General features: G+C 52.6%; 1 protein-coding gene across 2 annotated transcripts; it reads right to left on the bottom strand.

Annotated features, from left to right (window-relative positions):
• Window positions 1-969: 969 nt before the first annotated feature.
• On the bottom strand, window positions 970-54083 carry SEMA4D (semaphorin 4D). 2 transcript variants are annotated; one of them, XM_027550364.1, is made up of 19 exons: window positions 53982-54083; window positions 47337-47396; window positions 38951-39281; window positions 37430-37575; window positions 34558-34620; window positions 32612-32710; window positions 29501-29594; window positions 28767-28880; window positions 27606-27757; window positions 26184-26359; window positions 25918-26074; window positions 24725-24947; window positions 23565-23680; window positions 17828-18000; window positions 17699-17742; window positions 14025-14234; window positions 6934-7143; window positions 2724-2821; window positions 970-2349 (listed from the first exon to the last, which is right to left on the bottom strand). In XM_027550364.1, the coding sequence occupies exons 3-19, from the start codon at window positions 39054-39056 to the stop codon at window positions 2323-2325; spliced, it is 2208 nt and encodes a 735-aa protein (XP_027406165.1). In that variant the 5' UTR covers window positions 39057-39281; window positions 47337-47396; window positions 53982-54083; the 3' UTR covers window positions 970-2322. The 2 variants fall into 2 exon arrangements, with proteins under 2 accessions (XP_027406165.1, XP_027406164.1); XM_027550363.1 differs by lacking the exons at window positions 970-2349; window positions 2724-2821; window positions 6934-7143; window positions 14025-14234 and adding an exon at window positions 14390-16707 and having other exon boundaries at window positions 53982-54081.
• Window positions 54084-57957: the final 3874 nt, after the last annotated feature.

Raw genomic sequence — 57957 nt, 5'->3', positions numbered from 1 at the left:
GGCAGATGTACTGTTGTGAGTGAGTGGCCTGTGGGAAGCAAATAGTGTGAAGTAATGAGTTGGAAGGGCGTCCCGCATTCTTTACCGTAGTGGTAAAGAATGTACTTGTAATGCAAGAGATGGAGGAGACACGGACTCAATCCCTGGGTTGGTAAGTTCTCCAAGAGGAGGAAATGGCACCCTACTCTACTAATCTTGTGTGAAAAATCCCATGGACAGAGGAGCCTGGTGGCCCACAGGCCATGGGGTCAAAAAGAGTTGGACATGACCGAGTGATTGGAGCACAGCACAGTGAGTTGGAAAGAGCCTGCTGTGGCCAGGGCTGGCGGCGAGGTGGAGGTTGTCTGTGTAAAGTACCAGTCTGTCTTTTCATCTGTTGTTCCCAGTGAGTACCTAGCTCCCATACACTTTCTGAGCTGTTTCAATGAGGAACATGTGATCTGCTCCAGCAAGCCCTCCATCCGGTCACAGGTTTCTCCCTCAGGGCCACCAGAAGGAACAGCAGCAGGGAGGGTCCCCGCCCCACTGTCTCCGTCATCTGTGGTAGGTTTGAAAATAGATTATTTGAGAGTAAAGGTTCCATAATGAACTTACAGGCAGAAAGTTAACTTGTCAGCTGTATTCAGCAGTCTAGAACTATAAAACTGATACATTAAAAAAAAAAAAAAAAACCCACATTAAAAAGTCTCTGCTAGAGATGCAGGTTGTCTGTCTAGATCCCTGAGGCCTTTGGGTCTGTGGTGGTCAGATTAGCTGAACAAAGTAGGTGGTTTTTAACATCACATTAAGCTGCTGAGAGGGTTTGCTTCTCGTGTGACTTAACGCTGGGTTCCCCTGGCAGCCAGGGCATGGTGTCACTTTCTTGGCAGAGGCCACTGCTGCAGGTGACACAGTGACCTACTCTATGCTGATGGCACCACGGGAAACAGGCAGGCTTCCCGAGTACAGACACTCTTCATGGAGCAAACATTTCAGTGGAACTCTTTTATTTTTTTCCCCACGGTTCAGAGAATCAGAACTCATAACTACCTTTCCCACCAGAACCCTGCATGCTGATACTACAATAACTGCAAGCGTCTGTTCTGATCCTAGCACCAAGGAGAAGGCCCTGCCCATAGAGCAGAGCAACCACCCCACGTGAGACCCACAGCGAGAGCGGATGGATGTTGTGCCAAAAGTCTTGTCACAGTGCATCGTGGGTGGTCTGTGATCCAGCTCAGCCTCTGCTGACAAGGCGGACTGGCAGCTCGGTGGCAACTAGGATGACTCTGACCCCCAAACCAGCCGTCCTCAGAAGCCTTGTTCACGACGGATCCTGGAGGTGACTGGCTGGAAACATGTGCTGCTCTTGAACAAAGGCACCCAGCTTCAGAACAAGGGGTCTGGAAACAGGCTGTGGTCATGAGGCTGAGGAGATGTCCATTTGCTAGGGTCATGAGAAGTACCACTTAATTTAACAGAGATTTTAGTTTTGTGATAGGTGAGCATTCCACTAAAAGCAGTCATTCTGCAAACAGTGCCTATAAGGTTCCAGACTGAGCAGCCTCGGCCGCCACATTTACACACGGCAGTCTCCAGGTGCAGTGTGAGTAACTTGGGGACCCCATACCACGTGGACAGAGTAGCCTAATTAGACCCGTACTGCTGTGAGCAGGGTGACCGGGACCCAGGAGACGCAGACCTGCTGGCTTTTCCATCAGACAGGCTCAACACCTGGGCCGTGGCTGCGAGTGGACGGGTGCCCACTTGGAGCTTTAGGAAGCAGGCTCTGACATTAGTGAGTAATAACACAAAGTCTCCCATCCAAGTTAGCGCCTGAGTGTGGACCTCAGCACTCAAGGTTTAAGGCAAATTCTGGTCATCTGGAGCCTTGTCCTTCCTGCCTTGTCTCCTAGAGATGAGCAGCTGAGTGTGAAGGGGGCTCCAGAGCAGTAAAACCAGCAGTCACGAGAGCTGAGCTAACACTCGGCTGTGTGAAGGACAACCCATTGCATGACATGAAAGTAACTCAGACCTGTGGAGTGTAACAACAGTGCTTCTGGAAAAGGACCCGTCACGCACACTGCTGTCTTAACCAGAGTTCCTGTCTGTAGCCTGTTAACCCCGGTTTCCTGCTCCTGCCAGACAGGCCATTCTGTCCCATCTAAGTACCTAATTAAAACACGTTCTGGCTACTGCCGCAGGCCCCCTCAGGGCTCCGTGTTCTCGGCTGTGCAACCCGAAGAGCTGTGTCCCGCAGACAGGGAGCTCACTGCCCTGAGGCCTCCGGGGCTGTGTGTCGGGTGGCAGCACGGTCAGCCTGGTCAGCACGGCTTCCTGTGGCTAGAATGCGTCTTGGTTACAGCTTTCCTGAAAGAACACCATGGACTTCAGTTCTTGGTATAACAGAAAAGCCTGGAACCTGCTTCCCATGTGCTTCCTGGGGGGTCCAGGGTCCTGCAGGAGGGAAGCCTGGGCCTACTAAGCTCTGGGCTAGGGGTCAGGGTGACCGTGGGAGGCTTCTTGCTGGAAGCAGCTGGCCCCACCTAACTTTGGTTTCCTGTAAGAGCCGCCTCTCCCTACCCCCAGGCTGGAAGGGGACAGGTAGAAGGGGTGTGGGTTTCAGAAAGCACAACTGCTTTGTGGGCCAGGAGGAAGCACATGGGGCCCTCTGGCAGGATAGGCCCCCAAGAGGGACAGCTGTCATCCCAGACCCCTGCCCTGCCTCATGCCCAGCCACGTACCCACGCCTTCCTCCAGCTCTGCATCATGCGGTCGTGCTCCCCAACCACGGCCCTCCAGCTGGCGAGCTCTCTGGTCCACCTCTCCTGCTGGGTCGCCTCTGCAAGATAGAGGGGGTGCTCCAGATCTCAGCTTCCAGGGCTTCATGGCCCCCGGGGTGGGGGCCCCCCTCCAGCCACAGAGGCCGTGCTGCTAGCTGAGTGACACCTCTCTGCTGGGCTGAGCCGAGTGGGCTTGTGAAAGTGAAGCTGCTCAGTCATGTCCGACTCTGCGACCCCATGGACTGCAGCCTACCAGGTTCCACCGTCTATGGGGTTTTCCAGGCAAGAACACTGGAGTGGGTTGCCATTTTCTTCTCCAGGAGATCTTCCTGACCCAGGGATTGAACCCGGGTCTCCCACATTGTAGGCAGACGCTTTACTATCTAAGCCACCAGGGAAGTCTTGTTTACTCCTTGGGCTTTCCTTCACTTCCTGGCTGTGGGGGCTTCCCCAGTCATGTTCCCTGCCTGCTGTTCCCAGGCCCACCAGCTCTCATGGCAGCTGCTCCCCAAGGCCACACTGGCCTTGTCCCCCACCTCACTGGCACCTTTGGTGCCGCCAGGAGAGGGCCTAACTCCCCACACCTCATAGGGCACTGCACTCATCCTGGCAGGCTGGGGCTGCTGCCCCCTCCCTCGAGGGGGATTGGTTGCCAACATTCGGAAACCAGCTTGGTCACTAGGGCTGGCATCCTGTTACATTACCTGGCACTCAGTCCACACCTCCTTGCGTGTGTGTGATCACTGGACTTATGGATACAAGGTCACAATTGGTAAGGCGCTTGTTCTCAGTTGCTAAGTCATGGCCGACGTCACAACTTCATGACTTTCACGCCAGGCTTCTTGGTCCTCCACTATCTCCCAGAGTTTTCTCAAATTCATGTCCATTGAGCCAGTGATGCTGTGTAACCGTCTCAACCCCTCACAAGATTATTCATTTTATCTTGACAGCAACAGCCAAGGGCATTTTACAGAAATTAAAGGAATGGAAGTTCTAGGTGGGAGAGAGTACCTGTCATTTCCTTTTCCCTGGTAATTCCCACTCAAAGGACAAAGGACCTTTTAAAATACGCACATTTACATATAAACTCCATCTTGAAAATGGATGAAGAACAGGAGAGGAAGCTGAAAAGCTGGGAGTTGAGAAACAGAGGGGCCAGTGGAAACAGCCTTGGTAGAACGCTGACAAGCGTGCAGGGTCCAAGGCCAGCGGCAGTGGGGAGGCGGTCGGGACCTTGGGGGCTGAGAGAGGGCAGGCTTGCAGGCTGCTTACAGGCTGTGCACTCCTGCACAGCCCCCAGGCCCTAACCACTTTGCACAGCCAGGATGCTGCCCTCCGTCTGCTCCTGAAGACTGGTGGTCTTGGAGAACTCGGGCCTGGGGGCCTGGGCAGTACCTGCACTGAAGGCAAATCAGATGCTGGGCTTATGGACTAAATGATGAGGCCCCAGCCTCTTGCCAACCAGTGTCCTCACTGATAACCCAACCTGAGCCATGTGGGCTTAGCTGGAGCCCCTCCATGTGACAGTGGAGGGGTGCAAGGCAGACCGACTCCCTAGGGCACGTAGGAACTGCCTGGAGAACTTGAGATGCCCCTGGGACTTGGGAGGGGCTCTGCATTTCTAAGGAGGTCCCAGGTAGACAGATGCTGCCCATCCAAAGGCCACATCTTGGGTAGATGATTATCAAGGGTCCCAAGACTTCAGAGGGAAACAGAACCATCAAAAAAGGGACAGCTGAGAGGGAAAAGAACTGGAAAATCCTCGCAATAACCTTAGAAAGGGGAGAAGATACTACATCCATGAGACAAGAAGAGAATGCAGTCATGACAACAGAATGAAAACCTCTGAGTGGTGTTAAGTGTGACAGTGGGACAAAAATTCAGCAGGTGAGAAAGAGAAAGTTGAGGAAAGCTAACAAGTAGAGGTGACAGGATAGAGAAGATGGACAGAGGCCAGGCCAAGTAGCCCAGGATGTAGGAGAGCAGTTTCATGGAGACAGGAAATGAGGAAGCTAAGTGCTGAATACTTAAGACAGTTGAAGGGCAGAGGCTACCATGTGTAAGGGGTCTAGCCAGGCACTGATTGAGACAGTGCTCAGCAAGATGATGGACACATGGGGTCACAGGGAGACCCTCAGGAGCAGAAGACAGAGCCAGCATCACACACTAGGGAATGATTTTCACATCAGAATTGTCCACCCCGCTGGACTCTAGTGTGAAGATGGAGAAAAGACATAGGCTCTCAAAATGCTGTCTTCCCCCAGACACTCTGGGTGTGCCAGAAGAAACACTTAAGAGAAAAACGGAGAAAGTCAAAGGAACACCAGAAACAAGTCATGAGACCCAATACCAGGGGAAGGGACTCTCCAGCCTCAGCAGGAAGGGCTAAAGGCACATGGCTCCTGGTGCAGAGGGTCTGGGGAGCTGACAGCAGGGGGACCCAGTGTGTCTGTGCTAATCAGGGATTTCACTGCAGAGTCTGGGTGGCAGTAATGACAAGTATGAACCAAGCAAAACAACAACCAAGAAAAATGGACTGGTTCAAAACCAGGAAAGGAGTATGTCAAGGCTGTATTGTCACCTTGCTTATTTAACTTCTTTGCAGAATACCCTGATAGCTCAGTTGGTAAATAATCTGCCTGCAATGCAGGAGACCCCGGTTTGATTCCTAAGTTGGGAAGATCTGCTGGAGAAGGGGAAAAGCTACCCATTCCCCTATTCTGGCCTGAAGAACTCCATGGACTATAGTCCATGGGGTCGCAGAGTTGGACAGGATTGAGCGACTTTCACTTTCATTTGGGATTCCCTGGTGGCTCAGACAGTAAAACAGTCTGCCTGCAATGCAGGAGACCCGAGTTTGATCCCTGGGTCAGGAAATTCTTGCCTGGAAAATCCCATGAACAGAGGAGCCTGGGGGGCTACAGTCCATGGGGTCACAAAGAGTCGGGCACAGCTGAGCAACTTCACATTGCAGAGTTCATCACACGAAATGCTGGGCTGCCTGAATCACAAGCTGGAATCAAGATTGCCAGGAGAAATATCAATTACCTCAGATATGCAGATGATACCATCCTAAGGGCAGAAAGAAGAGGAACTAAAGAGCTTCTTGAAGGTGAAAGAGGAGAGTGAAAAAGCTGGCTTAAAACTCAATATTTAAAAAACTTAAGATCATGGCATCTGGTCCCATCATTTCTGGCAAACAGATGGGGAAAAAGCAGAAGCAGCGACAGGTTTTATTTTCTTGGGGCTCCAAAACCAATGGATGATGACTGCAGCCATGAAATTAAAAGACGCTCCTTGGAAGAAAAGTTATGACAAATCTAGATGGCATATTATAAAGCAGAACCATCCCTTGCTGACAAAGGTCTGTATAGTTAAAGCTATGGTTTTTCCAGTAGTCATATATGGATGTGAGAGTTGGACCATAAAACTGAGCAAAGAATTGATGCTTTTGAACTGTGGTGCTGGAGAAGACTCGTGAGAGTCTTTGGACAGCAAGGAGATGAAACCAGTCAATCCTAAAGGAAATCAGTCCTGAATACTCATTGGAAGGACTGATGCTGAGGTTAAAGCTCCAATACTTTGGCCACCTGATGAGAGGAGCTGAATCATTGGAAAAGACCCTGATGCTGGAAAAGATTGAAGGCAAAAGGAGAAAGGGGCAGCAGAGGGTGAGATGTTTTAGATCACTGACTCACTGGACATGAATCTGAGCAAACTTCAGAAATACTGAAGGAGCAGGGAGCCTAGCATGCTGCAGTCCATGGGGTCATAAAGAGTCAGATCCAACTTAGCAACTGAACAAGATAAACAACAATAAACCAAGCAAACAGGGATCAGCACAGTGGTTGGTTATGTGGGAAACAGAAGTACAGAAGGGGAAGTCATAACAGTTGTTATCTGGCCATACAGAGTTGGCCATCCTTATAATGTAACAGAGTCTAATATTGGGAGGACGAGATTGGCAGCCAGCATGCGTGCATGTCTGCTCATGGGCACAGGTGTGATTGCATGCAGGTAGGCACACACAGGCATGCCGTTGGGAGATAAGACAGTGAAAAAGTAACTTTCTGTCTTCGTGAAAGCCGATAGGTAATCCCCAGACTGAAGTGTCCTCATGCAAGCTTGCTTGCTGCTAAAGGGACAAGGGCAAACGGCGAAGCCCACTCACCGAGCCTGGTCACGGTGACGCGCGCCTTGGAGGTCTTGTTCCCGGCCCGGGAGAGCGCAGAGCAGCGGTACTCGGCGCTCTCCCGGAGCGCATCTCGCAGCCAGCTGAGCACAAGGGCCCGGCCATCGGGCAGTGCGTGGGTCTGCGTGGGCACACACACCTCCAGCTCGCGCCCATTCTTCTCCCAGAGGAAGTGAACATCCGCAGGACCTGGGGATACACAGACCATCTTCACCCCTGGGACCCCCACCAGGGGTCATGGGAACTACTCTTGATATGGGAGGCAGGGGGTGGGGGCTTCCCAGATTAGGGGCCTTGTCCCAGCTGGTCCCAAAGTGACAGGACAGCTTTCTCCTAAGTCTCTGTCCTTTCCCTGGAGGTGGTTCCCCACTGTGGTCCCCAGGGAGCAAAGGGGTACAAACACTTCACCACCTCGTGCCCTGTAGCTCCCTGCTCCTTGATCTTGCTCGGGCGCCCTTGCATGGCGGTGTCCCCAGGACACGCACACAGGGCCATCGGAGTGGACCTCTTTTTCCTTTCTTGCTGGGCTGTGCACCCCTGTGACATGCCTGGCGGCTGTGCTCTGGAGAGGGTGTCTGTTCTGCACAGATGGTCTGGGCCTGGGAAACTCATGTGCCCACCTGGCCCTGCTGCCCCCACCTTTGGCTTAAAGCTCTGCCCCTGCAAGCCTGCTCCCTCTCCCTGGGGCATCGGGAGGTCAGAGCTGCCTGCCCCTTGGGGCCTGGCTGGGCCTACGACCAGGGGTGGGACTGTCACCAGGAGCTCCTAGGAGCACCAGGGTGCTGAGAAGGGCTGACAGCCTGTCTTACAGAATAAGGACTTGGAGGAAAACGGACTGGAGGTGGAGAAGGGCCCAGGCCGAAGCCCCCTTCCTGAAGCATGCTAGGGTTCCATGCACCACCACCCCCAGATCCCATGCTCATTACAGAGAGGCCGAGGGGTGTGGGCCTTGGAGACCACTGTGTGGAGGGCCTGGGGCAAAACTGGGCTCTGGCCCCAAGGCTGGAATCAGCCTTACTCAGCACGGCGCCTCCTGGATGGGGCCCCCCGTTCTCCTGTATAACGTGCGGCTGGGTGAGCCCAGGCTTTCAAGCTTCACCCTGGGCCCCAAGGGCTGTGCTGAGTCAGGTCCACCTCCCATTCCTACTAAAGAACAAGCCAGGGCATCTCCCCAGCATCTGATAAGACACCGGCTTCCACTCTAATGTAGGCCAAAGGCAGGACAAGTTCCGACTGAAACACCCAGTCAGCACCCAGGCTCCTTCCTGGGGTGTGTGCAGACCCTGTGGTTAGCTGAGTTGCGACAGAGCACAGGACAGGCCAGGTGTTAGACAGCAGCAGCTGCTGCCTACCCCAGGCACCTGAGAGGCTCAGAGCCGGGTAGGAGAGGGAGGCAGGCCCTGCTCCCTGAGGGCTCTGGGGGAAACCCATGGCCTCTGTTCCTGCTACTCCCAGTAACGGAGCAGGGGGCTGTGCTGAGGCCATTCCCCCCCACTGCCTGTGCCAGCCGAGCACCCCAACCATGTGGACCAGGGGGCCTTTCTGGCCTCCTTGCCCAGGGACCTAGCTACCTGACAAATGCCTGCTATTCCATGTCGACTGTACCACCCTGGGCAGGCAGGTCAGAGTCTGGCCTAGACCAGAGCAGCCCTGCCTGATCACAGTCCTGCCTGAGAATCAGCTTTCAAGAGCTCAATTCCATCTGAGGTGCCCACCAACCTGGGAAGGACATAATAAAACATTTCACACAGGATGGTCAGGAGTACCAGGACTACATCTATCTGTGGCTGGAGTTCACAGAGCAGGAAAACCCAACGACAGAGCTGAAGGATTAAAAAACCTGCCCGAAAACAACAGGCATCTGGGTGTGCGTGTGAGTGGGGGCGTGTGTGCATGCTGGCGGTGTATGTGCATGCTGGCGGCTGGTGCATGTGGCTGGCTGAGACGTTTCTCTGTCACATGCTGGGCTTTTTACAAGGGGAGAGAGAAAATGAGACCTTTGATGGACTCCTAGTGAGTCAGGTCCCCGTGTGACCCTCCCAGGGCCTATTCACCTTTGACCCACCACGTTCAGGATCCTCAAAGATGTGATTTGATTCTGCTGTTTATACTTCCCTGAAGTTTCAAGTTCACTACAACAAGCTAATATTGCTTCTACAATAAAACAGAGTGCTATGTGGAAGAAAGACACGAGCCACAGGCTCTGGAGGGAGTTCTGAAAGGTGTTCAGCAGCGATTCACACGGCAGCTCCCTGCGGTACTGGTCCCATGGGGACCGTGGGGTCTGTTCACTTGTTTTCTGTGTGGGATTGTTGGTGTTTTGTTCTGTCACCATTGTATGTGTGCTCAGTCGTGTCTGACACTTTGCGACCCCATGGACTGTAGCCCGCCAGGCTATTCTGTCCATGGGATTCTCCAGGCCAAGAATACTGGAGCGGGTTGCCATGTCCTTCTCCAGGAGATCTTCCTGACCCAGGGATCAAGCCTGCGTCTCTTGTATCTCCTGCATTGGCAGGCGGCTTCTTAACCACTGAGCCAGCCGGGAAACCATAATTTGGTACAATATACGTTTTTGTATACAGAACATTTTGTACCCTACCCACAGATAACTCTATACTTTTATTTTCACATATGCATACTTATACATATATGCAGATCCACACGTACAGGTACACACACCCGTGTCTGCGACATCTGCTGGGTGCCTGCCTCCCTTTAACTGAAGGCACTTGGTGAGACCATGCTTCATTTAGTCATTCCCCTGCTGGTGGGCAACTTCGTGCAGTCTAACTCTTAAGGTGATACTCATGAGCCATGACTGATCAAAATGCAAAGATTTCTCAGAACACACAGTGAGGTCGGTTCTCATCTCCTTGCCCTGCCCAGTGGTGACACGCACTGAGTCCCCAGGACAGGGGCCCCAAACGTGGGTCACAGGAACCTCGGATAGGTTCTCCTGACTGATGCTGAGACAAAGACCCCAGGTGGCCTGAGCTGGGGACAATTCGTCCCCCTGAACCATACAGGCCAGGACCTCTCAGGAGCCAAATTCTCCTTAGACCCACAGTCGTTGGGACACAAACAACATGAAAATCACTCCCACATGCACCTTTACAGTGAGTATAGCATGAAGCACCATTAAATGTTCTCTAAATGGGGATGTAACCGTGTCAAGTATTAAAAATGTTAAAATACTTACGTTCCATTTATTCTTTTTAAAAAAACTATCCAACTCATTCTGAATGCAGAAGAGATTAAAGAGAGAGGGAAAGGAACAGTTAAAACTGGTCAGCAGGGCCAACACATGATGTCAGTGGCCACCTGGGGCAGCAAGCCAAACCCACCTGCCCTGTCTCCCAAGGGCCTGCTACCCAGAAATTTGGGGTGCTGGGCCCATCCCTCATAGCCACGGTGGGCTGGGGCCACCGGCAGTCTTGGGTCCCAGCCCCCACTTCAGGTTTGTGGGACTGTTGGCTCCACCCTGACCCCACCCTGTCCAAAGAAACCGCTAGGCATGGTTGACTGTGGGTATGTTTTAGTTGCTCAGTCGTGTCCAACTCTTTGCAACCCCATGGACTGTAACCCGCCAAGCTTCTCTGTCCATGGGGTTTTCCCAGCAAGAATACTGGAGTGGGTTGCCATTTGTTCTCCAGTATACTCCACTGTGGGACAAAACCAGAACTCCTCTGAGCAATGGCCCCTTCTTGAGGGAAGCCGACCCATCCTAGAGGTGAAGGGCCTGAGAGCCCCCAGCTGGAGAAGGGTATAAGATCACCCCAAGTCAACAGGCCATGTCCTGTGCAGCTCCAGGCATCCCCCTCCCTGTGCTCAACTCTGACTCTGGGGCCAGCTCACCTCCCATACTCACGCCGAGTCCTGCAAGCTACTGGACGGCCAGGTGCCCTCATAGTGGTGCTGTTCTGGTCTCTGAGCACCCAGAAGCTCTGAGTACACACCAAGGACGCTCACTCCGGATTCCCCTGCGTGGCTCAGAGTCCGCATATGTGTGTGTGCTCAGTCACTCAGTCATGTCTTTGGGACTCTTTGGGACCCTATGGGCTGTAACCTGCCAGTCTCCTCTGTCTATGGGGATTCTCCAGGCAAGAATACTAGAGTGGGTTGCCATGCCCTCCTCCAGAGGATCTTCCTGACCCAGGGATCAAACCCATTGTCTCCTTCATTGGCAGGCGGATTCTTTACTGCTGATTCACCTGGGAAGCTCTCCAGAGTCCACGAGAATCCCATGGACAGAGAAGCCTGGTGGGCTACAGTCCACGGGGAGGCAGAGTTGGACACAACTGAGTGACTAAACGTCAGCAAAACTTTCTGTGTGTATATATGTGCATGTGCAAGCACATGATTTGCACAGACATGCATACAGACACATCACCAATCACTGTGATCTGCACAAGCTTGCCTCGTTTGACTGTGCTTTGCTATATCGCACTTTGCAGAGACTGTTTTTTACAAATCAAAGGTGTGTGGCAACCCTGCATTGAGCAAGTTGATTGGTGCCATTTTTTCCAACAGCATTTGCTCACTTCCTGTCTGTGTATCACACTTTGGTAATTCTCACTTCACTTTATAAACTTTTTCATTATCATTAATATAATAATTGTATGGTGACTACGACTGATGATCTTTGATGTAAGTGCCTCAGCTTGCTGAAGGCTCAGATGACCATTAGCATTTTTAAATTAAGGTACATAATGCTTACTCCATTCTTAATAGACTATAGTATAGTGTAAATGTAACTTTTAAATGTACTGGAAAAGGAAAAAAGTCATGCAACTCACTTTATTACAATAGTTGCTGTATTGCAATGGGTCTGAATCTGAACTTGCCACACCTCTGAGATGTCCCGTATCTTAATCTGTATTTACAGGCAAAATGAAATGAAATGTGCTCACATGCACACAGTGGAAGATCTCTTTGCTTATCTGTTCTAATTTTGCCACAAGAGCATGGATTTTTTTCAGAGAAGCAGAACATGACTACACGCCTTCGGGATTTCTCCAGCTCAGAACCTCTTTTCTCCATTTATCGGTATTTTCCTAACTCCCAACTTTCAAACAGAAGACAGCCAGCAGGTAGGAGAACCACCCCCAAACCCAGAATTCATCTTCCCCACACTCAAACCTCAAGGCCTTTGAATAGAAGCACGGCCACAAGGCACAGTTGTGCAGAGTGCTCTGCACCAAACAGAAACACATACGCATCCACAGGTGTCTGCATACATGTTCATGCAAGAACACACAGACATACAGGCACACGTGTGCACACAGAGATATGTCAGTACAGAAAGCACACACATGGACCTATGTACACATACACATATCGACATACAGATGCCCAAGCACACACACATTCCACCAGCATAATCTGGAGATGCAGAGAAGATAGTGAGCCGAGAAGCCCCTCACAGTCACTCAGCTGTAAGGCTGTGCCCACTGTGAGAAGCTGACCTGGCCTTAGCTGGGCCAGCACTCCAGCCACCGTGGGATGGTTTGGAAAGCCCAGCTCCGCAGTGACACCCAGGCCAAGGCCAGGTGGGAGCAGCCTGGACAGGGAGGTGCCCGCAGGTGGAGGCAGGAGCTGACACCTGTGCAGAGCCACAGCCTGCACTGGCTGCTTGAGTTCCTGTGCCTGCCACCACTTGGGGCAGGAGCTGTCCAGGGCTGCTGCCTTTTTAAACACCGTGCACTTGAACACCTGCACTGTACCGGGAACCAGCGTGGGCTTGTGGGCTAGATTTAGGAGAAAAGGGCAACACCTGCCTAGATCTGGATGTATCATGGGAGGTACCCAACCCAGCCACCTGCAGCAGGAAAAGCCTGGGGACAGGGCCCAAGCACAGCCTCAGACAGAGGAGAGGCGCTCTCGTCCACTCCACCCCTCACCAGCAGGTCGCCCTCAGGAAGGAGAGGTCCCTGAGCGGAGACTGAGCGTAACTGCTCCATTGAGGGGTGGGGCCTCACAGGCCATCTGTGGGGATCCTGAGGCCTGCGTCTGTCAGCACGGAGCCTGGAGACACCAGCACCCACCGCCAAGGAGGTTCCCCAGCGTGGCTGTGGAGGATGCTGCCACTGCGGCCCGGGCCAGGGAGGGCTGAAGCAGTTCCCCAGCGCCTGCCTGAGGAGTCAGGGCTGAGAGCAGCACTCAGGTGACCTGGGGGCCATACGGACCCATCCCTCTCAGGTCTGTTTGCAAGCATCTCCTTCGTGGACAGCATCCCTGTCCACTGCCTAGGGCCTGCGCGGAGCCCCCAGCGGCTACAAGTGCAGGGTCACAGTGGACACAGTCACTTGAAGGCTCGTAAGCCAACCCACAGGGAAGTGGGCAGCAGCTTAACACTTCCCACAGCTTGCTTAAATTCTCCAAACAGTGAAAAAAAAAATGAGGTTTGCTTTTCCTCCTGAGTTTATTCTTGAGCAGGCCTGGAGTATGCTGTGTGTTTTCTCTGTAGCTACTAATGAGTCAGAAGATGGCAGCGGGGAGACCTGACCACCAAGCACTGCCCAGAGCCCCCAGGGGACACACTCGGCCCGGAGGCGTGGCTGACACCCCATCTCGGTGTTGTCCAGCACCGAGCCAACACCGCCTGTAGCTCAGAGCACACTAGACTTGACACCTGTTCTGCGTTTAAACATCTCGAAGCAAATTGTTCAAACAGTTCCCAATCTGGAGGCTCTAAAGTTCAGTTTTTAAATCTCCAGATGCCACATCTATGAAACCCAAATTGTTAGCCAACACAGAAGTAACCTTATACACCAGTAACTGGCAAGCTTCAGCTCGAGTTTGTAAATAAATTTGGGTGTGTGGCCATGCCCACCCATCGGCAGCTTTCAGGTTACAAAAGAAGAGCTGAGTAGTTGTGACAGAAACCATGGCTTGTGAAGCCCTAGAGTTTGGCCGTTCATGGAAAACACTGGTTGAACCCTACGGTCCACAGGAACAGCTCCAGGGTCACGGTTAAGTGTCGCTGGAGATTACCGGAGGGGTGCAGTAAGGAAGGCAGTGCTCCTGGAGGAAGTCCCCCCCATCCCCACCTGGACAGGTGCCCTGCTCACCTGTGGCCTGGCAGAAGAGATGGAAGGTCCCCAGGGCATGCACGTGCTGGGCCTGGTCGCTGAGGAAGGGCGGCAGCAAGGTGACCTGCAGGCGGCGGTCAGGCCCTGGGCCCGAGGCCGGCCAGGGGCTTCGGGGAGAGGAAGATGAGTCGGGGCCCAGACAGGACAGGGAAGAGGACCCCGGAGGAGGGAAGGGCAGAGGAGATGAGGCTGCGAGACAGAGGACAGAAAAGAGAGAGGGCTCTGAGGAGAAGTCATCAGGAGTGCACCGCATGCCAGGGAAGGAGAATGAAGCACAGGAGAGAAAAGGGGCCCAGGCCACGTGGGGAGGCAGCGGAGGAGCCGCAGAGAACCACGTCCCCACATCAAGGATATAAGCTTCTGTTTATTCGGTTACTTTCCAAATGTATACAATTCAAAGTAGAAAAATAAAAACAAAGTAAATCTTATAAAACACAAATGTTTACACCAGAACGGTCAAATGCTATCATGCTGGAAGATGACATCGGCCACACAGGCACACACGCTCAGAGTTTATTGCTCTTTGCCACGGAAAGAAAGCCTCCTCTTGTGGGCGTCTGGAAAGCAGGAGGTGGAGTGTGACGTCGGTGATGATAGGACCGTGCGGCCCACTTGCACCTTGACAGATGGCGCCAGGCTTGGCAGGTCTGCGGCAGCAGCATGTGGGGGCTGGGGGGCTGTGGTCACTGGCCTGGCTGCCCCCTGGCCACCCAGCTCTTTTCCAGTTGTAGACAGCTCAGTTAGGCCAGAGAGTCTGGGCAGGCAGAGAGCATGAGATGGAAGCAAAATGGAAAAGGAGATGTTCAGATGACCAAGACATCCTGGAGAACATTCTGCCTGAACAAGAGGTTTTCACCAGTGGCCATGGGCATTAGATTGTAACACGCTTGTCCTCTCAGCTCTGGGCTAGCCCAGCTCCATCCATAGCAGTCTGGGGCCCGTCCCTCCCTCCAAACTCTACCCAGTGTCGTGGAATGGTCCTCCATAGCCTTCTCCTCGAAAGAGTTAAGACAAGAGTAAAAAGGTACAGAAAGAAAAATCTCTGAAAATGATGCTTCCCTCAAGGAACAAAATTTTAAGAATAATTAAAAAAAGAAGTGTGATCAAGAGATGATTTTTGTCTACATTTCTAAAAGCGGAAAAGAATGCATTTAGCAAAAGTAAGTTTATCCCTGAGAATCTTAAGCAACGTAAGCCATACCTTTATCCTAATATACAACAAAATTCAGAAGATGTACATCTTCCAAATATTAAAACATCTGCTTTAGTAATTAAAAAAATAAAATGACCCAACACGCCAACATAATTAAAGCAAAATCCTAAAAAGTAATGACGTGGAAGGAAAGGTCCGTGCCAACCTGGACAACAGGTGATAAGTTACCAATCTGATAAACTAAAACGTCATTTCCAATCTGGAATTAAATTATCTTTCAGTGGCTGCTACGAGGAGGGGACGTTCATGGCCCTTCTTCTCAGACCAGTGGCAGTCTGGCCATCTTTCCGCCGCAGAGCGGCCGTGGGTGAGCCTGCGGGCGCGACTCCAAACGCGCCACCGACCAGGGAGGCCAGACTCGATGCTTGCTGTTTTCCAAAAGGACAAAGAGAAACCAAGTCACAAGTGCGACCCAAGAAAAAAGACACAGAAGGCTGAGGTTTGCTGACGACGGCTACCTACGCAGCACTGGATGGAGCACTGAACTGGCAACACAGAGACCCTGCGGGCGGCCGGAGCCTCAGTCCCCGTCCGCATCCGAGTCGGCGAACTTCAGCTCGCACTTGACGTCGAACGGCCGGTCCCTGACCGGGAGCTCGTCGATCTTCTGCGAGTCCTCCCGGTCAGTGGGCAGCCGGCTGGCCATCGTGTCCTGCTCTGTCTCGTAGCCGGTGTCCAGGGCTGGCTTGGGCTGTCCCCCATTCTGCTGGGAGAAGCTGCCCTGCTCCACCAGCGTCTCCTTCACACTCTGCTCAAAGTCTGAGAAGTCCGACGTGGGCTTCTTCTTCCCGAGGAGCATGGCCGAGCGGAATTTCAAGCACTGTCCGGGCAGGTAGCCCTTATAGCAGTTGTAGGAGACGAGGCAGAGGAAGAGGGCGAAGAAGAAGAGGAAGAGAAACATGAGGAGGCGGTTGTCACTGGACTTTAGATACAATGTCTTCTCCGAGTGGACTTGCGGGACCGTGTTGATGACAATCTTTGGTTCGCAGGACGTACTAGTGGGTGCCACGGGGCTGGACGGTGGGGGAACAGCACCCAGCGTGGTGACCTGCACGGCTGGGGTCTGAGGAAAGGAGACTGGGGTGGGCCCCACTGACACTCTGGGGGTGATCCGACTGCCTTCTGTCCGTGTGGCTGGAGAGGTAGAGGCCACTGTGGTTCGCTGGACCGTCTTGACCTCCAGAACATGCTTGGCCACCACCTGCAAGATCGTCTTGTTCTTGACCTTCTCCTCCGACAGGCACTGATACACCCCACTGTCTCCTTCCGACAGGTTGAAGATGAGCAGGTTCTTTCTGCCTACCAAGCTGTACTTGGGGCTTTCGGCCTTGAGCACGCCGTTCTGGAACTTCCATACCACCCGGGCCAGGTTGGACTTTTGGGAACATTTGAGTTCTGCTGTGCCGCCATGCTTGAAAAAATGCTGCAGGTAACTTTCTTTAATTTTATCTGGAACATTAAAATAAATGTGCACAGCATCAACAACCCTGCTCAATACTTCTCTCAAAAATAGGTCAACACGTACAAGAGGACACAAGAATTTCACCCAGTGGAGCAACATGGAATCTTCCAGAACAGCTAAGGAGATAAAGACATGCGTGACCAAAAAGCAAAGATGAGCTCCCAGTGGCAGCCCTGGGGGACGGGGAGAACTCCCAGGCCAGGCAGGCTGCACAGCAGCCAGCTGTGCCTTCTGGTGGCGGCGCCAAGTCAAAGGTATCAAACTTCTGCTAGCAGCTCGGTGGGCCTTGCCCCCTCCTCCTAAACCTGTCTTAACTGATGACATCTGTCAGGTTAGGGATGGGAGCCCAGGGCACACCTGCCTTCAGCTGGAACATGCCTGACCTCCTGGCAGGGGTGGGATGACCTAAGGGGAACGGGAACTAATCTCTCCTGAGCACCTCCCTCCGGCTCACAAGAAGTGTGTATGCATGTATGCTCAGTTGCTCAGTTGCACCCGACTCTTTGTGACCCCCAGGCTCCTCTGCCAGGCTCCTCTGTCCATGGGATTCCCCAGGCAAGAATACTGGAGTAGGTTGCCATGCCCTCCTCCAGGGGATCTTCCCGACTCGGGGATCAAACCCATGTCTCCTGCATCTCCTGCATTGCAGGTGGATTCTTTATCCACTGAGCCACCTAGGAAGCCCCACAAGAGGTGTGGCCCCAAGCTAAGCAGAAGAAAGAGGCATATCAAGAGTGGACGTCACGGTTTGGGATGAGAGTGCCTTCCAGTAAACACACTCTGCATGGCTTCGGCATCCTGTTTTGCAATACAAGGGACAAAGAAACATCACAGGGGTCTGCCACGAGATACTCGACCTCTGTTCCGAGTAAAGAAAGAAAAACAAAACGTGCGAAATGCTACATCAGCAAAGCGTCATGAAATGGTTAGGAGACCCGGCTGCCCCTAAAGGGGAGGTGGCGGGGACGGGCAACTTACCAGGGCAAGTGGATGCGTCCCCATTCATTTCCTGAATCAGTCCCCTGAAAGACAACGGGGCACAGTTACAGGGTGCACACGCGTCAGGCCGTGGGGCTGGGCTGGGCACCAGCTTGCCACACACGGTACCTGCTGGGGCTGTCAGTCTGGTGCAGGGCGACACAGGCGGCCACGGCCGGGCTCCAGGCGCAGTAGGGGTCCCGGGCCAGCACGCAGTCCTCGCAGGTGCCATGCTTCCCGCAGAAGGCCACAGGGGCCTGCACCACGCCCGAGTTGGAACCGGCATAGACAAACTTCCTGCCCTGTGGGTGTGAAGCAGACAAGCGCAGGGGGCATGGGGTGGGGGCAGCCTTCAAGGGCCGGGTGCTTCTCTAGCTCACAGGGAATGGTGACAAGGCATCTCCCCGAGCTTCTCGAAGAGGCAGTGTACGAGGCCAGGTTAGGTCCTGGACAGATCTGCATAGCAGCATTGTGACATCATGGGCTGTGTGTGGTTTTGTGGGCTGGGGGGAGTCCACAGACTAACTCAGAGTACACTGGGCCTTGGTCCAAACTCCTCCTCCTCCTTCCGAGCACCCACCCTCACCCTACTTGCCAGAAGTGCTTCTCTGCACCTCCTCTGCCAGCTCCATGCGCAGGAAGATGCACTAGCCTGACACTTCCGGTCGCCCTCCCAGCCTCACTAGGCAAGAGGCCACAGCCTCCAAAACTCAGCTCGTGTTCCCAACACGTGAACCCCAGCACAGAGACGACACATGTCAGTGTGTGAATACAGCGAGGCCGCAGTGAACGTCAGAGGAAAGCAGAGTTTTAATAAACAGAGTAAGACAAGTGAGGAGGCAGTCACTGCTCTCGCGTCGACATTTACGAGAAATGAATACAGCTAGGGAAATGGAGAGCCACGCTCAGAGTGGCCGTGAGTGTCAGTCGCTCTGTCGTGTCTGACTTTTTTGTGACCCGTGAACTGTAGCCCTCCAGGCTTCTCTGTCAATGGGATTCTCCAGGCAAGAATACTGGAGTGGGTAGCCATTCCCTTCTCCAGGAGGTCTTCCCGACCCAGGGATTGAACCTGGGTCTCCTGCACTGCAGGCAGATTCTTTACCATCTGAGCCACCAGGGAGAGGAGCAGAGAGCAGGGCAGGATCCTCTGTGCTCCGCAGCACTGGGCCTGGGACCCATCCCTCTCAGGCTGATGGCCCCAGAGCCCACAACACAGAAGGAAAACTGGGTGCCATTGGGCAGGCTGATTTTTCTCATTGAGCTCAACTACAACAAAGGCTGCCCTTTGGCGTCCACCTGAAGCCCACCAGGAGACTCAGGGCTGGCGATTCAGAAGCTCAGCATTTTCTCTCTCCTTCCTGGTGAGTCACTCTCACCTTGACATTCTAGAAAGGCCTTTGTTTAATGTCAAAAGATTGCCAAGTTTACATGACGCTTCGTATTTGAAACTCAGATGAGACACAGCCTCTGTCCTCGGAAACGCGTTTTCAAGTAACCTGTCTGGCTGGAGTGCAAAGTCCCTGGGTGACCCCAGATCCCCTGGCCTGTGATGTCTCGAAGGCCCAGGGGTCACAGACCCACCGTGTGTGAGCACAGTTGAGAGAGAGGGCAGTGCCCCTGTGATGGCGTCACACTGTGAAGACAAGTGACAGAGAGCCAGGCCCAGTGCTGGCCTGTCCACGTAGGCAGAGACCTGGGCACTGAGGCCAGGAGCACCCTGTATTCGTAAGAAGGAATCAGGACGACATCTCAGATCACAGTTGGGATCTGTGACTCGGAGGAGAGGAAAAGTTTGCTGGGATGACTGGCCCAGCGGGCAACTTCAGCAGGATCCTATAGAAGGGCCCTGGCGAGGGTGTGGACACTCCTGCAAAGTGGGGCAGGTGGTCTGGGTTGGGGAGGGGGCAGCCTGTCCCAGGCTGGCTCCATCCCCCCGCCCTACAGTCCACTCAGCCTCCAGCCCTTGCTCCCCAACAGGGCAGGGCTGAGCCCCCATGACTGCACCTGACCCATCCCAATGAATGTGGAACAGTAAAGTGGCCTGAGACCTCATAGCAGGGACCGCAGCAGGCAAGGCCCATGGGTGGACACCAAAGTCAGTGGGCAAGAGGGAACTGGGTGTCTATTTAGCCTCAGAGCATTACTTGCTCAGTCATGTCTGATTCTTTGTGACCCCATGGACTGTAGCCCACCAGGCTCCTCTGTTCATGGAATCCTCCAGGCAAGGATACTGCCATTCCCTTCTCCAGGGGATCTTCCCAACCTAGGGATCAAACCCAGGCCTCCTGCATTGAGAGTGGATTCTTTACCATCTGAGCCACCAGGGAAGCCCACAGTTGCCCACAGCTAAGCGTCAGCCACTGCGGGGGCTGAATGTGGCCCCCAAACTCTTCAACCCCTCCCTCCAGGAGCTGGGGCTTGGCTCCTGGCCCCCTGGGGTGGGCTGCTCCCACTGACCACAGAGTGTGGGGATAACACAGTGGTCCAGTGGCTAAGACTACATACTCCCAATGCTCCTGGGTTTGGGCCTTGGTCAGGGAACTGTATCCTGCATGCTGCAATGAAGATCCCACATGCTAAAAGTAAAACTGGACGCAGCCAAAAAACAAAACACAAAAATCAAGAGGTCACACTGACTGCACCTTCCTGAGACAAAGGTCATCTCCCCAAAATGCTCAACATCAATCTAAACACAAGAAACACCAGGTATGCCCAAAATGGAGGGGCATTCCACAAAATGCTGACCAGTGCTCTCCAAAAGTGTCAAGGTCACCAAGATGAGGGCAGATGGGGAGCCATCCAGACCGGGGGTACTGAGGAAAGGTACCAAGGCCACGTGTGGCCCTAGAGTCAGAAAGCAGGTCATGGGAACGTGAGGATCGGGAGTGTGGAGGTGAGTTAGGGTGCTGCTGCCAGCAGACCTGCTCAGGTTCGATAGGAGCGCTGGGGAAGGGCTGCAGGACTACTCCACCTCAACTCTTGCGTGAGAGAAAACAAGCCGGCCGGGGACCACCTGGCTCCTGTGAGATGTGCTGAGTATGCACATGCTCAGGCCCCCACCCTCTGGGGGACTGTGCCCTCAGCTGCAGCACTGGGCTCTCATCTCTGGGTCCACGCGTGGGTAGTTGTGGGTGGATGTGGCCAGAGCTGGAGGGACTCCCGCCTTTGCTGCACAGGTGGTATCTCACCATTACAGAATGTTCCCAGAAAAACCACACTTAGCCTGGCCCCTGGACGCAGGGCACGCCTGCCATGTACACACCAGAGACGAGAGCAGGCCTGTTCATGCAGCAGGGGAGAGACAACCCCAGTGTCTACCAGGGGGTGAATAAAGCAGATGGGTATGCACAGGATGGAATGCTACTCAGCCCCAAACAGGAAGGAGATCCTGTCAGCTGCTACAACATGGATGAACCTTTAGGACCTGATGCTCAGGGAAACAGGCCCACCTCAAAAGGACGAATGTTGTCGGATTCCACTGACACGAGGTGGTTCTTAGAGCAGTCAAAGACACAGAGGTGGAATGCAGAGGGGTGGGTGCTAGGGGCTGGGGAATGGGAGGAAGGAGACTTCGTGGTTAACGGTATGGGGTTTTAGTGTTGTAAGATATGAAGTTCTGGGGATAGATGGGGAGGAGGGTTTCACAATGTGAATGTATTTAATGCTTCTAAGGTGTACACGCAAAAATAATTAAAATGGTACAATTTATGAAGTGCATTTACCACAATGCACTTGTTGTGAGAGGACAGGAGGTAGAGACAAGGGACTCCCCGACCTGGTGGAGGCTGTGTGCCGGGCCATCCTGTGCTCCCCCAGCCCTGTGGTGCCTGCTCATTAGCTTTCTGCAATGAGGACCAGGCATGAGTGACCCAGGAGAGCCTGCTGGTGGGGAGTGGGGAGGGAGGAACTGGTGTCTTTTCACCCCAAACAGCCGCTTCCTGCTGCCATGGCAGCACAGCCAGCATTCCAAAGCCACCCTGAGCCCACCAGCCCAGGAGGTGTGGGACCCCATGACTGCACAATGTGTTTTCATCTGTTCTAGGCAAATGAGCCGGGCCCCAGCGCAGTGGGGGCTCCTGTGGGGAAAGGTGATTCCCTCCCTGGGGCTCCAGGCTCCCTCCCGGGGTGCCAGCCTCCCTCCTGGGCCACTTGACCATTCCTGACTGCAGGGAGTGAGCAAAGGACTGATCTGTGAGACCTTCCAGTAGGCGATCCTGCCCCCATCCTTCCCGTGGGATCAGTGACCACAAAGACTTGGGTCAGGATGGCAGGGCCAGCTGGGTCCAGGAATGATGTCTTGTGGAGCAGAGCTGAGCCCTGCTCTCACCACATGTCCACTCTGGGGGCCCGGCCTTAGTTCTGATGAGTATTTGACCATTTGGAGGCCTTAAGCGTGCTTGGCTGAAGCACCCAAGCAACATGGTGGTGGCAAGAAGGGCGCCTGGGTTTCCTTATTTCAACAAATTGTACAGGAGAGCGTGGCGAAGGGTGGCCAAAAGCACTGCTCGAGAGGCACAGATCTAAGTCTGCGAGCCTAACTCCCCCAGGCTATTCTGTCTTCCTTCCCTTTCAGAATTGGAGGGAGAAGACACACACTGCAGGGGCCGAGAGGGGAGGGGACCCTGCAACAGGAGACTGAAAACCAGATGCAACTCCTCAAGCTCATGATGAAGGGGAGAGGATGAAAGCCCACGTGCAGCATTTGCAAATGCAAGCCTGACCAAGACGTCACCTTCTTTTCTTTCTCACCTGCCTGTCAGGGGCCCAATCCTGCTGCCCACAGCCCCGGGGCTGAGGAAGGGCTGAGCCTGGGCCCTACAAGCCACATGTAGCTCCCACCAGGACCCAGGGCAGGGAGGATGTTCTGGGAGGCCAGAGGAACAACCTCTTGCCAGCATGAAGGGAGGAAAGCTCAGGAGTGCTGTGGGTCCAGAAGGAAAATCTCAACAACAGGGTGACACCATATGAAGTGGGACAGGCCAGTCTGGTGCCCCTAAGCCAGGCTTTACAAATGGGGACAGGTGGGAGAGGCTGAGTGATGGGGGGCCCTGCGGCAGAGGGGAATGTGACATGTGGCCAGGTGGCCAATTTCTGGTGCTGACTAGAGTCTATCAGCCCAGGGGCCCCAGCATGGGGGACGTCACAGGGCAGGGCTGGGACCCTCCCAGAGGCTGCCAAACTTCACTGCACAGAGGAGGAAACAGAGACAGGACTGCCCCGCCTAGGCTCACAGCCACGCACCTGGAGCTGGATGTGGACGAGGCCACATGAAGCCAGGCCCGCGCTCTGCTCCATACTCTCTACCCCAGCTGTAAACCGGGAGGCACGTTTCCCAAAGGCCGCCTGGTATACACAGCTGAGGACCGTCTGTGGACTGCAGGGCAGATCCAGCCCGCGTGCTGCTTCCGGGCAGCCCACCCACTAAGAACAATTTTCACATACCGAAATAGTTGAAGAAGAATCAAAAGACTAACATTTTGTGATATATGAAAATTTCGGGGACTTCCTTGTGGTCCAGTGGTTAAGAATCCGCCTGGCAATGCAGGGGATGCAGGTTCGATCCCTGGGTCGGGAAGATCCCCTGGAGAAGGGAATGGCAACCCACTCCAGTATTCTTGCCTGGAGAATCCTGAAGGACAGAGGAGCCTGGTGGGCTATAGTCCATGGGGTCACAAAGAGTTGTACACAACTGAGCGACTAACACTTTCACTTTGTCTTTCCTGTACCCCACAGCTCACGGAAGAACTTTCTGTAACAGCCTGAAGGTAGGTTCATCTGGGCCAGATGGACGACGGGGCCTGCCTGGCCCAGCCCGCCCTGAGGTCACTGAAATGTGGGGCTGTCCTGCCAGCCCCCGGGGACTTACCTTCTTGGAAGACAGCAGCAGGCTCTGGATGGGCTCGAAGTCCTGGAAGAGCTGAGTCTCCTCAATGATGTGGATGTCATTCTCAAGGCTGATGGCTTTGTGCAGGGCTCCCCGGTCTGCAAGGTGAAAGCTGCATGTCAGTCCCCAGGAGAAGGGGACGGTGCTGGCGCTGTTGGCCACAGCAGCAAACAGTCACCCTTCTGCCTCCCGCACCTTCCCCCAACAGGAGGCTTAGAAACAGATGATGTTTTTGCGTTAGACTCACAAAGGGAAGAGTCATATGCAAAATAAACAACTGGACACCCAGCTGGCATGGGTCATCCCCATCTTTTTCAGAAAAAATAAACAGCTCTTTGTTAAGTCCAATACTCCCCATCAGAATGGTCGACACTGTGTCATCCAAATAAATGTGACGTGGTTCTTGGGCACCACAGGCCTCTGGGGGTGCCAGCCCACCAGGAGCCCCAGGCAGGGGCAGCCAGCGGCTGGGCAGCACCCAGGGCTGACCACAGAGCCTGCCCACTGCTGCTGCTCCTTTGCCTGGTCACCATTTCCATTCCAGGAAACTTGTGTTGGCATCTACGGGCCACCAGGAGAGGTGTGTCTCCCACGGCAGGTCAGGACAGGTCTCGAGCCCAGTTGTCACTCAGGGAGGCAGGACATGCCTGTCTGCAGCTCTCACCTCACCTCCATGGCACCACCTGGCCTCCCTCTACACCAGCCCAGACCATCAGACCTGAATTTCTAGATCTGGGTCAGGACCTGCATTTTTAACTGGCGCTCCAGGTGTTCTGATGGTCACAGAGATCTGAAGCCACCCAGGTGTGGGGACTTCTCAGAAATCTTCCCACACACTAACAAATCCTCCCACTACTCGGGCACCCGGGCGAGATGCTGGCTCCGTGTGGCAGAGATTAGCTGGTCTTCATTGTTTGGTTGCTCAAGTCGTGTCTGACTTTTTGCAGTCCTATAAACTGTAGCCCACCAGGCTCCTCTGTCCGTGGGATTCTCCTGACAAGAACACTGGAGTGGGTTGCCCTTGCCTTCTCCAAGGGATCTTCCCAACCCAGGCATTGAACCTGTGTCTCTTGCGTTGGCAGGTGGATTCTTTACCACTGAGCCACCACTGGACGTACCCGTGTTCTTACCCAGGGACCCACCTGTGCTGACAAACATGACGTCGTGGATGGTTCCATCCAGGGCCCGGGCCCTGTCCACCACAATCTGCGTGTAGTTCACGTCGCCTTTGATCAGCCGGGGCCTACTGTCTATCGGGGTCACGGAGTCGTCCATCAGGGGGTGGTCTTTGACGAACTGCAGGGTCTTGTCCGGCAGGTTGAGCGAGCTAGAAAAGTTGGCCGCCCGTGCCTCCCGGTTGATACACTGCAGGAAATAGATCAGCCATTACCGTGGGCACTCGGGCGCGCAGCATGCACTCATACAAGAGTCGAGGCTTCCCCGAGGTGTAGAGCTTGGGAGTACACTGTGGATTTCTTGCCAAGATGGAAACACTGAGCTGACCTTTCCCCAGGTATCTGAAGACACAGTTATACAGCAGGTAGGCAATGCAACTGTCTTTTTCTCCACAGGACACAATGGTCTCTCGTGATACATAGTCAATGAAGTTATTTTCATCAACTCATAAATGAAAAAAAATCGTGTCAGACGTCTGAAACTGAAAACCACACATTTCTCTTTTGATAGCTCTCCCAGAAGAGAAGCCTGGAAAAATGGCTAAAAACAGTCCAGTTATAAATATAAACAGCATAAAGGTCGAGAGCATGAAGGTCCTTTTTTCTGTCCTAGCTCCTAATTTGTGTACACCAAAATTCACGACCACAGGTGAATGCCTTTTGCTTAATGACATGCAGGAAAAGAACTGACCCGCCAGCGACGGTGCACCCACAGAGGGGGACGGTCCTGGGAGGGAGTCCCAAGCCTCAGGCCACTCTCCCAGGTCACAGTCCCACCTGTGGACCACGTACACGGCCCGGCTCACCAGGCCCATCATAAATGGATGCCTCACATCAGCCTAGATACCCACACCGATTTCTACATAAAATTTACTACTTTTAGGGAAATAAAAAATGTGACTCATATTAACGAATGGAGAGTAGCACTCATCTCTCTGCCAAGAAATCATGTTTCTCTGCAAGACACAGAAAACGAAACAGATCTAATTCTATTGTGCAATGTTAATCCCACAAAACATCCGGTGCCAGCCAGAACACCTTCTCGTTCGGGCAGTTTACAGCAACGGCTGTGACACAGCACACTGATGAGAAGGACCCAGGAAGCAGAGAGCGTGCCCCCAGCCCTCCCCGCTCCCAGGGGGAAGTCCGTGCCCACTCACCGCCCCGGGCCGCGGCGTGGGCACAGCCCCGTTGTAGCGCACCCACTTGGTGTGGGACTGCTCCACCGTGGCGCTCTGCATGTACTTCCCACGGGAGAAGACCGCCTCAGCCGTGGACAGGTTGTAGGCGCACACGGCCGACAGCCCCACGTTGTTCCTGGGGAGGAGGGGGTGACGTGACTGCCCTGAGGCGGGGGGCAGGGCACGGGTCGGGGGAAGGAAAGTGCGGTGAAATCACCCCACCCCTGCCCGCCTGGAGCACTCACAGCTGCGGGGTGAAGACCCCGTAGAACACGGGTTCCTTCAGGTCCGCAGACCTGAGGACGAAGACATCCCGCAGCACGTTAAAGACGAGGTTGCTGTCCGGCCGGGAGCAGATGAGCCTGGCCTTCAGGAAGGAGGTCCACTTCTTCTGTAAGGTCCTCAGGCCCCCCTGGTCCCCCTGGAACCCCAAATACATGTGCAGTGAGAGGAGGGGAGGCTCCCCCCAAACATGAGCCGGTGACGAGGGATGTACTCCAGCCCCGAGCAGCTCTGCCTCAGTGAAAGGAAGCTGAGGCCAAAAAGGAAAGCCGGCTGCAGACCACCAGTGACCCCAGCAACCCCTTCCGTGCCAGCTCAGGTCATGGATTAAAGCACAAAACCCAACCCACAACAACACCTCAACAAGCAGTCACCCAACTGCAGACAGAACAACTGTTGGATTCCGCCCGCCCTCGGCGTCACGAAGTAGACGCCCTGCTGTCCTCCTGCGCGGTCACCGCTTTAGCCCTTTGGCTCACATGCACCTCCAGACTCAAGACCCATCTGTGAGCGACCAGCAGAGCCAGGGGCTGGTGGACACACAGGCTCCCCAGTCTGTCTCTGGCCAGTGTGCTTAGACAAGGTCTCCCCTAAAAGGCATTCCTCAAGGAGATCAGATTTTTACTTCCTTCCAGCTCTCAAGCTATCTGCTGAGATCCTCTGGACCTATCAGGTTCCCCAAAGCACTCTTTAGTGAACGGAGCACTAAGCAACAATCATGGAACACTCCTAACATGACTGGGTCTGGACAGAAGTACTGAAACTCTGAGTACTAGACACAGAAGATCATGAAACTGAAAGTGTCCACACTCACTCTGGACACAGTGAAAACGCACTCCCCAACCTTTATGTTGGAGTGGAAAAACCCCTAATTACAATGTGAAAGTGGAAGTGTTAGTTGCTTAGTCACATCCAACTCTTTGTGATCCAAGGGACTGTAGCCTTTCAGACACCTCTGTCCATGGAATTCTCCAGGCAAGAATCCTGGAGTGGCTGCCATTCCCTTCTCCAGGGGATCTTCTCAAACGAGGGTCTCCCACATTCCAGGCGGATTCTTTACCGTCTGAGCCACCAGGGATAGATTTTGGTTAATACAGTACAGGAAAACTAACTTCCTATAAACTGGGAGAGATTTAAGGAATGTGTTAAGAACAGAGCCCTGAGGACAGAAAGCCAGTCACTGTCACACACGGGCTGGTGCTCCTGTGGTCCCCAAGGCGACCTGTAGGAAGGATGAAGGCCGAGCCCAACAGCCCATCCACACCACTATCTGTGGTGTGGATGAATATGAGGAAGGAGACAGGCACCTCAGAGGAAGTGTGGAGCCCAGGTGACGTGCTCTCCCCAAGTACAGGAACCAAAGAGAAAAGCGGGGGTGGGCTCACCTTGCAGACCCTCGCTATCCGGGGGATCATCAGCTTGAAGACAAACTCATACTCCACAGACACCTCCGTGAAGAAGAAGTACACCCTGTCGTCCCCGAGGTCCTCGCCCTCCGGGCTCTCTCGCACCACGTCAGCAAACACGAAGCTGGGCTCTGCAGGGACGGACGCTGTGATTAGCCCCGTGCACATCAAGGGCCCCGGCACCCCCCGTCAGAATGTGGGAGGCTGCCTGTGCCATACCCCACACAGACTCCAGGGCCTAGGGATGGTGACGGGGCCCATCTTGCCCTCCTCAGGCTAAGGAGAGGCTGGAGGTGGGGGTTCTGACACACAACCTCCCAGTCCAGCCCAAGAACTGAGGGCTGGATCTCTAAACTGGCAGGCAGCCTGGAGGCAACAGGGAGCCAGACCCCACCATCCCTAGAGACTCACTGGGAAATATGCTTTTGCTGGTTTAAACAGCCCATCCCTAACAGAGACAAACTCCTGACCACCAGATCCAGGTGCCCCAAGGCTCTAGCAGGCTGGCCAGTGCCCAGGAGAAAAGTCTCCTGTGAGTAGCTGTGAGCCATCTGATTGCGAATCCAATGTGGACACGTGACATCCAGGGATAACGGTATAATGTCACGTGCTGATCTAACAAGCCCAAGGTTGTCAATCTGAGCCTTCCAGATCTATTTTCTAGGAAGGGTAAAGGCAAAGTTAAACCAGCTCACAGGTGGCACTAGTGGTACAGAACCTGCCTGCCAGCGCAGGGGACGTAAGAGACACAGGTTTGATCTCTTGGGTCGGGAAGATCTCCTGGAGGAGGGCATGGCAATCTCCTCCCATATTCTGGCCTGGAGAATCCCATGGACAGAGGAGCCCAGTGGGCTGCAGTCCACAGGGTTGAAAAGAGTCAGATGTGATTTAGCACACAACCAACTAACTTAGCAGAGAAGAAAGCAAGCCCCCAGGTGCTGGCAGTGGAGCCCCGAGTGGTTCCAGCAGAACCCCCACCTCACCGGGCCTGACATGAACCCCAAGACACAGGAAGGTGAGCCGCAGACGCCTTCCCATGAGGCTGGGAGCCGGAAGAGGGCGAACTAGAACGGGGGCTCTGGTGGAGAGGGAGCCACCCCAAGCACAAACACACCTTCCACCACGCGGCCCGCTTCTTACCATTAAGCCAAGGAATTGCATACTCTGTCCTCAGAGGACTGTGCGTAGAATTTCGGGAGATGATAGGTTCACTTCCCAGAAAGTTGTACGACGTCCCGGAATAAAGCTCTCCATCTTCAGTGACCCAGGAGGAAAGAGGAAAAAGGGATCGACACTAGTGTTGGTGACACGGCGATGCCCCCGCACCACTTCTCCTTCCAACCTGACTCAAGGGAACAGAGACACCACCGCCCTGCTTCTGGGTGCATGTTTCTGTTTCCTGAGTCTTCTGTTTCATTTCTGGACGTGGGGGACTTTGTGCCCATGATAAACTGTTTGGGGCAACAAGCGACAAGCAATTCCTGCATCCAGTAAAATGACAAACGCATCAGTGGGTGCACAGGGGGCCCTGGCTTGCTGGCCCTGGGTGTGAGAGCGCAGTTCAAGGCAGGCCACGGCTCAGTCACAAACGTCCTCTGAACAGAAGCTTCCCTCAACCTGCCCGACTCATCCAGGTGGTCTGCACAGGCGACAGATACAAAATAACCTGTCTCCAAATCTAACCAGAAGACTGCGGAGGTGGCTGTCTATCCTACTGAACAACGAATCCAAGAGCTCTAGAGAGACTCCTGGACCTTCTGTGTGGACGGTGAATATGGGCACCAAGCAGAGGGGGTCACTGCAGAGGAGGAGGAACGGGGCCGCCTGGGTCCAGGGGGGCCAAGCCGGGAACGCACACCGAGAGCAGGACTCACCGACCATGACAGACGTGTAGCTCTGTGCTGGGTCAAAGGGACACCTTCCTTTGCCATCTTCATTTTTCCCCAGAAATTTGAAGGATGTTAAGTTCTATAATTGAGCAGAAAGGAAGAATATCATAAACGTCTGAAGTCCTGCAGTCACCCCGATCATGCTTCTTAGCTGGACCATTTAATCTTCAGACTTGCTCTTCTGGGGAGATGGAGGGGACAGCACATATGCTGTCACCAGCTGTCCCAGGTCTGGAGGCCAGCACCTTGGCAACTTCTATCACGCTGGCACCCTCTGACACCCTCGAGAGCACCTCAAGGTCCTGGAGCCTCAGCTGACTCCCCTGTAAGACCGAGACAGTCAATGCTGATGTCTCTAGGGTCGCAAAACAGCCAGCGCACAAAATAGCCAGGGCAAACCAAACACAGGGTGTGCTCCGGAAGGAACTGGAAGGCCACATGCAGACTTTTAACATCAGTAAAGATGCCTTCAAAGCAGCGGGGGAGCAGGTTATCCAATGAACTGATATCAGAAAAAAGGAGCCAGAACCTCCACCACATCCTACCCACCGAGACACACTCCAGATGGATTGGTGACCAGAGTGTTAAAGATGGAACCATGCTGCACTAATGGGTGACCATTTCAGCCTTGGGACCATCTCTCTGCACCCGGCGAGAGAGCTCAAAGCCAAGAAAGGGGAAAAATAGACAGGTCCAGCACAGAGAGGACTGGACGGTGTCTGTCCACTGAAAGAATGAGAGAGATCAACAGTGACAAAGTGGGGGACATGAGAGCAAAATGACAGACAAGGCGTGTCCATCCCTGAATATGTGAGACGTTTGTACAAATGAGTAAAAACGCATCTCAGAGGAAAATGGTCAAAACATAGCAAGCTGGAGAAGAAAAAACCCAATGGCAGTGCAGACCAGAAAGGGTGTGTGTACTGCCAGCAACCCAGGAAGCACATGGCCATGAAAGTACGGTACCATCTTCCACCTGACAGCCTGGAGATTAAGAAGATGGACATCCCGACTGCAATGGGTGGATTAGTGGCCTCGATGTCTGTCAGAGCCAGGGAAACAATCACAGTCACAGAGAAGAAAGGGCTCAGGAAAAACTGTAGTTACATTTCTAACAGGCTGGTGGAAGCAATATTCAGATTTGCCACATCCCAGGTCAGCAGTTGTGAACTGGGGAGACAGTGCACTCAGTGTGATTCACTGACTGCATTTCAGCACGACGGCTGGGGAAGTGGAATGGGGACTGGAGGTTAGATCACGTTTGGGTGACAGCATTCAGGGATCACGGGTCACAGTTCAGCATGTCCACACGTGAGCACATACATGGATGCTCCCAACTGTACAGTCTACGTAGTTAGGACACATACATCAACTTTTCCGTTGGTTTGAAAATTTTTTAAAAACACTGGGGAAAAATAGGTCTAGGTTTTTTTTTTAGTTTATTTATTACTTATTTATTTATTTGGCTGAGTTGGGTCTTAGCTGCAGCACGAGGGATCTCCATTGCTTCACAAAGCAACATGCAGGCCATAGAGGACAGGGGTTTCAGTAGTTGCGGAGCACAGGCTTAGTTGCTCTGAGGCACGTGGGATCTTAGTTCCCCAGCTGGGGATTGAACCCAAGAGTCCAGCACTGCAAGCCGAATTCTTATCCACTAGACCACCAGTGAAGTCTCCAGGGCTAGGTTTAAATGAAATACATGATTCCCTCACCCCCACAACTGACATCTTTGTGGAATTTAAGCTTAAATTCCATACTCTGAGCATCCGACTAGCAGAATTTAGCCCTGAAATCCTTCACGCTGAATTTAGGGTTCTAGCAAACTAAGTTTTCTACTCTAGCATACTTTACACGTGGCAGGTACTCACCAAATCAGGGACAAACACTAGAAAATGTGCTTCATTTTTGAATCTGAAGTGCATTTAAAACACTCCTCCCCCCTCTCTGTGGTTGCTCCAAATGATTCATCAGATTATCTGAGTAAAAAGAGTGTCTCTTGTGAGTTGCTGCTGCCCAGTCTGCTCTCTCCTTCCAGATAGTTGTCAGCAAGGGGATCAGGAGTGGTGGGAGGGCAGCGGGAGAGTGGGGGTCCCTCTCCCAAGGACACTACCACAGCAGAAGGTGACTGACGAGGCTCAGGGGGAGGCAAGGAAGGACATGGGTGAGGGAGAGACGGGTCCTGCTTCTAAAACTGCTCATCCCCACTGGCATCATGTTGTCACTCCCTGGAGGGGCAGATTCCAGAAAAGAGGATCAGGAAACAGCTTGCACCCCAACAGCTGACACTGGATGGTGGTACCCCAAGACCAGACTGGTAGACGTGCTGTCCTAGTGAGCCCAGGCTGCCATGAAGACCTCAGACCAGGGGTGGGACTGCAACCACACACATTCGTGCCTCATGGTTCTCAGGCTGCAAGTCTGAGTGTTGTTGGCAAGGAGGGTTCCTGGTGAGGAACCTCTTCCTGGCTTGCAGACCTTCTCACCATTCCTCGCGTGGTGGGAGAAAGAGAGATTCTGGTGCCTCTTCCTCTTCTTAAAAGGCCATCATCCTATCGGATTAGGACCCCATCCTCATGACATGATTTAACCTTAACTACCTCATCACTGGAGGCATCTCCAAATACCATCATGTTCAAAGAATTAGGGCTCCGACATTTGGATTGGGGGAGACACAAACATTCAGCCCATAACATATATGATCCTAGCACATAGGAGCAAAAGTCCTGACTGTTCCACCTGACCAGGGCCCCTATGCAAAACATGTCACGGAGAAACAGGCAAGATCAGGGCATGATGGTGCTTCTCCTCATCAACACTGGCCTCCCCAGAAGGTCACCCCACTGCCAGCCCCACACTATGGGCCAGCGGCCCCATGAGTCCTGCCCCATGCACGCCCTCAGTCATGGTGGTTTATAGACAGGAAGGCTTAGAGGGGGCTGCTGAGGGGGCGGAGGCCTTGTGGGGAGCCACAGCTGCCCCAATTCCCACATGGGTGGCAGGAGAAAAATCCTCCTCGATTGCAGAGTAGAGCATACTCGGTGCTGCTTCGAGCCCCACTCCACTTCAACCACCGACCAGGGTGCCCGCATGCCTTACCAGGTGGTCACAGGCTGGCTGGAACGCATTGGTCCCGCACACGTAAAGGGCGTTGGTGCTGAGTGGCTGCAACACACGGATGTAGTTGAGGCATTCTGTCTACAGGGAAGAGACACGCACGGGTCAAGCACTGTGCAGGTTCCACCGGATGCCAACGATCCCAACGGCTCACCCTGCTCGCTCTAGAGCAGGGACCAGTCCTGAGCACATGCCCGACAGCAGCTCCTCACAGCTCGCTGACCACCTCAGGCCTCAGATGCCTTCCATTTCCACAGGCCAGCCCTGCTCTGCCTGGCACAGTGCAGGCAGGCTCCATGAGATCTGACCCCAGATTTGGGCAATCCTATTTGTGCAGCTGGCCCGTGTGCTTCAATTTCTGCAGGGTTCATGGGCTGCTGTCAGGTGCCAAATGGACTTTACCCCAGTCACTGATTTACACGCAGCAAAGACGTGCTGGCCAGAAAGCAAGGCGAGCTGACCCTGGATCTCAGTGGATACCCAGCACAGGAAAAATGCATTTGCTCTTAGAGAACACACAAACCATTCACTATGATGGCAGACCCATGCGGGGGTGTGCTGTGCAGAGTTCCCTCTGCCTTCCTTTTCTCTGGGGGGCCCTACCCTTGACAACCTAATGCATGCAACTGGAAACAGTGCTGCTCAGGAGAGGGGTGTGCCCAGCCCGCCCAGCTCAGGGGAGAGGCAGGACTAAGGAGGGGCTCCCAGCCTGGCTGTACATCAGAGAGGCCCATCAGGAAAACCAGATGCCACTGAGGAACCCACTTGGCTATTTTAGACTGAAATGCACTGGGATTATATGTGGTAGCATCTGAAATTATCTCCATTCAGGAAAGGCTTCTTTTGCCATGATTGTTTTTAAACTGGTTGGGAAGTAATTCATACTCCATGAAAGAACTGGGAGGGACCCTTGTCCGCTGTACGACCTCCACGTGGGCCCAGCCCAAGTGCCTGTTGTAACTTAGGTCTAAGATAACTCCCTGAGACACCTGTTATTACATTACAATGCCTGCATTTTCCCTCGTTTCCAATTTAGTGACTTTCGTGACAGTGCTTAGTATTTTGCTAAAAAAAAAGTTTAGCCCAAATTTCTGTTTTTGTTTAAATTTTAATTGTTTTGAAATTAGCCACCAACTACTGAAACTGACCATAACTGAGCTGTCTTAACCAATGACCAGGGAAGATGGGGCTCTTGTACTTTGAGACTCTGACGTGGGCCCAGCAGGTGGTGGTAACCCAGAATTCTGGAGGGAGATGGACATTCAGCCCAGTGTTCCCCAGATGGACCAGGCTGTGCTTAGTTGCTCAACTGTGTCCAACTCTCTGTGACGCCATGGACTATAGCCCACCAAGCTCCTCTGTCCATGTGATTCTTCAGGCAAGAATACTGGAGTGGGTTGCCATGCCCTCCTCCAGGGGAATCTTCCCAACCAAGGGATTGAACCCGCATCTGCAGAGTCTCCTGCACTGCAGGCAGATTCTTTACCCACTGAGCCATCGGGGAAGCCCCATGCTGAGGTGCCCAGCATGAGGTACCTAGAGAAGGAGCAGAATCTCCAGGAATGGATAGATGTTGCCAAAAATCCTACAGCAACCCCTCCAGGCCACTGCTGTTCAAGGGAAGCACAAGCCCTCCCTGCGTTTTACACCTTTAGCCGGCAAACATCAGACATCATTTTCTATAGTCAAAGTTTCAGGCCATTTGGACCAATTAAACTCAGATTGACTTTAAAGTAATTTTCAAAAGCCTGGTATGTTTGGCACTGGCATTGAGAGCCCCAAGCTCACCATTTGGGAAAAGAGAAATGACCTGCAGGATCAGCAGCGATGAACACTCTGGGGCTACTCCGCACAAGTCGGGGCACTGGGGAGAGTAAAACAAGTAAGCCGTTCCCCAGGTGGTCTCTGAAGCTTGCAAAAGAAATTACCTGTTTTGACTTCCCCTTTTCTGCACATCTTGCTTTTTTATCTTCTGAAACCTTCCAATAAGCCTGTGAGGAAGAACCAAAGAGTCCATTTCAGTGCATGTTCCCCCTTTAATAAAAAGGACAGACTGGTATATAAATACACAGTTTACAAAGCACACATTGGTATTTGAAACATAGGTATTCCCTGAGGCATTAACACCTCCGATTACAAAGTGAGGCTCAGAGCAGACACTGCTGCACGTGAGCAGCAGGGGCTTCAAGAGTGTTCTGTGATCCTCACCCTACAGCCTGAAAGGGGGTCTGGGAGGCAGTTCCCAGATGACCATTACTCACTGCAAAACAACTGCGGAAACAAAATGACTGAAGTGGGGAGAATTAGTCATCAAAAACCTAAACTGCAGGCATTCTCTCTCTTTTTTGGGGGAGCGGGGTGCACACCACACAGCATGTAGGATCTCAGTTCAGCGACCAGGGATGGAACCCCTGCCCCCTGCAATGGAAGTGCAGACTCCTAGCCATGGGACAGTTGGGAAGTCCCTAAATAAACTGCAGGCACTTTCAAACATCAAGTGGGTGTTTTCAACCATTCAAAAGTGATTTTCGAGTCCAGTAAAAAGTCTTGATATTTACTTGCTCAGCGGAACAGCAGGGTTACGATGCTTTAAATTTTCTGTGATGGCAGCAGGTGAAAGAGATGGAGCCAAGCAGCTTCCTCAGGTCGAGCGTCTTTCTGCTGAGACTTGGGTTCCTGCTCCTTCTACACCAGGTGGGCGGGCACTCAGGCCGGCAGGTGCCTTGGCCCCTTACCCCCCCAGGGAAGCAACAGTCTTGCCTCACTGAAGGCTCCCACACTCCTGCCTCACTGTCCCCAGACGCCATATCTGCCCATGTGATAGTCCATCTCTGACACCACAATACATTTTCCCCCAGAAAACCGAAGCTGGCTTCAGGCACTCGGGGGTCAGGAAGCAGCAGGGGGAGCTTCTCCACAGCAGTGATGTGAACCCCCCAGGGACATGTCTTCAGAGAAAGGGGGGCCCTCATCAGGACCAGGATGCGTGAAAGCAGAACAAAGTCCCATTCCAAACAGTAGCTTTATTTTGCAATTAAAATGTACACAATTTCGTCATCTACAGGCAATGCCTGAGGATATGGGAACATGAACTCCGACAGGCCCTTAACCATGTTCTCAGGGGTTTCACTGAAGCTTGGCCTGGGGTCCTTTCACTTTTTTTTCTCTTTCACGTCAACAGGGCCCAAGCTTCTCGGTCAGTCTGAAGGGCCACAGTCAGGGCATTAACAGAGCAACAAAGACTCTAACTGAGCATCTATGTGCCTAGTGGAACCAGGGTGCTCCCAGCATGGGATTCTGAAAGGCGGTGTTGGCCTGAGTTGTCGAGGAGAGTGGGGTTTGACCAACACGAGGAGTAGGGCTGAGAGGGAGTCAGACCATGAGCACCCCTCTGCTCTAAGCGCCTTACAATTTTAAACACTTTATTTTCACAGCATAATGACTGCAATCTCATTTCTGTGAAACAGAAACTAAGCACTATGCCTGCCTCTGGAGATGAAGACAAACACAAGAAAATAAGAGAGGTCTGGGGCAGAAAATGCCTAAGATGAGTGTGGGCCAGCTTGATTTCAGAAAACAAGAAAATTACACCAACCACTTGGTGGTGTTTAAGGACTCAGGAGCCTAGGAGAGACTGCCAGAGGTTAGCAGGGGACAGTCTGAGCGCTGAGTAAGGGTCAGGCTGCAATGGCTTGAGACACTTCAAACGTTTAAATCCACGAGTCATGGTCATACTAAAAATAGTCTCCAAACCTACTGTCTCCCTTCAGAGAGAGCTTACTCATTAATTTGAAAACTAGTAAAGAAAGGCACAGATTTTAAGCTCTGATCCTGCCATTTCTGTGGGAACAAGCCTTGGGAGATGTGAATAGCTGGCGATGGGCAGTTCCCCTTCACAGACAATATTCCAGTGCACAGATGGAGAAGGTAGGGGCAAAATGTCCCATTCTGCAATTCTTGATGTGCTCTAGACTACAGCGGTCAAGAGGAAGAATGCCCACCTGGGAGGAGGATCCTGCCTCTCACAGGAGCCAGCCCAACACTGGGGGCCTGACAGGACTGAAAGCAGCTTTCCTAGAAAGTGGCCGAGGGTAGCTTCTGCAAATGGAGATTCAATGGCAGGGTGCCCGGCCACACAAACAGTCTGATTTCAATCCAAGCAAACTGAAGAGTCAAACATCATTAATGTGAGAGTCCATGAACTTTGAACACTATTTGATGACATTAATTGTCAGAATGCAGTAATGATATTCTGGAAAAAAAGAAAAAAGGAGTCCCTACCTTTAGGAGATGCTCTGGGAAACTTTTGGGGATGAAGAACATGTGGTTGGGAGTTGCTCCCACAGGGTGCAGAGGACAATGACAGGGATGAGAGGATGGGGGTGAACCCTTGTCCTGCAGGAGCCTCGAGGGGGTACAGGGGTCATCATATCACTCCCTCTGCTCCCGTGTGTGCCTAAGATTTTCTGTAGTAAAACATTCAATAATCCAAGATAAAAAGAGGGTCATCCCCGGGTGAGCTGCCAGCCTGGGGAGGACAGAGGCTGCCAGGGGAACACCCTGAGATGGGGCTCGTGGACACGGGGCAGGAGGGGAGCTTCTGGATAACAGTGCCCTTGGCCCTGGTGGGCAGGGCGGCTGCTCACTGGCTGTGCAGGATGGTCCATGGGACCAGCCACTGGGGTGAGGCTGCATGGCCAAGAAAGGGAATGCCACCCCAGGAAGAGCCCAGTGTATGGACTTGAGGAGAAAATGCTGGAAAGAAACAGACAGCAGGGGCACAGGGAGCCCACACCATACCTCATGCTGCTTCTTGGAGATGTTGTGAGCGTTTAAGGCAAACACGGCTTCCCGGGCACCCACAAACAAGGTGTCCTCATTCTCACTCAGCAGCAGGGCTGAGTAGTTGAAGATGCCCGGCTCGTGAAACTGCACCAGCTGTACCTCTGGGGAGGGCAGGGCAAGAGGAGAACGTATCAGGTATTTCTGAGCCTGGACACATCCGGAGCACCCAGTCTCCCTTGAGTGCACTGCCGACCCACCAGGGCCATGCCTGGGGTCTGCTACCACGGTGGCCAGGCCCGGGCCAAGGCCAGAACTCAGGCACCTTTGGGTGCAACAGACCGGCCGAGGCCACCACCAAGTGTGAGGCCACCAAGTAGCCATTGCGCTTGACCAGTGTTGTGGCATGACTTCCCTTCCTGCTCCCTCCAGCCCAGCTGAATTCCAAACCCGGCAGTGTGACCTCCCAGGAATGTGACCTTCTAGGAATATGACCTTGAGGCAGTATGACCTTATGATGTCCCAGGAGAACTCAGACCAGAACCTTAAACTGCTGACAACTGCGGTTCCCTCTGCTTCCCATCAAACTCTTATCTATGTGTATTTAATCACCCACAGATGAGGTTTATAAAGAATATAGCTATTTAGCATTTTCTTATTCAGAAAAAATCATTTATCTCAAAGTCTTATAAAAAAAAAATCTATTGCAGTGATTTAACCGAGCATTTTCTAAGGATAACCACCACAAACTTTAACAAAGCAGAGTAGCAGGTGACTTTTTCACTTATTAGGTAATTGCATCAATAGCTATTTATGAATATGAGGAATTTAAGGACTAGCTATTTAGAAGTAATATAAATGTATTGACACTCTTTCCTAGGGAGCTATTTCTTCTTTTTGACCACCCCAGCATCAATTTTAAACTTGGCTTTCCACGTATCACCAAGTTCTGCTTTTATTGAAGGCTTAGGTATTCTCGCTTTTTCCTCTTCTAATTTTCCAGTGTTGAAGAAAGATGTGCATGGGGTAGAGTCTCTCCCAGCACACAGTGCCTGGAATTCTGCACAAGACAGCTGAGTCCTGCAAGCACAGCTCACTCAGGACCACGGAGTCAGAAAGACTTCGGGGTCCCAAGGCAGAGCTCTCAAGACAGAAAATTACAGAGAAGCCAATAAACAGCAAATGGAAACAATTAGCCTGAAGCTCAGCTCCACACACTGCCTACTACAAACAGTACTCGGTGTGCTTTGTGCCTGGGCGGTGTGCACCAAAGGTCGTCAGACACAAAGAAGATAAACTTCCTTCACGCGCGCCTCCTGACTTAGAAACCAAATCAGGGGGCCAAGAAGAAGCCCTGCGAGTGTCTCCAGGTGTCAGAGCATCTCCCCAAAGTGGGAGTACGGGCCCTTTGTCCACAAACAAGGGCCAAGAATACGGACCCAGCAGCCAAGGGCACCCATGCTTCTCCACACCAGAGCAGGGAGCAGGGCGCCCATCCCCGTCAGGTACTGCCAGCACCTGCCACCGTTCTGCCCTCACCTCTGTGCTCCCAAGTGATCCTAGGTACGGGAGCAAATGCCACAGCCGTCCCAAACACCACGGCGAGGGCGGTGAGCAGCCCCCCAACAGGGCCACACATCCTCATTGGTCGGGGCTTCAGCGGGGGCTTCAGCAGCAAATGCTGGCGGGCAGCGGAGCCCACAGAGGGGGTCTAGGTGGTGGCCGCTCAGAGCCGCAGTGCAGCCCGGAGCTGGTGGGTGGCACGAGCCCGGAGGCCCCGCATTTCTCAGCACTCACTCTGGGTGAGGTCGGCTGCTCCACCAGTGCAAACGTGAAAGGCTGTGCTGCTCTACAGCCTTCTGAAGAAATTCTGGAAGAAAGTGCAAAGGAAAGGATGCAAGTCAGGATGTGTGGCAACAACGCCTGCTTTCTGTTCTCTCAACATCACCGCCCCCGCCCCACCCCCCGCCCATGGCTCTGCTTTCGCCACAGCCTCAGCCACGGACTCTTCTACGGAGGAACAGGGTGGTGAGACGTAAGGGGCCTCCTGAGAGGGACAGCCCCACACAGACATTGCACCCCAGAAGGCGCTACAGTCAGGGCTTTCTGCTCCTCAGACTGGCCTAGAATGCAGGACAGACACAGGGACCCGACCAGCAGGACAAACACATGCCTGGCTGCCCAGCTTCTTCCCTGTGTGGGCACCGTGCGCAGCTGGTAAAGTGATGGGAAGGAAGGGAACGGAACTGGGGTTTCAGTTTCCTGTGGAGACTCTGGCTTCCCAGTTCCTGTAATACTCATCAAGGATGATGGCCAGAGCTAAGACCAGAGAGCTGGGTAGAGGCTGAAATGTGTAAGCACACACACCTGTGCAAGCACACAAGTGCATAAGTACAGACATGTACACACACACCACATACACACACGTAGGGCCAGGTCGTGCAGGAACAGCTGACCTCCTGCAAGGGACAGGGCCATCCTGATGCCACCTCATGGAAAGAACAGGCCTGTGCTTAACAGAGAAACTTGGGGCTGGGGGTCCCCAGGTCTCCTGGCGCCCACCCTCTGTCCCTGCCCCGTGACCGCCTAAGTCCGGCTGCTGCCTGCTCAGACCGTGCACCATATGCGAGGTGAATATGGTGAATGTGCCTGCAGGTGAACCTGAGGACATCAGTGAATCGGAGCAATTATCGATAACACTGGGGTCTGCCTCTGACCCAAGGCCCCACCAGAAACCCAGTGAACCTCTGGGATGGACTCGTTCCCGGCTTCTCAGGAAAGGTTTAAAGCAAAACACTGGCCTGAGCAGAGGCAGGACCCTTGCCAACCACACGTGAGGAACAGAGTGCAGCGGAACTCCTGCATTCTCTACAGGCTGCCCCCAGGGCCTCCCAGCGCAGCCCACAGGCACTCAGTCCCCTCCTCACGCTGAGCGCCCCTTTCTACAAAATGGGGCAGCAGCTGTCTCTCCCCTCCCCCAAGAGTCAGTCACCCTCACCTCCTCCTCTTCCTTCCACCCCCACCAAGCCAGCCCACTTCCACCCCTACCGGTCCAACTGACACCCCGAGGCCCTCCCTTTCTAGAACTTTCCCCTTGCCCCACCATCACTGTCAGCCTCCTGACCACTCCTCAGGATGTCTGAAGGACAGCCAGCCCCTCACTCCCTCTCCAGCGGCCCTCTCCTGGCTCAGCCTCCCCAGACCTCCCTCAACTTGCCCCAGGTCAGTGCCTGACCACCTGCCTGCCCTGCTGCCCTCGGACATATTCAGATCAGATCAGATCAGATCAGTCGCTCAGTCGTGTCGGACGTCTTAGACCAGACCAAACCACTCAAGAGGGTTTGGGGAGACGTTTTGGCTTCCTGTTAACCTGGTTAAGTCACCACCTCCAGGAAGCGCTCCTGGCTCCTTCCTCATTTTGCCTGGGTAGTTATCTCTCATACCCCTGGTGTGTTTATCTGGCTCCCAAAGCCTAGCAGGGAGCACAGCTCACCCTCCACAGTGCTCTGGGGGAGGGGGGGGTCTTTTTTAAATTCCATTTACTTTTGATGTGTAACAAGGGGCACTACCACCCCAGCTCCACTTCACCAAGGAAGGAATCACAGGGGACTTCAGGTGAGCACTTGCCACGGGGGAGATGCTGGGCAAGGGCCAGACACTAGGCGCCAGGCCACATCCCCCGCCCAGCTTCCCTGCTCAGGCACCACTCTGCACCTCCTCATCCAGCCCGAAGGTGGCCTGGCCAGGCTCCCTGCCTCCATCCAGAGTCTGTTCTCTATCCCGAGGTACCTATTAATCAAGGAGTACACCGAGTCCGTTTCCTCCAGGGACTGGCCTATCCTAGGTGGAGGCGGGCACCTCTTGTCAACAAATGGCTTGGATGAGCATTATTTTCAGTATTTTGATTCCTGGAGACTCTGTCCCAGGTCTTCGAGCCTGGCATAGTGGCTTGAAAGCAGCCACAGCTGATGCATGAATGGATGGCATGGCTTTGAGCCAACACAGCTATCACAGGATGGGCCCTGGGCTACAGGCCAAGCCCACGGGGATGTAGCCCAGACAGCGACAAGGCCGCAACCCACACTGAACGCAACACAAGATACACCAGGAGGCTGAGGAGGCTAGCAGGGGAAGCAGAGAGGGCTGCCTCCCAAGGAGCCAAGTCTTACAGGGGCCCACCATGTGGGTCACACGTCACCCTCAGCCTGGACCCAGGGTGGGGTCCCTACTCTCCAGCCCTTAGTAAGGAAGTGAGGTACAAGGTGGGTCCAGAAGCCCAGGCCAGGCGAGAGGCTCCGAATGGGACGCATTCAGCAATCCCAGAGCGTCCAGTGCAGACTAAATACACCCACAGAAATCCTACGCAGCTGTTTGGACACCAGGCCCTGGGGGACCTGTCAGGGTGGATGACGCTCCCAGCTCGGGACGCACCGGACGCGCTGAGCTCATTCCCAGGCCCGTGTCCACCACTACTGGCCCAAAAAAGCAACGCTCATCCCCCACCCTGAACTCGCCACAGCCTCCCACCCCCGCGCTTGTGCTTCTGTTCTTGCTTCATGGGGTAGAGACTGCTGGCTTCCTGTCCCAGCGCCCATGTCCCTTCATTCTAACAGTACCTTGATTCTCCATAGGAACAGTAGTTTGGCCAGTTTCCCTGGAGGCAGTTCTGGACAAAGAACTGTGAACAGAAGTGAGAAGGTAGGAATTCCAGGAAAGCTTCTTCAAGGAGGCTGACTCAACTTTATTTAAATTTTTTTTTTTTGGCTTCAGCCTTTCCTCCTTTTGCTGCCTGAAACTCAAACTTGATGGCTGGAGCTCTGCCAGCCACCTTGTGAACATGAAGGTACATGAAGACCAAAATCTCGTTCTAAGAACAGCCAAGTAGAAATCCAGAAAAACTGAGGACCCACACAACATCCTGAAGACTGTACACCTGCTTTCTCCTGCCTACCTCTAGACTTGATAATAAATTATTAAGCTCTTTAAATTACTGTGTTTTTCTTCTAGATCTGTTGCCAGCAGTTGTATATAATTACAAACTGACACAACCTCTTTGTAACACATTTACCAAACAGAAGCAGCAGCCAGAATAATGTTTTTAATGTAAATCAGAGCGTATCATTTCCCTACGTGGAATGTTTCTCCCTCAGATTAAACCCAAGCACATGGACTTGGCTGACCTTCTATCCAGCGTGTGCCATTTCATTTTCCCTTTACCTTTTGGTCTCAGCCATTTCTGGATATGCGGAGTTGCAAAGAATTGGACATGACTGAGCGACTGAACAACGAGGGCCACCTGCCTCGTGTCCCCAAATGGCCTTTTAAAAAACCCACATGAACAGCCAAAGGTCAGGAGGGTCCACGTCACACACAGTTGACTCCTCTTGGGGGAGGGAGTGTGGGGGCCGAATGTTTAGCTTTATGATATTGAAAGGGTTTGATGTTTGCTCTTTTTCAATAAGTGTGCATTGTTCTGTATGATTTTAAAGTGCAAAGCACAGAGCACACGCACACAGACACGCAGCCTCGATGCACTCAACCAGGGACACTGACTCTGAGACTGCTGACGGGAGGTTGCGTTAAGAATCAAAGCCTTAATTTCCAATGGATACAACTGGACAGAGCGCCCATCCTGCCGGCTTCCGTGGGTGTTTCTGCTGGGAGCCGAGGCTCTGGAGTGCACATTTAGCCTCCCCCACATCAAAGTGTCACACTGAGACAGGAGCCCATTAGAAAGACAAGGTCAGTACAATGTCACACCCATTACCTAACACATAATTGTGCTGGTTCAGGCGGAATGCACGACCCCACTTTAAATGTCAGGAGAATGGAACCCCAAGGGGTCTCTGAGCCCATCCCTCAGAGGTTGTCAGAGCCTGTCATACAGCAGCCTTCCACCCGAGTGACTGGGAATCATGTCAGGGTGTTGGGACAGAGAAAAATAGGGTAAGGGATGTTTCAGGAAACCATACTCATGTCTGTGCATGTATGTGTGTGCATACACATATACACATGCACGTGTGTATCAGAGTATATATGTGCATGTATGCACTGTGTGTGCATCTGTGTGTGTCCACACTCAGTGTATTGTGGACATACAGGTACCTATATTTATTCATGTTCATTCATGCATCTATATACCTTTGGGTGTGTGCACATGAGTACGTGTGTGCATATGTGTTCGTGCATGCCTGTGTGTGCCTGTGTGTGCATGTGTGTGCATGCACGCCTATGCAGTATGTGCAGCACACAAGTCCCGATCTAGCACTGTGTTCCCAGATGTGCCTAGTGACTGAAGGCGAGGGTCCTACTAGGCAGGAACCGTGGGCCAAGGGTGTTGTCTGAGGTCTGTCCTGCTCACACTGCACCTTGTCTTCCAGCTATCTGTAGAGTCACAGAGAGGACACCACTCACCACCACACGTAAAGTGTCAGTACTCTGTCAGCTACAGAATGCTAAACCAATGTTCAAAGTGCCCTCACTGGCATCCCCAGGGAACCCATGAAGGGGAGTCTGGGTGACCACTGTGGACAACTACAGGGGTGCCTGCTCAGGCTTGTCTGTGGGGTTTGCCCAACAGGGCAGGGGAAGCCCCACTTACTCTCCAGGCCCTGTGGCCAGGACAGTGGAAAGACACACACCTGACCATACCTTCCCCTCCCCAGCCAGGGGCAGAGAACCCAACAGCCACCCCAAAAACCATACCCTGCCAGTGCTGGAGCCCAACGTCCTCATCATCAGGCTGTCCCCCACCCTGGGCTCCCCTCCCCAGCCCAGCCCCTAGTCCAGCCCCAGGCTGTGCCCCCTCCTCCCCTCCCTGCCCTCAATGCTCTCCTCCCCACTTCTGGCTCTGTTGCTGATGTCACCCCCTTGCCAAATGACCTTGCCTCAATGCTCTCCTCCCCACTTCTGGCTGTGTCGCTGATGTCACCCCCTTGCCAAATGACCTTGCCTCTTCAGGAATCAGAAACAGGTTTCAGAAGCTCTCTGTTCACACACACAACAAACAGTTTATTGTTTCAACTTCAGTTTCCCCAGAACTTAGAATGGATCGCGGGAGCAGCACTTTAGCTGCAGAGGCCATGCAGTCTTGTAGCTGAGTCTTGCTGCAACACCCCCACTCCCCTTCCCCAATGGAAGAGTGTCCAGGACACAGCTTTCCCCTCCAGCCACTTAGGGGCAAACAAGCTTGTCAGGATGTCCCCACATGCCTGAACCCTTCCTCGTTCTTTCACCTCAACCCAGGCACGTGTGTGCCACACATGTGCTGCATGGAACCCAGGAATGAGACACGGCGCTGCGGTGACAGATGTACAAAGCAACCAACTAATCAGCAATCAGCAGTGGTGATGGGCAAGTGCTGAGAAGGGCATATGCAGGGTGGGTGTAGGGCCGCAGGGATCCCCCAGCAGAGGGACCAGTGGAGGGAGGGACCAACCACCTGTGCAACACCACTCTACACTTCACACATGCACTGTCTCTTTGGAAGGTGTGCGGTGCCCAAGCACGGCATGTGCACCTGTCTCTGAGCCCAGATAGCTTAGCACTGGCAAAAAGAAGATAACCCCCCTCCCCTGGCCCGACTTTACTGGTCAGCCTGCCCCTGGGGAGGAATGTGTGTCTTCCAGGGTTGCTGACACCATGGGGAGCTCGGCACAAGATGTGCTCCTAGGCTTGTTTCCCCAAGGACCAAAGGATGCTATGTGCACCAGGAGATATTTGAAATGCCACTCAAACTGGTGCTTCAGGCCTCACTTAGGCCTACAGAGAGAGCAAACTTAGATAAATGACACTGTTGAAAAGTTCTGTCTTAACATGGAATTTATTTGCATTCTTAATTTTCTCTTAATCATATAAGACTTTCCTACCTTCAAAAGTAACTCCAAGGGTTCTTAACTCCACTAATATAACTTAAATAAAATACCTAAACATTCCCCCAAGAGGCAGAGAGAAATTTACTTTAAAAGACTGCAGTTAGAGGGGCTTCCCTGGTGGCTCAGATGGTGAAGAACTGCCTGCCATTCTGCAACACTTTATATTGCTTTGTAAAAACTTAATATATTAAATTTTTATGCCTCCTCTATACTATATTCAAGTCAGTGAGAATATATTATATCCCAAACATTAACCTGTGAAGCTGTGTCTAATGTTCCACAACCCAGCCCATTTCTTGGTGTCTACTCTTGCCATTTTTTTTGCCCTTTTTGCACTTACATAAAAATGAGAAGTGGCTTCTTCTCTTGCACGGTTTTTATGACCTCAAGGTAAAAGTAACAAGAATCTGTTCCTGCCATTTCTTTGACCTCTTTGCATTTACATAAAAATGAGAAGTGACCTCATGTCCCTGCATATACTTCATGCTTATTATGACCACAAGGTAAAAGTAACAAGAGACTCCACCCTCTTAGGCCTTTACACTGGAATTCCCTAACAACTCAGTGTAGTACTGGACAGAAGAAACCACTCTTACTCTCAATTTTCCTGCGTCCCAAAATCTTTCTTGAAAATAAAGTGTTCAGCAAACAAAAGACAAACAATCTATGGGAAAATATTTGGAAAAAAATACTTATAAATGCCTGGGACTAGAATTCCTAATAAGTGCAATTATTGCTAGTAACTGGGCTTCCCAAATGGCTCAGTGGTAAAGAATCCACCTGGCAATGCAGGAGCCACAGGAGATGCAGGTTTGACCTCTGGGTTGGGAAGATCCCCCAGAGGAGGAAATGGTAACCCACTCCTGTATTCTTGCCTGGGAAATCCCATGAACAGAGGAGTCTGGTGGGCTACAGTTCATGGGGTCACAAAAAGTCAGACATGAGTGAGCACACACTGAACACAAACACACATTCCTAACAACTACAGAAAGAGAAGCTCTAACAAACTACAGAGCTCTGGCCCAATAGAACAAATAATTAAAAATGTACACGTACATAACCAGCCAATAAACATAAAGTGCGAATGTCCCTACAAGTGAAGCTATGTTCATTAACACTGGTCCCCAAGCTGGCACAACTGGTTCTCGCGACTGCCACGCATGGCAGATACCAAGGACCATCCTGGCAGCAGGTGTATCGAAAAGCCAGAGGAAATGACAACCCTACGTGCTCATCCACAATACATGAGTAGCATACCAGGAAGAAAGGCGGGGGGGAGGGGGGCTTGCCTTTTGTTTTTACCAATTAAACTGGCATATCTCTGTCCTCTATAGGATACTGAAGTGCTGCGATTCATGGGGTCGCAAAGAGTCGGACATGACCGAGCGACTGAACTGAACTGAAAGCTGGAAGTACATGGCTGACCATGTATGTATCAACAAAAATTAAGACTGATCACAAAATGACTCAATTTCAAGGCAGATGACACAGACAGTGCTCTTTTTACACCAGACCCCGTGATGACCCCCACGTGGGTGTGTGCTCAGTTGTGTCTGACTCTGTGACCCCGTGGACTGTAGCCCTCTATGCTCCTCTGTCCATGGAATTCTCTAGGCAAGAATACTGGAGTGGTTGCCATTTCCTTCTCCAGGGGATCTTCTTGACACAGGGATGGAACCCACATTCCTGTGTGGCAGGCAGATTCTTTACCATTGAGATATCAGGGAAGCCTCACTTCTACTCCCAAAAAAGAAGATGGGGCATTTCAATGCCTAGACCAGGGACTGCAGTTCAGAAACAAGGCAGGGGAAGGAGCACAGGGTGGAAAGACAGCTGGGGCGGGGGGAGGAAAGAAAACAGAGGCAGCGCCCCTACCGCCCTGTTGGCTTCCCCTTAAGCCAGCCCCAAGGGGCAGTGGCCAAGTCCAGATCTTTGCCCCTAAAATCTCACAGGGACCAAGGACCAACGTTCAGCTGGATCCCACTGGGGCTTCTATAAGGTGTCAACTTGGCTAAACTGCAAGATAGATTGAGAAACAAAGGGGATTTTACCTTATCTTGCCCCTTCTCGAAACTTCCAATTGTTTCTAGAAGGCTTCAGCAATCTTGGCTCTGAAAATAATAGGAAACAAAAATATTGAAACACTTCAACTATCCACATAAACTCAACAATACTTCTGGAAAGGCACCAAAAAGAAACCCCTGCCTTCACTTCTGGACCCCCGCAGCTAATTCTCTGACCCAGGACGGCTCAGCATTTGTGCACTGTGCTAGCAGGAGGAGGGAGGGAGTATGCAGTCACTCGTCCATGAATAAAGGAAGTATAACCTCTCAGTCACCCAGGTTCAGATCTGGTCCCCAGCCACTGATCACCACCACTTCCCTGCAGAACAAGCCATTCAAATAGCCAGAGTCACTGTCAGCTGAGAGTCCATCAATCAAAAAACTATTATCTATTGTCTCCTGACTTCAGATATGTATTCTTTAGAGCTCATCTTCATTGAAATCCAAAGGCAGCAGGCAATAAAGGAAAAACAGATACAGAGAACATATTTACAAGAAAATGATTTCCTAAAGGATCCATTTAATTCATTTTTTTCTTTGTTTTTAAGCCAAAACAGCAGAATTTCCCCAGCTGTGTAGCCAGTCTCTATATCATACATTACCCCTTCCCAGTGCAGGATGGAGCCCTCAAAATAGGAATCCTCAAATCCAGTAAGATCACTGACTCTCAGATAAAGAGAATCAGAATTGCAAAACCAGAGGTCACCGTGTAGGATTAAAGGTTTTAGAGGCTGGTTAAATGGATGCTGACCCCTCTATGATTGCAAATGATCCAACATATTTTTAAAACCTCGGAATCAAACCCTAGCAATTTGTGTGGTTGGAATTATTTTTTTCTTTTGCTTTAAGGGTTGATACAATTCCTGCCATTTTTCTTAAGACAGCTGAGAAATAAGAGATGCTCCCTGGAAACACGGTTACTGTCTCATCTCTCCCACACAGCTCCTGGGGAGTGGGACCATCAAGTCTGCAGCACAGAGATTCGTTGGTACCCCTCTCTTACATGTCCACCCAGGACACTTGATTTCCAGGGCCACCCAGGACCACCTCTGGTGCTCAACAGCTCGGGTCAGCAGATGAAACCTCAAAGTGACAGGCAGAGATGATTGGGATTCACCCGGCTCCACTGTGCTGTGCTGCCTATGACTGGGTCTGGGTCTTTCCTATACCAGCAGCTGCTTCTGATGGCCGATTTACAAGCAAAAATATCTTCAGATGAGCCAGCAGGGAAGTGTCCCTGGACAAAGTTATATTCATCCAAGACAGAGAACCTGTGTCCCCTGTTTAAATGCTGGAGGAGGGGCTGGCACAACTGACGGACAGGCGGTGGGCAAACGCAATGAACCGTGGGATGTACCTGTTCACACGGGGCTTTCCTATCACGCGGGCAGGCGGGGCACAGCAGCCACCTGGGGACCGCTGAAGACACTTCAGGGAACAAGAAAGCGAGTCACCCAGAAGTAAGAGGTTTAGGTAAACAACGTGAATACCAAGAATTATAAAACTGAAAAACTCTTCTCTTCTAGAAATTCAGTAAGTCTTTGTCACTTCAATAAACAGAAGCCCAGAGCTGCTTGTTCTGTGGTTGGAGGACAAGTTGCGTATCATATTCACTCTAATTTCACAGTATTGAGCAACAGATGAAAGAAAGCAGGCGAGGGCAGGTGTGGGTGTGGGGGTGGGTGTGTGTGGGGGTGGGTGTGTGTGTGTGTGTCTTAATCACTGCACACAATGCACTTGGACGCGGACACCCTCACTTTCCACCTTCAGGCCAAGTCTGCCTATCTCCCCTCTGTCAAACAGCTTCAAGCCCCCATGTTCCTGAGTGAAAACACTAACGGCTCAGTCAACCGCGAGGCCCCGTGGGGCCCCATTGTCTGCACCCTTTACCACAGCAATTTTTCTCTTCTCTCCCAACATAAAACCCACAGGCTATAATTAATTACCACCACACTGAAGAAGCTAAAAGACATGCTCTGTATGCAATTACTAACCATGTCATTCTTTTTCTCTCCCCAAACTTGAAACTTTTTACTTTGCATTGGGGTACAGCCGATTAACAATGTTGTGATGGTTTCAGGTGAAGAGCAAACGGGCTCAGCCACACATACACGTGTCCACTCTCCCCTAGACTTCCCTCTCATCCAGGCTGACACGTAATCCTGAGCAGAGTTCCATGCACTATCCAGTAGGTCCTTGTTGGTTGTCCATTTTAAATACAGCAACGTGTATATGACCTTCCCAAACTCCCTGTCTCTTCCCCCTGGCAACCGTAAGTTCATTTTCTAAGTCTGTGAGTCTCTTTCTCTAACCATTATCATTCTAATTATGCATCTCCTCTGACTATGCACGTGTGTGCCTGCTCAGTCACTTCAGTGTCTGACTCTGTGCGACTCCATGGAGTAGTTGGCCAGACTCCTCTGTCCATGGGATTCTCCAGGCAAGAATACTGGAGTGGGTTGCCATCCACTTCCCAACCCAGGGATTGACCCTGTGTCTTCTGTGTCTCCTGCACTGCAGGTGTATTCTTTACCGCTGAGCCACCAGGGAAGTCCCTCTGACTCTGCATATGTGCTTATAATTCACATAATGCACGGTCCATTTGCAGAAGAAAGGAATGAAATAAATCAGGAAAGAAGTGTTTCCCTCTCACACGGCAGGAGAAACTTGACTTTCACCCCCACCCCCACCACACCTCCAACCCTGTAGGAGGGTGTGGGAGCCCCAGTGTCCATGCCCTGAAGGCAGCTGTCTCAGGACTGTTCATAACAGTAGCACAGAGCCCCGGTGAAGGGGGTCTTTGTCTTGCATGCATCTTGCCTACACTCTGCCAACGTGACCTCACCTTCTGAAGGCCCCTTGCCTCAGCAGTAACCCAGTGTTCTCTTTAGCGCATGGAGAAGACACAAGCACATCCCAGGCACAGGACTCTATGGTGAAAACGGCCTTGTTCCAGGTCTGGCGTCTCCATTTTCCAGCTGTATGTCCTTGGGGAAGTTACTGGACTTTTCTGTGCTTCTGTGTCCTCCTCCAGAAAGTAGGCCTAATAATAGTACCTATCTCATTTGGTTCTTGTGAAGATCCATGACTAACCTATATGAAGAGCTTAAAACAGTGTCTGGTTGCTAGGAAACACTGAGGAACTATCGACTAGGACTCTCCCTACCTGTGAGGCAGAGCCAATTATACCTAACTTGTTAATCACCTACCTTGTGAGATATATTGGGTAGGCCAAAAAGTTTATTTGGGTTTTTCTGTAACATTTTATGCAAAAATCCGAATGAACTTTTGGGACAACCCAATAAATATTAGGGTTTGGCCCCCAGCATGTGTAAGCACATTCCCCACCCGCCCTCAATCAGGGCTCTGACCGCCTCCTCCTGTCACGGGAAATTCAGAGCTCAGTGCCTGGGTGTGCCTGGGGCCACGGCCACACTCTCCCGGGAGCAGGAGCCCAGCTTCTGTTGGTTGTGGATGGGGAGGAGCCTCGAACCTCATCTGCTGAACTTCCTGACTTCAGCCCAGAAGCCCACCCTGGAGGTGCCCAGGCACTCCGCTCACACGCCGTCTCTAGGGGCAACATCCACATGCACTGGGGCCTCGGGGTGACACCTGCCAAGATTCCAGGTCCAGGCCCTCTGACCCAGCAGTTTTCTGCCTGGAATTCAGCTGGGCACACCCCCACGTGCACAAGATGCCCAAGTACGAGACTGCTGACAGGAAAACTCTGGAAATACCCAGGAGTCCATGGTCCATCGGTTTATATGCATGTGTGCATATATGTATGTGTTTGCGTGTATAAACGTGCATATGCACATACACTACATGTGTGTAAGCTGATTTGTGTATGAGCTATGGCACACCTACAGGATGTACAGCTGTTCAAAAATAAAGTGGTCACAGGGATGAAACGATGTTCAAGATGCTTAGTTCAGTAAAAATGTAAGGTTCCCAACACTGTTATATATGCTATTTGTGCAGACACAGGGTACGTGACCAAGTGCATATGTACATAGTTTACTCAAAACTATCTGATTAGATCAGCATTTAATCAAGATCAGCTGGCAGTGAGAGACTAGAGACTCTGGTCTGAAGCAGGGGTGTATTTCATTTTCTAAAAAAAATATTTTATTTGTTTGGCTATGTTTTGCCTGGAGAATCCCAGGGACGGAGGAGCCTGGTGGACTGCCGTCTATGGGGTCGCACAGAGTCGGGCATGACTAAAGCAACTTAGCAGCAGCATCCCAGTCTTAGCTGTAGCATGTGGGATCTAGTTCCCTGACCAGGGGTTGAACCCAGGCCTCCTGCACTGGGAGTGCAGAGTCTTAGCCACTGGACCACCAGGGAAGTTCTGGCTGTATTTCAGTTTTGATGATGTGTATTCTTCAGTACTCAGAGAAGGCAATGGCACCCCACTCAAGTACTCTTGCCTGGAAAATCCCATGGACGGAGGAGCCTAGAAGGCTGCAGTCCATGGGGTCGTTGGGAGTGGGACAGACTGAGCGACTTCACTTTCACTTTTCACTTTCACGCACTGGAGAAGGAAATGGCAACCCACTCCAGTGTTCTTGCCTGGAGAATCCCAGGGACCGGGGAGACTGGTGGGCTGCCTGTCTATGGGGTGGCACAGAGTCGGACACGACTGAAGCGACTTAGCAGCAGTAGCAGCATTCTTCAGTACTAATTCTTACCACATGCTTTCCTAATTAAAATATTTTAAATCTGATACTAAAAGTAAAATGTATTAAATGTGAGATATTGGAAAATTAAAGTTGGAGAAAACATTTATGGCAATTTCTAAAAACACAAGTTATTTTAACTATTAAAAACATGATTCCCTTTTTGAAATTTACTAAATGCACTTCATTAAAATGGAAGTTTTCAAGAACAGGAGCAGACCTGACATCATCTCTAGCCTCTCCGGCGTTTTGGACATTTTGTTGGCACTGTTTAGCCTAAGAAAACTCAGACAGAGGACAGCATTTCCGTGCAGGTGAGTGCCCCAGATCCCAGCCTCAGCTGAAGTACCCTGGGAAGTGGGAGGGCCAGGCTGGCAGGCAGGCAGCAAGAGGAACAGAGACCTGGAACTCAGTGAAGAACAAGGGACCTGTGGGCAGTCAGGCTGCCAGGTGGGAGGAGAAGAGGGGAGAGGAGGGAGGAGGGAAGCGGGGAGGGGAGGAGAGAGCGGCCCAGCAGGAACTGTGCCTCATCCTCCGCGTGGCAGGGCTCCCCAGCACTGTTGTATGGTTAAATATGATAATGCTGGATATTCAGATCGTTTGTCAATTTCTTACTTAAAATTCACTTTTAAAGACTGATTGTTTTATCAAGAAGGCTTTCTTTCTAGAATGCAGAGTCTATCTGCAGAGGTCAGGAGCCACACAGAGAACACCGGGAAAAGGTCCTAAGGCTCTGCCCTTAACACACACGGGGGAGGGGGGCGGGTGGGGGTGGGGCAGGAAACAGGCTCAGAACTTATTCACCACGTTTGTTTCCTTCTACTGGGAAATACTGCACATAACCTGCATGACTTATATTCATTTGACTCACTTCTCAGTTTTCTATTGAGTGAAGTGAGTGAAGTCGCTCAGTCTTGTCAGACTCTTTGCGACCCCATGGACTGTAGCCTATCAGGCTCCTCCTTCCATGGGATTTTCCAGGCGAGAGTGCTGGAGTGGACTGCCATTTCCTTCTCCAGGTCAGTCTTCTATTAGTTAAGCTATTTTTGAAAAGGCGTATTTTCTATGCTATTAAACACAATCAACATCTACAGCATTTTTTGTACTTCTTTCAAGGCAACTAAATGCCTTAATTCAGCTCATGTTTATTCTCCCCCTAACAGGGAAGGCAGCAAAGTGTGGGGGCCAGAGTGTAGACTCTGAGGCAAGCTTGCCCAGGTTCAGGTCTAGGTGCTGCCATTTCTCAGCTGTGTGACCTAGAACAAGTCACTACCCCTCTCCTCAGCTGCTCCCTCAGCCTCTCCACTCCCCTCAGCTATTCCCCCAGCCCCTCCACCTCCCTACTATTCCCTCAGCCTCTCCACCCCTATGCTACTCCCTCAGCATCCCCGCCCCTCACTGCCCACCCCCCCACCGCCCCCACCCCCCCCACCCCTCCCACCCCACCCACCCCCTCCCCCCCCCCGCCCCCGCCTCACTCTCCCACCCCCACTACTCCCTCAGCATCCCCCGCCTCACTCCCCAACCCCCACTACTCCCTCAGTCCCCCCACCTCCTCACCTACTCCTTTAACCACCCCCACCCCCTCAGCTACTCTGCTGAGGAAGCTGCATGAATGAGGAATTTGAGACACACGTGCACACCACAGGAGCATACTGTAGTATATACGTGCCTACTACACTGAATCAATGTTAACACAGAAACGAAAGGACACTGCACTGTTGTGATACAGTGGGGAAACCCCCCAGTGCTGGCAAAGATCCACCAGAACCTCACAGCCACACACAGTCACCCTGTAGCAGAAACAAGTGTCGGGGGGAAGCGGGTTTCTCAAGCCAACACCAATCCCCATGGTGGTCTACTCTGTGATCTGGCTGGCCTAGAATGAAAGATTCTCTTTCTAAAACACATCGTCATGACATCAGCTTTTACTACCAACCCCTGGTCCACGAACCTGAAAAGTTCTAGACTCTGGGTGCATCCTCTGACTCCAAACTCCATCAAGCCCTTTCTGCCGAGGTCCATGCGTGGGCTGGAAAGAATTTCCAGACATAAGGCAGAATGAGAAGAGAGTAGAGTTCATTAGAGCTGTTAGAACATCAGGCTGGCTCAAGGGAGAGCCGACCCCTTTTGAAGGCTAGTAGCCAATTTTTATAGCCTCACCCTCCACCCCAAAATTCTCTGGAATTTTCCAGGGAAAATTCCTACTGGAATGGCGGCATTAGATAATTGGTTAGGATGCTCCAGGGCGGGCAACAGCATCAGTATTTTACCTAATAAGGGGTCAGGGAACTGGGAGGCTCAGAGCAACAGCTGCTATGGGGTTTGGTCAGTTTTAGAGATTTTGTCCAGTGACCTTGGAAGGGGCTCCACACTTTCTTTCAGAACTAGACTTGGCTGCCCCAGAGTGACCTCTACCCTCTGTTTACAAGATGTGCCATGGCACCACCCAGGGCCCCCTTCAGGCCGCACCCCTCCCACTCTCCTACAGGGCTTAGTGCACAGCCCAGACTCGCCCCAGATATCCTGGCTGGAGCTCCCTGTGTGGTTTCAGGGGCTGAAAACCAGCAGAAATGCCAGCACACTGCCTGCCTTCCCCAGGGTGATCCTGCCTTTCTGCTCCACACATCCCAGCTACACCCCACAGAAGCATCTCCGTCACACTCATCCCCCTAAATCCCGGCTGTCACTACAATTTGGCTCATGGACCAGGGCAGCCTGAAAACTGCCCTCAGAGATGGATGGCTGGATTTGGCTGAGATTCAATTACTGGGTCTTGTGAAGAATTATAAGCAATAGGAATAATGAATATCCTACCAAAAGGCGAAGGTGAGATGGTGGTCAGGCACTCCTGACAGATTCCACCAGCACTGCTCACAATGGAGATTTCTACTGTGCTTTGCTGTGAGTGCACTGTGAGAAACCCAGGGCATTAGACCCTTACCACTGTGAGTGAGTCAGGGAACCACATCCCCCGTGGGCAACTCCCTGGAGTGTGCACATGCCTGATCATAAACACTGGCCACCTGAAGGGGCCTGTGGGGCAAGAGACTTGGCACTGGACACAGGACACCACCAGTCGCGTGGCCTCCTGCTGTCTCTGGGACCTCCAGTCCCCAGCGAACCCTGGGGAGACAGGTTTTGCGTTGCTGCTGTGGAGGAGAAACAGACTCAAAAAATGCAATAACTGGTCTGGAGCCACGATCAGAGCTGGGACTCCCTCCCTCCAGGATCTCGCAGCACCCAGAGGCCTTGTCAGCACCTCTTGGGCTCTGGGAGGGCCCACCGGGCTGGGGGTGGGGCAGGTGTGTCAGAGCAGGGCAGAAACCACTCTGGGGCAGCTCTGTGTCTCCAGCTGGAGCTGATGCCCCTTCTGCCCTGGAGCCAGCAGCTCCCACCCTTCCTTCTCCAGGAACTCGGGGCAGAGATGAGGAGCCATCCCAGCCCCACAGCGAGCACTTCAGAAACAGTGGTTCCTTCCCTTCACCATTCAGTGAAGATGTCACAGAACCTTCCCAGAAAGAATCATCTGGAATCTGGGGTAGGTGGAGGACTGCATGCAGGGCTGCCCAAGGCAACACCCTACACCCCCAGGTGGTCACGGCCCCCTCCAAGTGTCCACAGGGAAGGAAGCACCTGTGGTTACACCAGGAGACTGGACTCCTCTTGTCCTGCATGGGGCCGCCAGACCTAACCCGGCTGCAGAAGGACAAGAAGGTCTCTGCCAAGGCAGGAGGGACTGGCTTGGGAGCCTCACCAAGCCCAGGCCCAAACGGGGATTTCTTTTTTAAGTCTGAAACCACAAAATGCCACTCTCTTTGCTTCATATCTAGTGATTCCTTAAAAATATATAGCAGAGGTACGAAGTGAGGCCAGCTTGACCACAGGCCGTCATCCAGCTTGAATGGGCAAGGGCTGGAGCCAACATAAAGCCCTGTCCTTTCAGCCCTGCCCCTTCCCTGGACATGACCGTCCCGCCCGGCTTGGCAAACCCGTCAGGGATCCCACATGCTTCTGCAAAAGCTCCATGAAGGCCCAGGTCACCTCATCCTGGCAGGACACAAAAGAACAGTCATCAGCCCATCATCTCAGGTCCAGTTCCCCCTCAGGAATTTGTGCACACACCACCTGCACAGACCTCTGAGTCTGATTCACCGGCTTGCACACCCCTTCAAGGAGACTTCCAGGAACGTCAACTCGGCCCTGGGCTCAGCTGAGCACCTTGTGGCAAAGCTTGCTATTTTGAGACTCTGCTGCCTTTGAACCACGTTCAAACCACACCAGCTACAGCCAGGCAATGGTAGACCAAGGGGCCTCTGTCTGTCTGACCCTGAGGTGCCTTGGAAACTACCAGGAAGGTCAGAAGGGTATGGAGCCCAGCTAGATGGCTGGATTAGAAAAGGCGTGTCCCTCTGGACTGTAGGAAGGTGCCTGGGAGTCTCTTCTGCTAGAATTCCCAGGGTGAGTTTGAGTCCAAGTCACAGTGAGGATTTCACTCTGCAGCCACCACACAGGGAAGAGACCATCACAAGCCACTGCTGGCCGGACCCCAACTCTATTAACCTTCAACCTGCCCGGAGCCCAGCCTAGCAGCCCCCGGGGCCCGCAAAGGCCCTGTTTTTCCAGCAGATGGGATTCCACAGTGGGCGGGGCATCCCTTTCTGAGCTCTGAGTCACGTTCCAGATGATTCAGAACTTGTGAGACGCGGAAGAGTGGCAGCCGGTGCGTCACCATCACGCTGTCACCTTCCAGGTGGAAAACTCCAGCTGAGGAGTTAATCCGCCTCACTCTGTCCTGCGGCCCCCAGGAGGCACCTCCGCTCTGAGACCACAGCTAGGGGGCAGGTTAGGAATGAAGCAGGAACGGAGGCCCAGAGAGGGGTCTCTAGCCAGGAGGTCTATCCTCCCAATCCATATGAACCAAAATTAACTGAAAAATCTAAAAGACATTTTGTTGTTGTTTAGTCGCTCAGTCGTGTCCGACTCTTGTGACCCAATGGACCCCATCGGGCTCCTCTGTCCACGGGATTCTCCCGGCAAGAATACTGAAGTGGGTGGCCATTTCCTCCTCCAGAGGATCTTCCTGATTCAGGGATCAATTTGCTTGTCTCCTGCATTGGCTGGTGGATTCTTTACCACTGAGCCACCTGAGAAGCCCCAGAGATATTCTAGAACATTCTTAAACCACATAAAGTAGGCCACCAGTTCCGCCCCCTCTAGGGTCCTTCCACCCGTCCCTGGGGAGGGCGGCATCTTGGCCCAGAATGACTGGGCTCAGGGGCAGGGCACCTTCCTCAGCATGGGCTGCGGTTACACCAGGCCCCTGGTCAGGGAATGGCCTCTAGGCACTGCCCACACTCGCTACCTCACACAGGCTGAGAGTCCTCATCCAGAGACACAGGATGCAGAGACAGGATGCAGGGATGGAAGGAAGGGGCCCCCAAATATGGGTCTGGAACAGTGCCGGCCGGAGGAAAGGGTTCAGTTTTCTCACATTTCAGAATCCTTGGGTAAGATGCATATGGTTTTAGGGCTGAGTAAATGCGAATAATCGTGCTTCACTAATCTCTTTTCTGACCATCCGACTTACTCAGCTGATAGAAAGCAGGGCTGTGAGCACACATCAAACACCCCCATTCTGTGGAAGGTGATACAGCTTGGAGGCCTCGCTTCCTGCAGAACTGGCCCTGGCATGTGGCCAGCTGGCCACACCATCCGCCACAGAACATCCTCTTCGGGCGCCCCCTGCTAAGACCAACCCAAGGCCTGGACAAGGTGCTGGGCTCCTGTGAGCATGAGAGATGCAGGGTCTGGCCTTTCTCGTCCAGTGGGGATCCCTGATGACCTTTGCCCCCAAGGAGGTCCACCTGACTCCTGCTCTTCTCACACTGTGGGACATGGAGCAGGAATTCTAAGGGGGCAAATGTTCA

The sequence above is a fragment of the Bos indicus x Bos taurus genome, chromosome 8 (assembly GCF_003369695.1).
Source record: "Bos indicus x Bos taurus breed Angus x Brahman F1 hybrid chromosome 8, Bos_hybrid_MaternalHap_v2.0, whole genome shotgun sequence".
Lineage (NCBI taxonomy): Eukaryota > Metazoa > Chordata > Mammalia > Artiodactyla > Bovidae > Bos > Bos indicus x Bos taurus.
This window is presented reverse-complemented; position numbering and strand designations above follow the sequence as displayed.

Excerpts from the sequence above, each read along its gene's own strand:
- SEMA4D (XM_027550363.1), bottom strand. The coding sequence starts at position 39,056 with ATGAGGATGTGTGGCCCTGTTGGGGGGCTGCTCACCGCCCTCGCCGTG. Across the intron at positions 28,881-29,500 it reads CTACACGTCTGTCATGGTCG|ATGGAGAGCTTTATTCCGGG; the intron begins GTGAGTCCTGCT and ends GGGTCACTGAAG. Across the intron at positions 26,075-26,183 it reads GGGGTCTTCACCCCGCAGCT|GAACAACGTGGGGCTGTCGG; the intron begins GTGAGTGCTCCA and ends CCTCCTCCCCAG.